The sequence below is a fragment of the Bufo bufo genome, unplaced genomic scaffold (assembly GCF_905171765.1).
Source record: "Bufo bufo unplaced genomic scaffold, aBufBuf1.1, whole genome shotgun sequence".
Taxonomy (NCBI): Eukaryota; Metazoa; Chordata; class Amphibia; order Anura; family Bufonidae; genus Bufo; species Bufo bufo.
Genome location: NW_024400082.1, coordinates 1 through 51,581, shown reverse-complemented (window position 1 = coordinate 51,581; position 51,581 = coordinate 1). Strand labels below are relative to the sequence as shown.

The following is a 51,581-nucleotide window of genomic DNA, read 5'->3' as shown; positions in this document are numbered from 1 at the left end:
CTTCTCCTCTCTCACAAAGCAGGGAAAACGTGCGTCCTACGCTCAGAAGTCACCAGCATTATGCTCCTCTTTGTGTTTGCCATCTGCATAGCTCTACCCCCACCCGCCACTTTTGCACACGCCTTTTCTTCACACGCAATTCCTGGTGCCATAGCACGCCAAGCAGAAAAACGCATAGGAGTGAATGGAGAAGTAGTAGTGAGAAAAAAAAAAAAAAAAACAGGAAGTATGCATTGTTGATTGTGATGTCACGGCCCCATTGTTGAGTGTTCCATCAGGGCCCTTGTGATGTCATCCAGTACTTGACCTTACTTGACCTCTTTGACCTCTTGACCTGACAAGCCTCTTGTGACACGTGCAGTGTTCCGTCCATTGTCCAGACAAGGCAGGTCCAGCTGCTGATACATAGGAAGTGCTGGACTACTTGTTAACCTCCAAATAATCCAGTTGGATAGGATCCACAAGAGGGAGACACAGGCAAACTTTACTCATTTATTATTACAGCACTGGAAAAGCTAAATGGTTACATCCAGCCAACTTGCTACAAAAGTACTAAATGGTCAATTCACAGGAACAACTCAGCATCCCAAGTGTGCACAACTGGCCCAAATCAAAACCAAGGTGCGTGGAGGTCCAAACACTTCATTCCCAGGTGATAAGCCAATTAACTAACCCATCAGTCTTTTTCCAACTCCCTGTTCAGAAAATCCATTTAATATATGGTCCCCAGATAGGGGACGTATCAGATATTAAACTCATAAGAACAGATTTATTTATTTACTTATTTATTTATTTATTTTTCTTTATTTCATACAAAACTCAGAAAACACCTCCCATGTTAAGTGATAAAGTCACAAATGTCCAACAAGAGTGAATGTGGTAAGAAGGAGCTGAGAGACTCCAAGTCCAGCTGTCGTTCCTCCGCACGGCCCGCCTCATAAAACCGGCCGGGGCTGCTGGGTGAGCAGGAGACCAAATCTCTTCTTGATGGAGAAGCGATGTCGGGAATACTTGTCATCAGGAGAGAAGCGGGCTGGATGGGCTGAAGAGGTCAGCTGTCCACTGGGAGCCACTTTCTTCATGGTGTACACCCGATCTCCCTGCTCATCCAGGTAATACTGCAGGAACATGTCTGCCGCGTACAGTATAAGAACAGATACTACACTTGATCTTAGCCAAAAGGGGGCCTCGACAACGGGGCCGCTTATCGCCATTGCAAAGCACTTCTCAAGGCAACAGCCTACGGGCCCCAGCCCCAGCCCCAGTCCGGGAGGCTTCCTTCTCCTCTCTCACAAAGCAGGGAAAACGTGCGTCCTACGCTCAGAAGTCACCAGCATTATGCTCCTCTTTGTGTTTGCCATCTGCATAGCTCTACCCCCACCCGCCACTTTTGCACACGCCTTTTCTTCACACGCAATTCCTGGTGCCATAGCACGCCAAGCAGAAAAACGCATAGGAGTGAATGGAGAAGTAGTAGTGAGAAAAAAAAAAAAAAAAAACAGGAAGTATGCATTGTTGATTGTGATGTCACGGCCCCATTGTTGAGTGTTCCATCAGGGCCCTTGTGATGTCATCCAGTACTTGACCTTACTTGACCTCTTTGACCTCTTGACCTGACAAGCCTCTTGTGACACGTGCAGTGTTCCGTCCATTGTCCAGACAAGGCAGGTCCAGCTGCTGATACATAGGAAGTGCTGGACTACTTGTTAACCTCCAAATAATCCAGTTGGATAGGATCCACAAGAGGGAGACACAGGCAAACTTTACTCATTTATTATTACAGCACTGGAAAAGCTAAATGGTTACATCCAGCCAACTTGCTACAAAAGTACTAAATGGTCAATTCACAGGAACAACTCAGCATCCCAAGTGTGCACAACTGGCCCAAATCAAAACCAAGGTGCGTGGAGGTCCAAACACTTCATTCCCAGGTGATAAGCCAATTAACTAACCCATCAGTCTTTTTCCAACTCCCTGTTCAGAAAATCCATTTAATATATGGTCCCCAGATAGGGGACGTATCAGATATTAAACTCATAAGAACAGATTTATTTATTTACTTATTTATTTATTTATTTTTCTTTATTTCATACAAAACTCAGAAAACACCTCCCATGTTAAGTGATAAAGTCACAAATGTCCAACAAGAGTGAATGTGGTAAGAAGGAGCTGAGAGACTCCAAGTCCAGCTGTCGTTCCTCCGCACGGCCCGCCTCATAAAACCGGCCGGGGCTGCTGGGTGAGCAGGAGACCAAATCTCTTCTTGATGGAGAAGCGATGTCGGGAATACTTGTCATCAGGAGAGAAGCGGGCTGGATGGGCTGAAGAGGTCAGCTCTCCACTGGGAGCCACTTTCTTCATGGTGTACACCCGATCTCCCTGCTCATCCAGGTAATACTGCAGGAACATGTCTGCCGCGTACAGTATAAGAACAGATACTACACTTGATCTTAGCCAAAAGGGGGCCTCGACAACGGGGCCGCTTATCGCCATTGCAAAGCACTTCTCAAGGCAACAGCCTACGGGCCCCAGCCCCAGCCCCAGTCCGGGAGGCTTCCTTCTCCTCTCTCACAAAGCAGGGAAAACGTGCGTCCTACGCTCAGAAGTCACCAGCATTATGCTCCTCTTTGTGTTTGCCATCTGCATAGCTCTACCCCCACCCGCCACTTTTGCACACGCCTTTTCTTCACACGCAATTCCTGGTGCCATAGCACGCCAAGCAGAAAAACGCATAGGAGTGAATGGAGAAGTAGTAGTGAGAAAAAAAAAAAAAAAACAGGAAGTATGCATTGTTGATTGTGATGTCACGGCCCCATTGTTGAGTGTTCCATCAGGGCCCTTGTGATGTCATCCAGTACTTGACCTTACTTGACCTCTTTGACCTCTTGACCTGACAAGCCTCTTGTGACACGTGCAGTGTTCCGTCCATTGTCCAGACAAGGCAGGTCCAGCTGCTGATACATAGGAAGTGCTGGACTACTTGTTAACCTCCAAATAATCCAGTTGGATAGGATCCACAAGAGGGAGACACAGGCAAACTTTACTCATTTATTATTACAGCACTGGAAAAGCTAAATGGTTACATCCAGCCAACTTGCTACAAAAGTACTAAATGGTCAATTCACAGGAACAACTCAGCATCCCAAGTGTGCACAACTGGCCCAAATCAAAACCAAGGTGCGTGGAGGTCCAAACACTTCATTCCCAGGTGATAAGCCAATTAACTAACCCATCAGTCTTTTTCCAACTCCCTGTTCAGAAAATCCATTTAATATATGGTCCCCAGATAGGGGACGTATCAGATATTAAACTCATAAGAACAGATTTATTTATTTACTTATTTATTTATTTATTTTTCTTTATTTCATACAAAACTCAGAAAACACCTCCCATGTTAAGTGATAAAGTCACAAATGTCCAACAAGAGTGAATGTGGTAAGAAGGAGCTGAGAGACTCCAAGTCCAGCTGTCGTTCCTCCGCACGGCCCGCCTCATAAAACCGGCCGGGGCTGCTGGGTGAGCAGGAGACCAAATCTCTTCTTGATGGAGAAGCGATGTCGGGAATACTTGTCATCAGGAGAGAAGCGGGCTGGATGGGCTGAAGAGGTCAGCTGTCCACTGGGAGCCACTTTCTTCATGGTGTACACCCGATCTCCCTGCTCATCCAGGTAATACTGCAGGAACATGTCTGCCGCGTACAGTATAAGAACAGATACTACACTTGATCTTAGCCAAAAGGGGGCCTCGACAACGGGGCCGCTTATCGCCATTGCAAAGCACTTCTCAAGGCAACAGCCTACGGGCCCCAGCCCCAGCCCCAGTCCGGGAGGCTTCCTTCTCCTCTCTCACAAAGCAGGGAAAACGTGCGTCCTACGCTCAGAAGTCACCAGCATTATGCTCCTCTTTGTGTTTGCCATCTGCATAGCTCTACCCCCACCCGCCACTTTTGCACACGCCTTTTCTTCACACGCAATTCCTGGTGCCATAGCACGCCAAGCAGAAAAACGCATAGGAGTGAATGGAGAAGTAGTAGTGAGAAAAAAAAAAAAAAAAAACAGGAAGTATGCATTGTTGATTGTGATGTCACGGCCCCATTGTTGAGTGTTCCATCAGGGCCCTTGTGATGTCATCCAGTACTTGACCTTACTTGACCTCTTTGACCTCTTGACCTGACAAGCCTCTTGTGACACGTGCAGTGTTCCGTCCATTGTCCAGACAAGGCAGGTCCAGCTGCTGATACATAGGAAGTGCTGGACTACTTGTTAACCTCCAAATAATCCAGTTGGATAGGATCCACAAGAGGGAGACACAGGCAAACTTTACTCATTTATTATTACAGCACTGGAAAAGCTAAATGGTTACATCCAGCCAACTTGCTACAAAAGTACTAAATGGTCAATTCACAGGAACAACTCAGCATCCCAAGTGTGCACAACTGGCCCAAATCAAAACCAAGGTGCGTGGAGGTCCAAACACTTCATTCCCAGGTGATAAGCCAATTAACTAACCCATCAGTCTTTTTCCAACTCCCTGTTCAGAAAATCCATTTAATATATGGTCCCCAGATAGGGGACGTATCAGATATTAAACTCATAAGAACAGATTTATTTATTTACTTATTTATTTATTTATTTTTCTTTATTTCATACAAAACTCAGAAAACACCTCCCATGTTAAGTGATAAAGTCACAAATGTCCAACAAGAGTGAATGTGGTAAGAAGGAGCTGAGAGACTCCAAGTCCAGCTGTCGTTCCTCCGCACGGCCCGCCTCATAAAACCGGCCGGGGCTGCTGGGTGAGCAGGAGACCAAATCTCTTCTTGATGGAGAAGCGATGTCGGGAATACTTGTCATCAGGAGAGAAGCGGGCTGGATGGGCTGAAGAGGTCAGCTGTCCACTGGGAGCCACTTTCTTCATGGTGTACACCCGATCTCCCTGCTCATCCAGGTAATACTGCAGGAACATGTCTGCCGCGTACAGTATAAGAACAGATACTACACTTGATCTTAGCCAAAAGGGGGCCTCGACAACGGGGCCGCTTATCGCCATTGCAAAGCACTTCTCAAGGCAACAGCCTACGGGCCCCAGCCCCAGCCCCAGTCCGGGAGGCTTCCTTCTCCTCTCTCACAAAGCAGGGAAAACGTGCGTCCTACGCTCAGAAGTCACCAGCATTATGCTCCTCTTTGTGTTTGCCATCTGCATAGCTCTACCCCCACCCGCCACTTTTGCACACGCCTTTTCTTCACACGCAATTCCTGGTGCCATAGCACGCCAAGCAGAAAAACGCATAGGAGTGAATGGAGAAGTAGTAGTGAGAAAAAAAAAAAAAAAAAACAGGAAGTATGCATTGTTGATTGTGATGTCACGGCCCCATTGTTGAGTGTTCCATCAGGGCCCTTGTGATGTCATCCAGTACTTGACCTTACTTGACCTCTTTGACCTCTTGACCTGACAAGCCTCTTGTGACACGTGCAGTGTTCCGTCCATTGTCCAGACAAGGCAGGTCCAGCTGCTGATACATAGGAAGTGCTGGACTACTTGTTAACCTCCAAATAATCCAGTTGGATAGGATCCACAAGAGGGAGACACAGGCAAACTTTACTCATTTATTATTACAGTACTGGAAAAGCTAAATGGTTACATCCAGCCAACTTGCTACAAAAGTACTAAATGGTCAATTCACAGGAACAACTCAGCATCCCAAGTGTGCACAACTGGCCCAAATCAAAACCAAGGTGCGTGGAGGTCCAAACACTTCATTCCCAGGTGATAAGCCAATTAACTAACCCATCAGTCTTTTTCCAACTCCCTGTTCAGAAAATCCATTTAATATATGGTCCCCAGATAGGGGACGTATCAGATATTAAACTCATAAGAACAGATTTATTTATTTACTTATTTATTTATTTATTTTTCTTTATTTCATACAAAACTCAGAAAACACCTCCCATGTTAAGTGATAAAGTCACAAATGTCCAACAAGAGTGAATGTGGTAAGAAGGAGCTGAGAGACTCCAAGTCCAGCTGTCGTTCCTCCGCACGGCCCGCCTCATAAAACCGGCCGGGGCTGCTGGGTGAGCAGGAGACCAAATCTCTTCTTGATGGAGAAGCGATGTCGGGAATACTTGTCATCAGGAGAGAAGCGGGCTGGATGGGCTGAAGAGGTCAGCTGTCCACTGGGAGCCACTTTCTTCATGGTGTACACCCGATCTCCCTGCTCATCCAGGTAATACTGCAGGAACATGTCTGCCGCGTACAGTATAAGAACAGATACTACACTTGATCTTAGCCAAAAGGGGGCCTCGACAACGGGGCCGCTTATCGCCATTGCAAAGCACTTCTCAAGGCAACAGCCTACGGGCCCCAGCCCCAGCCCCAGTCCGGGAGGCTTCCTTCTCCTCTCTCACAAAGCAGGGAAAACGTGCGTCCTACGCTCAGAAGTCACCAGCATTATGCTCCTCTTTGTGTTTGCCATCTGCATAGCTCTACCCCCACCCGCCACTTTTGCACACGCCTTTTCTTCACACGCAATTCCTGGTGCCATAGCACGCCAAGCAGAAAAACGCATAGGAGTGAATGGAGAAGTAGTAGTGAGAAAAAAAAAAAAAAAAAAAGGAAGTATGCATTGTTGATTGTGATGTCACGGCCCCATTGTTGAGTGTTCCATCAGGGCCCTTGTGATGTCATCCAGTACTTGACCTTACTTGACCTCTTTGACCTCTTGACCTGACAAGCCTCTTGTGACACGTGCAGTGTTCCGTCCATTGTCCAGACAAGGCAGGTCCAGCTGCTGATACATAGGAAGTGCTGGACTACTTGTTAACCTCCAAATAATCCAGTTGGATAGGATCCACAAGAGGGAGACACAGGCAAACTTTACTCATTTATTATTACAGCACTGGAAAAGCTAAATGGTTACATCCAGCCAACTTGCTACAAAAGTACTAAATGGTCAATTCACAGGAACAACTCAGCATCCCAAGTGTGCACAACTGGCCCAAATCAAAACCAAGGTGCGTGGAGGTCCAAACACTTCATTCCCAGGTGATAAGCCAATTAACTAACCCATCAGTCTTTTTCCAACTCCCTGTTCAGAAAATCCATTTAATATATGGTCCCCAGATAGGGGACGTATCAGATATTAAACTCATAAGAACAGATTTATTTATTTACTTATTTATTTATTTATTTTTCTTTATTTCATACAAAACTCAGAAAACACCTCCCATGTTAAGTGATAAAGTCACAAATGTCCAACAAGAGTGAATGTGGTAAGAAGGAGCTGAGAGACTCCAAGTCCAGCTGTCGTTCCTCCGCACGGCCCGCCTCATAAAACCGTCCGGGGCTGCTGGGTGAGCAGGAGACCAAATCTCTTCTTGATGGAGAAGCGATGTCGGGAATACTTGTCATCAGGAGAGAAGCGGGCTGGATGGGCTGAAGAGGTCAGCTGTCCACTGGGAGCCACTTTCTTCATGGTGTACACCCGATCTCCCTGCTCATCCAGGTAATACTGCAGGAACATGTCTGCCGCGTACAGTATAAGAACAGATACTACACTTGATCTTAGCCAAAAGGGGGCCTCGACAACGGGGCCGCTTATCGCCATTGCAAAGCACTTCTCAAGGCAACAGCCTACGGGCCCCAGCCCCAGCCCCAGTCCGGGAGGCTTCCTTCTCCTCTCTCACAAAGCAGGGAAAACGTGCGTCCTACGCTCAGAAGTCACCAGCATTATGCTCCTCTTTGTGTTTGCCATCTGCATAGCTCTACCCCCACCCGCCACTTTTGCACACGCCTTTTCTTCACACGCAATTCCTGGTGCCATAGCACGCCAAGCAGAAAAACGCATAGGAGTGAATGGAGAAGTAGTAGTGAGAAAAAAAAAAAAAAAAACAGGAAGTATGCATTGTTGATTGTGATGTCACGGCCCCATTGTTGAGTGTTCCATCAGGGCCCTTGTGATGTCATCCAGTACTTGACCTTACTTGACCTCTTTGACCTCTTGACCTGACAAGCCTCTTGTGACACGTGCAGTGTTCCGTCCATTGTCCAGACAAGGCAGGTCCAGCTGCTGATACATAGGAAGTGCTGTACTACTTGTTAACCTCCAAATAATCCAGTTGGATAGGATCCACAAGAGGGAGACACAGGCAAACTTTACTCATTTATTATTACAGCACTGGAAAAGCTAAATGGTTACATCCAGCCAACTTGCTACAAAAGTACTAAATGGTCAATTCACAGGAACAACTCAGCATCCCAAGTGTGCACAACTGGCCCAAATCAAAACCAAGGTGCGTGGAGGTCCAAACACTTCATTCCCAGGTGATAAGCCAATTAACTAACCCATCAGTCTTTTTCCAACTCCCTGTTCAGAAAATCCATTTAATATATGGTCCCCAGATAGGGGACGTATCAGATATTAAACTCATAAGAACAGATTTATTTATTTACTTATTTATTTATTTATTTTTCTTTATTTCATACAAAACTCAGAAAACACCTCCCATGTTAAGTGATAAAGTCACAAATGTCCAACAAGAGTGAATGTGGTAAGAAGGAGCTGAGAGACTCCAAGTCCAGCTGTCGTTCCTCCGCACGGCCCGCCTCATAAAACCGGCCGGGGCTGCTGGGTGAGCAGGAGACCAAATCTCTTCTTGATGGAGAAGCGATGTCGGGAATACTTGTCATCAGGAGAGAAGCGGGCTGGATGGGCTGAAGAGGTCAGCTGTCCACTGGGAGCCACTTTCTTCATGGTGTACACCCGATCTCCCTGCTCATCCAGGTAATACTGCAGGAACATGTCTGCCGCGTACAGTATAAGAACAGATACTACACTTGATCTTAGCCAAAAGGGGGCCTCGACAACGGGGCCGCTTATCGCCATTGCAAAGCACTTCTCAAGGCAACAGCCTACGGGCCCCAGCCCCAGCCCCAGTCCGGGAGGCTTCCTTCTCCTCTCTCACAAAGCAGGGAAAACGTGCGTCCTACGCTCAGAAGTCACCAGCATTATGCTCCTCTTTGTGTTTGCCATCTGCATAGCTCTACCCCCACCCGCCACTTTTGCACACGCCTTTTCTTCACACGCAATTCCTGGTGCCATAGCACGCCAAGCAGAAAAACGCATAGGAGTGAATGGAGAAGTAGTAGTGAGAAAAAAAAAAAAAAAAACAGGAAGTATGCATTGTTGATTGTGATGTCACGGCCCCATTGTTGAGTGTTCCATCAGGGCCCTTGTGATGTCATCCAGTACTTGACCTTACTTGACCTCTTTGACCTCTTGACCTGACAAGCCTCTTGTGACACGTGCAGTGTTCCGTCCATTGTCCAGACAAGGCAGGTCCAGCTGCTGATACATAGGAAGTGCTGGACTACTTGTTAACCTCCAAATAATCCAGTTGGATAGGATCCACAAGAGGGAGACACAGGCAAACTTTACTCATTTATTATTACAGCACTGGAAAAGCTAAATGGTTACATCCAGCCAACTTGCTACAAAAGTACTAAATGGTCAATTCACAGGAACAACTCAGCATCCCAAGTGTGCACAACTGGCCCAAATCAAAACCAAGGTGCGTGGAGGTCCAAACACTTCATTCCCAGGTGATAAGCCAATTAACTAACCCATCAGTCTTTTTCCAACTCCCTGTTCAGAAAATCCATTTAATATATGGTCCCCAGATAGGGGACGTATCAGATATTAAACTCATAAGAACAGATTTATTTATTTACTTATTTATTTATTTATTTTTCTTTATTTCATACAAAACTCAGAAAACACCTCCCATGTTAAGTGATAAAGTCACAAATGTCCAACAAGAGTGAATGTGGTAAGAAGGAGCTGAGAGACTCCAAGTCCAGCTGTCGTTCCTCCGCACGGCCCGCCTCATAAAACCGGCCGGGGCTGCTGGGTGAGCAGGAGACCAAATCTCTTCTTGATGGAGAAGCGATGTCGGGAATACTTGTCATCAGGAGAGAAGCGGGCTGGATGGGCTGAAGAGGTCAGCTGTCCACTGGGAGCCACTTTCTTCATGGTGTACACCCGATCTCCCTGCTCATCCAGGTAATACTGCAGGAACATGTCTGCCGCGTACAGTATAAGAACAGATACTACACTTGCTCTTAGCCAAAAGGGGCCTCGACAACGGGGCCGCTTATCGCCATTGCAAAGCACTTCTCAAGGCAACAGCCTACGGGCCCCAGCCCCAGCCCCAGTCCGGGAGGCTTCCTTCTCCTCTCTCACAAAGCAGGGAAAACGTGCGTCCTACGCTCAGAAGTCACCAGCATATGCTCCTCTTTGTGTTTGCCATCTGCATAGCTCTACCCCCACCCGCCACTTTTGCACACGCCTTTTCTTCACACGCAATTCCTGGTGCCATAGCACGCCAAGCAGAAAAACGCATAGGAGTGAATGGAGAAGTAGTAGTGAGAAAAAAAAAAAAAAAAACAGGAAGTATGCATTGTTGATTGTGATGTCACGGCCCCATTGTTGAGTGTTCCATCAGGGCCCTTGTGATGTCATCCAGTACTTGACCTTACTTGACCTCTTTGACCTCTTGACCTGACAAGCCTCTTGTGACACGTGCAGTGTTCCGTCCATTGTCCAGACAAGGCAGGTCCAGCTGCTGATACATAGGAAGTGCTGGACTACTTGTTAACCTCCAAATAATCCAGTTGGATAGGATCCACAAGAGGGAGACACAGGCAAACTTTACTCATTTATTATTACAGCACTGGAAAAGCTAAATGGTTACATCCAGCCAACTTGCTACAAAAGTACTAAATGGTCAATTCACAGGAACAACTCAGCATCCCAAGTGTGCACAACAGGCCGCCCAAAGCAAAACCAAGGTGCGTGGAGGTCCAAACACTTCATTCCCAGGTGATAAGCCAATTAACTAACCCATCAGTCTTTTTCCAACTCCCTGTTCAGAAAATCCATTTAATATATGGTCCCCAGATAGGGGACGTATCAGATATTAAACTCATAAGAACAGATTTATTTATTTACTTATTTATTTATTTATTTTTCTTTATTTCATACAAAACTCAGAAAACACCTCCCATGTTAAGTGATAAAGTCACAAATGTCCAACAAGAGTGAATGTGGTAAGAAGGAGCTGAGAGACTCCAAGTCCAGCTGTCGTTCCTCCGCACGGCCCGCCTCATAAAACCGGCCGGGGCTGCTGGCTGAGCAGGAGACCAAATCTCTTCTTGATGGAGAAGCGATGTCGGGAATACTTGTCATCAGGAGAGAAGCGGGCTGGATGGGCTGAAGAGGTCAGCTGTCCACTGGGAGCCACTTTCTTCATGGTGTACACCCGATCTCCCTGCTCATCCAGGTAATACTGCAGGAACATGTCTGCCGCGTACAGTATAAGAACAGATACTACACTTGATCTTAGCCAAAAGGGGGCCTCGACAACGGGGCCGCTTATCGCCATTGCAAAGCACTTCTCAAGGCAACAGCCTACGGGCCCCAGCCCCAGCCCCAGTCCGGGAGGCTTCCTTCTCCTCTCTCACAAAGCAGGGAAAACGTGCGTCCTACGCTCAGAAGTCACCAGCATTATGCTCCTCTTTGTGTTTGCCATCTGCATAGCTCTACCCCCACCCGCCACTTTTGCACACGCCTTTTCTTCACACGCAATTCCTGGTGCCATAGCACGCCAAGCAGAAAAACGCATAGGAGTGAATGGAGAAGTAGTAGTGAGAAAAAAAAAAAAAAAAAACAGGAAGTATGCATTGTTGATTGTGATGTCACGGCCCCATTGTTGAGTGTTCCATCAGGGCCCTTGTGATGTCATCCAGTACTTGACCTTACTTGACCTCTTTGACCTCTTGACCTGACAAGCCTCTTGTGACACGTGCAGTGTTCCGTCCATTGTCCAGACAAGGCAGGTCCAGCTGCTGATACATAGGAAGTGCTGGACTACTTGTTAACCTCCAAATAATCCAGTTGGATAGGATCCACAAGAGGGAGACACAGGCAAACTTTACTCATTTATTATTACAGCACTGGAAAAGCTAAATGGTTACATCCAGCCAACTTGCTACAAAAGTACTAAATGGTCAATTCACAGGAACAACTCAGCATCCCAAGTGTGCACAACTGGCCCAAATCAAAACCAAGGTGCGTGGAGGTCCAAACACTTCATTCCCAGGTGATAAGCCAATTAACTAACCCATCAGTCTTTTTCCAACTCCCTGTTCAGAAAATCCATTTAATATATGGTCCCCAGATAGGGGACGTATCAGATATTAAACTCATAAGAACAGATTTATTTACTTATTTATTTATTTATTTTTCTTTATTTCATACAAAACTCAGAAAACACCTCCCATGTTAAGTGATAAAGTCACAAATGTCCAACAAGAGTGAATGTGGTAAGAAGGAGCTGAGAGACTCCAAGTCCAGCTGTCGTTCCTCCGCACGGCCCGCCTCATAAAACCGGCCGGGGCTGCTGGGTGAGCAGGAGACCAAATCTCTTCTTGATGGAGAAGCGATGTCGGGAATACTTGTCATCAGGAGAGAAGCGGGCTGGATGGGCTGAAGAGGTCAGCTGTCCACTGGGAGCCACTTTCTTCATGGTGTACACCCGATCTCCCTGCTCATCCAGGTAATACTGCAGGAACATGTCTGCCGCGTACAGTATAAGAACAGATACTACACTTGATCTTAGCCAAAAGGGGGCCTCGACAACGGGGCCGCTTATCGCCATTGCAAAGCACTTCTCAAGGCAACAGCCTACGGGCCCCAGCCCCAGCCCCAGTCCGGGAGGCTTCCTTCTCCTCTCTCACAAAGCAGGGAAAACGTGCGTCCTACGCTCAGAAGTCACCAGCATTATGCTCCTCTTTGTGTTTGCCATCTGCATAGCTCTACCCCCACCCGCCACTTTTGCACACGCCTTTTCTTCACACGCAATTCCTGGTGCCATAGCACGCCAAGCAGAAAAACGCATAGGAGTGAATGGAGAAGTAGTAGTGAGAAAAAAAAAAAAAAAAAAGGAAGTATGCATTGTTGATTGTGATGTCACGGCCCCATTGTTGAGTGTTCCATCAGGGCCCTTGTGATGTCATCCAGTACTTGACCTTACTTGACCTCTTTGACCTCTTGACCTGACAAGCCTCTTGTGACACGTGCAGTGTTCCGTCCATTGTCCAGACAAGGCAGGTCCAGCTGCTGATACATAGGAAGTGCTGGACTACTTGTTAACCTCCAAATAATCCAGTTGGATAGGATCCACAAGAGGGAGACACAGGCAAACTTTACTCATTTATTATTACAGCACTGGAAAAGCTAAATGGTTACATCCAGCCAACTTGCTACAAAAATACTAAATGGTCAATTCACAGGAACAACTCAGCATCCCAAGTGTGCACAACTGGCCCCAAATCAAAACCAAGGTGCGTGGAGGTCCAAACACTTCATTCCAGGTGATAAGCCAATTAACTAACCCATCAGTCTTTTTCCAACTCCCTGTTCAGAAAATCCATTTAATATATGGTCCCCAGATAGGGGACGTATCAGATATTAAACTCATAAGAACAGATTTATTTATTTACTTATTTATTTATTTATTTTTCTTTATTTCATACAAAACTCAGAAAACACCTCCCATGTTAAGTGATAAAGTCACAAATGTCCAACAAGAGTGAATGTGGTAAGAAGGAGCTGAGAGACTCCAAGTCCAGCTGTCGTTCCTCCGCACGGCCCGCCTCATAAAACCGGCCGGGGCTGCTGGGTGAGCAGGAGGCCAAATCTCTTCTTGATGGAGAAGCGATGTCGGGAATACTTGTCATCAGGAGAGAAGCGGGCTGGATGGGCTGAAGAGGTCAGCTGTCCACTGGGAGCCACTTTCTTCATGGTGTACACCCGATCTCCCTGCTCATCCAGGTAATACTGCAGGAACATGTCTGCCGCGTACAGTATAAGAACAGATACTACACTTCCTCTTAGCCAAAAGGGGCCTCGACAACGGGGCCGCTTATCGCCATTGCAAAGCACTTCTCAAGGCAACAGCCTACGGGCCCAAGCCCCAGACACAGTCCGGGAGGCTTCCTTCTCTCACAAACCAGGGAAAACGTGCGTCCTACGCTCAGAAATCACCAGCATGCTCCTCTTTGTGTTCGCCATCTGCATAGCTCCACCCCCACCCGCAAATTTTGCGCACGCAATTCCTGGTGCCATAGCACGCCAAGCAGAAAAACGTATAGGAGTGAATGGAGAAGTAGTAGTGAGGGGGGGAAAAAAAAAAAAAAAAAAAAAAAAAGGTATACAGCATTGTTGATTGTGATGTCATGGCCCCATTGTTGAGTGTTCCATCAGGGCCCTTGTGATGTCATCCAGTACTTGACCTTACTTGACCTCTTTGACCTCTTGACCTGACAAGCCTCTTGTGACACGTGCAGTGTTCCGTCCATTGTCCAGACAAGGCAGGTCCAGCTGCTGATACATAGGAAGTGCTGGACTACTTGTTAACCTCCAAATAATCCAGTTGGATAGGATCCACAAGAGGGAGACACAGGCAAACTTTACTCATTTATTATTACAGCACTGGAAAAGCTAAATGGTTACATCCAGCCAACTTGCTACAAAAATACTAAATGGTCAATTCACAGGAACAACTCAGCATCCCAAGTGTGCACAACAGGCCCGCCCAAAGCAAAACCAAGGTGCGTGGAGGTCCAAACAATTCATTCAGGTGATAAGCCAATTAACTAACCCATCAATCTTTTTCCATCTCCCTGTTCAAAAAATCCATTTAATATATGGTCCCCAGATAGGGGACGTATCAGATATTAAAAATAACTGATAAGAAAGAACAGATTATTATTATTTTTTTTTTTTTCTGAACGCACGCCCACCCAGACCTTTATTTTATACAAAAGTCAGAAAACACCTCCCATGTTAAGTGATAGATAAGGTCACAAATGTCCAACAAGAGTGAATGTGGTAAGAAGGAGCTGAGAGATTTCAAGTCCAGCTTTCGTTCCTCCGCACCGGCCAGCCTCATAAAACCGGCCGGGGCTGCTGGGTGAGCAGGAGGCCAAATCTCTTCTTGATGGAGAAGCGATGTCGGGAATACTTGTCATCGGGAGAGAAGCGGGCTGGATGGGCTGAAGAGGTCAGCTGTCCACTGGGAGCCACTTTCTTCATGGTGTACACCCGATCTCCCTGCTCATCCAGGTAATACTGCAGGAACATGTCTGCCGCGTACAGTATAAGAACAGATACTACACTTCCTCTTAGCCAAAAGGGGCCTCGACAACGGGGCCGCTTATCGCCATTGCAAAGCACTTCTCAAGGCAACAGCCTACGGGCCCAAGCCCCAGACACAGTCCGGGAGGCTTCCTTCTCTCACAAACCAGGGAAAACGTGCGTCCTACGCTCAGAAATCACCAGCATGCTCCTCTTTGTGTTCGCCATCTGCATAGCTCCACCCCCACCCGCAAATTTTGCGCACGCAATTCCTGGTGCCATAGCACGCCAAGCAGAAAAACGTATAGGAGTGAATGGAGAAGTAGTAGTGAGGGGAAAAAAAAAAAAAAAAAGGTATACAGCATTGTTGATTGTGATGTCATGGCCCCATTGTTGAGTGTTCCATCAGGGCCCTTGTGATGTCATCCAGTACTTGACCTTACTTGACCTCTTTGACCTCTTGACCTGACAAGCCTCTTGTGACACGTGCAGTGTTCCGTCCATTGTCCAGACAAGGCAGGTCCAGCTGCTGATACATAGGAAGTGCTGGACTACTTGTTAACCTCCAAATAATCCAGTTGGATAGGATCCACAAGAGGGAGACACAGGCAAACTTTACTCATTTATTATTACAGCACTGGAAAAGCTAAATGGTTACATCCAGCCAACTTGCTACAAAAATACTAAATGGTCAATTCACAGGAACAACTCAGCATCCCAAGTGTGCACAACAGGCCCGCCCAAAGCAAAACCAAGGTGCGTGGAGGTCCAAACACTTCATTCAGGTGATAAGCCAATTAACTAACCCATCAATCTTTTTCCATCTCCCTGTTCAAAAAATCCATTTAATATATGGTCCCCAGATAGGGGACGTATCAGATATTAAAAATAACTGATAAGAAAGAACAGATTATTATTATTTTTTTTTTTTTCTGAACGCACGCCCACCCAGACCTTTATTTTATACAAAAGTCAGAAAACACCTCCCATGTTAAGTGATAGATAAGGTCACAAATGTCCAACAAGAGTGAATGTGGTAAGAAGGAGCTGAGAGATTTCAAGTCCAGCTGTCGTTCCTCCGCACCGGCCAGCCTCATAAAACCGGCCGGGGCTGCTGGGTGAGCAGGAGGCCAAATCTCTTCTTGATGGAGAAGCGATGTCGGGAATACTTGTCATCGGGAGAGAAGCGGGCTGGATGGGCTGAAGAGGTCAGCTGTCCACTGGGAGCCACTTTCTTCATGGTGTACACCCGATCTCCCTGCTCATCCAGGTAATTTTTTTTTTTTTTTTTTTTTAAACCATTCAGGTTAATCATAAGCACTCATTATAACTTACTTTGAAAAAACAAGTTCTCTGTTGCTCTGATCAATCATCATCATGGCCATTCTTTATTTTTATTTCAAAAAAAGGAAATTTTTATTCCTTCACCAAAAACCTCCATTTCTTGTGTTTCCACACACCCTCTGCATCCATACCGCTCTTCTGATGTTCCCATAGATAAATCACATATATTCTAGACAAAACTAATCTCACACACTCATAGACTGGTACCTCCTTTCTGTTAAATACAAACAAATTTCTTACATCCCATAGACTTTCCATAACACACATCATTATAAACCATAACATCCTTGATTTCAATTTCCCACAAGCACCCAAACCAAACATTGCACATCTCCAATCTACATGTACCACCCCCGTCAGTTCCTTGACCAATCCTCCTAATTTCATCCATACTTCATTTGCATATCCACACTCCCAAAACAAATGCCTAACTGATTCATTTGCACCACATCCTCCTCTTGGACACATTTCCGACCTAACAAGATCTCTCCTCTTTTGCACCTCACGCACAGGCAATATATCATGAAAACCCATCCACGCAATGTCTTTCTGTCTATTTGTTACACCATCAATAGAAAACTTTTTCCACACCCCCATTGCATCACTCGACCTGAAACTAGAAATATCACAAACAATCTCCTTCTGACGTATTTTCGCCATCACACCTTTCTTATCTTTAAAACCATTCATACTAATTGACAACAAATCATTCTTCTTTATAAAATTCTCAATCATTGCATACCAAGCAGGACAGCTAAAAGCAACAGGCACTCTCGCATCCCGCACGTACCACCTCAGACCATACAACATCCATCCCGCAGCATACCGCACCATAAAAGAACTTTTATTCTTTTTCTCTAATAAGACCACAAAAAACTTAATATAATTTATACCTAAAAAAATATGCAAATTAGGTATTCCCATACCACCATTCTCACACACTTTGTATACATTCTCTCTCTTCAATTTTTCCATGCGACTTCCCCAAAAAAAGGTAAACATCATTTTCTCAACTTTCAGCAGTTTTTTAGCATTAACTGGGTATACCAAATATACAAAAAGAATCAAGGGAAAAATTATCGCCTTAATAATGAGCACCTTACCAGTAAATGTAAGCTCTCTCATCCGCCAAAAATTTATCTTCTTTTCAATCTTCATACAGCACTCATCCCAACTCTCATTCCCTTTCAAGTCCTCACCGAACCATATCCCTAAAACTTTTACCGCACCTTCCTCATTTTTCACATTCTCAAACTTAATACTTGCATCGCCAAAACATTTAAAAATACATTTATCCCAATTCACCTTAAAACCTGACGCTCCACAAAAAAGATCTAAACACAATCTACTTCTTCTAATTGCAGCCATATTATCATTCAGAATCACAATATCATCCATATAACTTAACACATTAACAGTTTGTCCCATACTTCCAGGAATCCGCAACCCAGACATAACTTTATCCTTTCTCATCACACATAACAGTACCTCAATTACACACACAAACAACATTGGCGACATCGGACATCCTTGTCTCACACCAGATCTAATCCGTATTTCCTCACTTAACCATCCATTCACCAAAAATCTGCTTTTAGCCTCCTTATACAAACTTTTAACACACTCTAAGAACTTTTTCGGGAAACCCATCCTTTCTAATACAACAAACATAAACTCATGCGCAACCCTATCAAACGCTTTCTCAAAGTCAACCATAAATAACATACATTTTTGCTTTCGACTCATACAATCACCAATTATATCACGCAATAATATTAAATTATCAGACATACTCCTGCCTGGAATGGCACATACCTGATCCTCACCCACAACATTCCCAATCACACTTCTCATCCTACCAGCCAATAACTTGCTAAAAACCTTGTAATCCGAGTTCAGTAAAGAAATCGGCCTCCAATTTTCAAGTTTTGTCTTTGACCCTTTTTTGTGGATCAAAACAACAACACTCTCTTTCATACTTTCACTCAACACCCCAAACTCCCACATAAACCTGCATACTTCCACCAAATCATCACCTATCCACGCCCAAGCTTTCTCATACAGCTCTATTGGGATACCATCCAAACCAGGGGTTTTATTTTTCTTACTTTCCTTAACCACATTCCTTATTTCAACACCAGTAATTTCCTTACACATATCCACACATTCCTCTTTACACAGTTTTTTATCCATCTTATCCAAAACCTCACTCATTAAACTTGCATCAATCCATTTTTTTTCAAACAACTCTTGATAAAAAACCTCAACCACACTCATCACTTCTTTTCCACTAACACTTTCCCCTTTCTTATTCATAATCTCTTCCATTTTATCTTTTTTGCTACATATCTTCTTAAAGAAGAATCTGGTGCATTTTTCATTTTTATCCAGATATTCCACCTTAGATCTATATATGATCTCTTTACCTTTTTTCTCAACAAACTTTTTCTTTTGTTTTTTCACTTCCATCAGTAAATCACTCACATCAACCCCTAATTCACGCAATTTTTTCAACCAATCATACCTCGCATTTAACTCTTTATATTCATTCCTTAACATGCGCGCTTTTTTATATCCCCATTTTTTAAAAAAAGACTTAATTTTACACTTCACCCACTCCCACCATTTTAACACATCACAATATTCCTTTTTCCTTTTTTTCCAACTCTCATATTCAGTTTTAAAATCAGCCATAATTTTTCCATCCTCCAAAAGACTGACGTTCAACTTCCACACTCCACGTCCATATTCACACCCCACTTCCCCTTCAAACTGACATAATAGGAACATATGATCAGTAAAACATACACTATCTTGCACAAATTTCTTACATTTCAATCCTCTACTAATGAAAACGAAATCTATCCTAGAACTAATATTTTCCCTATCTGATATAAATGTATCCATTGGTGACCTACCCATACACACCCCAGCATCTTCGAAGGAGTAATCTGTTATGATCTGACACAATTTTTTCCCCGTTACATCCTTTTTACCCCCTTCAATCACACAATTAAAATCTCCTAACAAAATAGTTGGTAACCTCCCTGACAAAAATACATTCAATTTCTCCAACAATTCCAATCTTTCTTCCTTTCTAACAGAACCATACACATTCACTATTCTTATCTTCCATTTTCCATATTTCACCACCGCACTCACACATCGACCTATTTCCACCACCGTATAATTATCAAAACTTAAATCCTTGTTATTAAGTAAGATTCCGACTCCATCGTTCTTATTTGCGTCTGAACCAGACCAAATTGAGTCGCCACCTAACCAATCTTTCCCACATAGGGAGTCTGAAATCCCACATTCTTGTAAGGCAATAATGTCAGCTTTTTGTTTCTTTAAGAAGTCAAAAACTACAGTTCTTTTATGCTTTGACTTTAACAGCCTAACATTCAGGGATAGTGCATTAAATGAAGCTTTGGTCTCCATATAATGATTTTTTGCCTTACATAATTATTGCAAGCCCACATCTTCCTCAACCTGGACTTTCGTGAGGCTGGTAGCCTGAGGAAAAGAGAGCAGTCCCGACTCCTTCTAAAAAAGGAACGTTATCCGGGATTGAAGTACCTGGATACACATCTTTTCTAACCGGACTCACCCCTTCTGCTTCTGATGGCGAAAAAACCCTCGGCCTTTTGGGGGTCATACCACATTCCTCCTCCGCTGGTCTAGTTGTACCCGTCGTGAAATCCCCTTGCCCTCCAAACTCCTCCTCTGCTGACGCTGCATCACTGCATTCCAAATCCGGTGTACGGGGCAGCGAGGATCCTACCTCACCTCCACCTTCTCCATCTCCGTGTAGTCCCGTCTGGACATCGGAGAGCTGAGGAATTTCATCTTCCACGGTGGAAATTTCCATCCCTCCTCCTTCTTCCTCCTGCTCGACCTCAACCGGCACCTCTATCTGAGGTTCTGGGTTCACGGCCCCTTCCTCAGAAGGCCCTGCAACATCTCCTCTCACCACATCTGTGTAGGTTCTTCTCTCAAACCTTGAGGGACATTTTCTAAAGACATGCCCCTCTCTCCCACACACATTACAAACTGGCTGGTTTGTACATGTCGCTGCCAAATGACCTGTCTTTCCACACAGGTTGCATTTCAGGAGAGTCTCAGTGCATCTGTCCTGAGTATGCCCGTACACCTTGCACTTTCGGCAGAACTCTGGAGCACCAGTAAAGAAAAGAATTCCAGCATCTCTCCCTATAGCAAACCTCTGAGGAGGATATCTCAAGCCGCCTGGACTATCAAGGTCCTCAGCAAAGCGAACAAAGTACTTGTATTTACCCGTCCAAATCCCTTCAGAATTTTTGACTGGGTGCGAGTAATGAATGTAAGTACAATAGTTTTGCAAAAACAATTCAATATTTTCTCTTCTTACGTATGGATTGAACATTAGAACAACCAAATGAACGTCCTCATTAAATAACAAAATAAAGGTTACCCCATCAAGTGCAGGATTCTTTTCATTCGTTTTCAGAAATAAATGAAGATTATGACATGCTCCTGCCGATTTCAAGACAAGGGTGTACATACCTTTCCTTGGGTCTTGTAAACAGAGAATATCTTCTCTTGCGACATGTAAAATCTTGAATAGTACTTCATGCACGAGATGCTCCAGCGTAAAGATGTTCCTTTTCTCCTCGTCGATGCAGATTCCAAAACCGAATTTGACCCGGGGTTCCCCGGTCCTGGCATGGCGGATCCTCACTCCCATGATCGCCTCTCCGAAAAAACCACCACCTACCCCCAATAGCAGCGGGCAGCTTAAGCCTGTAAAAGGCGATGCTGCAAGGCCGAGGGCATAGTTGGGCTTCTCCTGACAAGAGCAATCCAGGCAAGACCAAGGAGTACAGTATAAGAACAGATACTACACTTGATCTTAGCCAAAAGGGGGCCTCGACAACGGGGCCGCTTATCGCCATTGCAAAGCACTTCTCAAGGCAACAGCCTACGGGCCCAAGCCCCAGACACAGTCCGGGAGGCTTCCTTCTCTCTCACAAAGCAGGGAAAACGTGCGTCCTACGCTCAGAAGTCACCAGCATTATGCTCCTCTTTGTGTTTGCCATCTGCATAGCTCTACCCCCACCCGCCACTTTTGCACACGCCTTTTCTTCACACGCAATTCCTGGTGCCATAGCACGCCAAGCAGAAAAACGCATAGGAGTGAATGGAGAAGTAGTAGTGAGAAAAAAAAAAAAAAAACAGGAAGTATGCATTGTTGATTGTGATGTCACGGCCCCATTGTTGAGTGTTCCATCAGGGCCCTTGTGATGTCATCCAGTACTTGACCTTACTTGACCTCTTTGACCTCTTGACCTGACAAGCCTCTTGTGACACGTGCAGTGTTCCGTCCATTGTCCAGACAAGGCAGGTCCAGCTGCTGATACATAGGAAGTGCTGGACTACTTGTTAACCTCCAAATAATCCAGTTGGATAGGATCCACAAGAGGGAGACACAGGCAAACTTTACTCATTTATTATTACAGCACTGGAAAAGCTAAATGGTTACATCCAGCCAACTTGCTACAAAAGTACTAAATGGTCAATTCACAGGAACAACTCAGCATCCCAAGTGTGCACAACTGGCCCAAATCAAAACCAAGGTGCGTGGAGGTCCAAACACTTCATTCCCAGGTGATAAGCCAATTAACTAACCCATCAGTCTTTTTCCAACTCCCTGTTCAGAAAATCCATTTAATATATGGTCCCCAGATAGGGGACGTATCAGATATTAAACTCATAAGAACAGATTTATTTATTTACTTATTTATTTATTTATTTTTCTTTATTTCATACAAAACTCAGAAAACACCTCCCATGTTAAGTGATAAAGTCACAAATGTCCAACAAGAGTGAATGTGGTAAGAAGGAGCTGAGAGACTCCAAGTCCAGCTGTCGTTCCTCCGCACGGCCCGCCTCATAAAACCGGCCGGGGCTGCTGGGTGAGCAGGAGACCAAATCTCTTCTTGATGGAGAAGCGATGTCGGGAATACTTGTCATCAGGAGAGAAGCGGGCTGGATGGGCTGAAGAGGTCAGCTGTCCACTGGGAGCCACTTTCTTCATGGTGTACACCCGATCTCCCTGCTCATCCAGGTAATACTGCAGGAACATGTCTGCCGCGTACAGTATAAGAACAGATACTACACTTGATCTTAGCCAAAAGGGGGCCTCGACAACGGGGCCGCTTATCGCCATTGCAAAGCACTTCTCAAGGCAACAGCCTACGGGCCCCAGCCCCAGCCCCAGTCCGGGAGGCTTCCTTCTCCTCTCTCACAAAGCAGGGAAAACGTGCGTCCTACGCTCAGAAGTCACCAGCATTATGCTCCTCTTTGTGTTTGCCATCTGCATAGCTCTACCCCCACCCCCCACTTTTGCACACGCCTTTTCTTCACACGCAATTCCTGGTGCCATAGCACGCCAAGCAGAAAAACGCATAGGAGTGAATGGAGAAGTAGTAGTGAGAAAAAAAAAAAAAAAAACAGGAAGTATGCATTGTTGATTGTGATGTCACGGCCCCATTGTTGAGTGTTCCATCAGGGCCCTTGTGATGTCATCCAGTACTTGACCTTACTTGACCTCTTTGACCTCTTGACCTGACAAGCCTCTTGTGACACGTGCAGTGTTCCGTCCATTGTCCAGACAAGGCAGGTCCAGCTGCTGATACATAGGAAGTGCTGGACTACTTGTTAACCTCCAAATAATCCAGTTGGATAGGATCCACAAGAGGGAGACACAGGCAAACTTTACTCATTTATTATTACAGCACTGGAAAAGCTAAATGGTTACATCCAGCCAACTTGCTACAAAAGTACTAAATGGTCAATTCACAGGAACAACTCAGCATCCCAAGTGTGCACAACTGGCCCAAATCAAAACCAAGGTGCGTGGAGGTCCAAACACTTCATTCCCAGGTGATAAGCCAATTAACTAACCCATCAGTCTTTTTCCAACTCCCTGTTCAGAAAATCCATTTAATATATGGTCCCCAGATAGGGGACGTATCAGATATTAAACTCATAAGAACAGATTTATTTATTTACTTATTTATTTATTTATTTTTCTTTATTTCATACAAAACTCAGAAAACACCTCCCATGTTAAGTGATAAAGTCACAAATGTCCAACAAGAGTGAATGTGGTAAGAAGGAGCTGAGAGACTCCAAGTCCAGCTGTCGTTCCTCCGCACGGCCCGCCTCATAAAACCGGCCGGGGCTGCTGGGTGAGCAGGAGGCCAAATCTCTTCTTGATGGAGAAGCGATGTCGGGAATACTTGTCATCAGGAGAGAAGCGGGCTGGATGGGCTGAAGAGGTCAGCTGTCCACTGGGAGCCACTTTCTTCATGGTGTACACCCGATCTCCCTGCTCATCCAGGTAATACTGCAGGAACATGTCTGCCGCGTACAGTATAAGAACAGATACTACACTTGATCTTAGCCAAAAGGGGGCCTCGACAACGGGGCCGCTTATCGCCATTGCAAAGCACTTCTCAAGGCAACAGCCTACGGGCCCCAGCCCCAGCCCCAGTCCGGGAGGCTTCCTTCTCCTCTCTCACAAAGCAGGGAAAACGTGCGTCCTACGCTCAGAAGTCACCAGCATTATGCTCCTCTTTGTGTTTGCCATCTGCATAGCTCTACCCCCACCCGCCACTTTTGCACACGCCTTTTCTTCACACGCAATTCCTGGTGCCATAGCACGCCAAGCAGAAAAACGCATAGGAGTGAATGGAGAAGTAGTAGTGAGAAAAAAAAAAAAAAAACAGGAAGTATGCATTGTTGATTGTGATGTCACGGCCCCATTGTTGAGTGTTCCATCAGGGCCCTTGTGATGTCATCCAGTACTTGACCTTACTTGACCTCTTTGACCTCTTGACCTGACAAGCCTCTTGTGACACGTGCAGTGTTCCGTCCATTGTCCAGACAAGGCAGGTCCAGCTGCTGATACATAGGAAGTGCTGGACTACTTGTTAACCTCCAAATAATCCAGTTGGATAGGATCCACAAGAGGGAGACACAGGCAAACTTTACTCATTTATTATTACAGCACTGGAAAAGCTAAATGGTTACATCCAGCCAACTTGCTACAAAAGTACTAAATGGTCAATTCACAGGAACAACTCAGCATCCCAAGTGTGCACAACTGGCCCAAATCAAAACCAAGGTGCGTGGAGGTCCAAACACTTCATTCCCAGGTGATAAGCCAATTAACTAACCCATCAGTCTTTTTCCAACTCCCTGTTCAGAAAATCCATTTAATATATGGTCCCCAGATAGGGGACGTATCAGATATTAAACTGATAAGAACAGATTTATTTATTTACTTATTTATTTATTTATTTTTCTTTATTTCATACAAAACTCAGAAAACACCTCCCATGTTAAGTGATAAAGTCACAAATGTCCAACAAGAGTGAATGTGGTAAGAAGGAGCTGAGAGACTCCAAGTCCAGCTGTCGTTCCTCCGCACGGCCCGCCTCATAAAACCGGCCGGGGCTGCTGGGTGAGCAGGAGACCAAATCTCTTCTTGATGGAGAAGCGATGTCGGGAATACTTGTCATCGGGAGAGAAGCGGGCTGGATGGGCTGAAGAGGTCAGCTGTCCACTGGGAGCCACTTTCTTCATGGTGTACACCCGATCTCCCTGCTCATCCAGGTAATACTGCAGGAACATGTCTGCCGCGTACAGTATAAGAACAGATACTACACTTGATCTTAGCCAAAAGGGGGCCTCGACAACGGGGCCGCTTATCGCCATTGCAAAGCACTTCTCAAGGCAACAGCCTACGGGCCCCAGCCCCAGCCCCAGTCCGGGAGGCTTCCTTCTCCTCTCTCACAAAGCAGGGAAAACGTGCGTCCTACGCTCAGAAGTCACCAGCATTATGCTCCTCTTTGTGTTTGCCATCTGCATAGCTCTACCCCCACCCGCCACTTTTGCACACGCCTTTTCTTCACACGCAATTCCTGGTGCCATAGCACGCCAAGCAGAAAAACGCATAGGAGTGAATGGAGAAGTAGTAGTGAGAAAAAAAAAACAGGAAGTATGCATTGTTGATTGTGATGTCACGGCCCCATTGTTGAGTGTTCCATCAGGGCCCTTGTGATGTCATCCAGTACTTGACCTTACTTGACCTCTTTGACCTCTTGACCTGACAAGCCTCTTGTGACACGTGCAGTGTTCCGTCCATTGTCCAGACAAGGCAGGTCCAGCTGCTGATACATAGGAAGTGCTGGACTACTTGTTAACCTCCAAATAATCCAGTTGGATAGGATCCACAAGAGGGAGACACAGGCAAACTTTACTCATTTATTATTACAGCACTGGAAAAGCTAAATGGTTACATCCAGCCAACTTGCTACAAAAGTACTAAATGGTCAATTCACAGGAACAACTCAGCATCCCAAGTGTGCACAACTGGCCCCAAATCAAAACCAAGGTGCGTGGAGGTCCAAACACTTCATTCCAGGTGATAAGCCAATTAACTAACCCATCAGTCTTTTTCCAACTCCCTGTTCAAAAAATCCATTTAATATATGGTCCCCAGATAGGGGACGTATCAGATATTAAAAATAACTGATAAGAAGAACAGATTATTATTATTTTTTTTTTTCTGAACGCACGCCCACCCAGACCTTTATTTTATACAAAAGTCAGAAAACACCTCCCATGTTAAGTGATAGATAAGGTCACAAATGTCCAACAAGAGTGAATGTGGTAAGAAGGAGCTGAGAGATTCAAGTCCAGCTTTCGTTCCTCCGCACCGGCCAGCCTCATAAAACCGGCCGGGGCTGCTGGGTGAGCAGGAGGCCAAATCTCTTCTTGATGGAGAAGCGATGTCGGGAATACTTGTCATCGGGAGAGAAGCGGGCTGGATGGGCTGAAGAGGTCAGCTGTCCACTGGGAGCCACTTTCTTCATGGTGTACACCCGATCTCCCTGCTCATCCAGGTAATACTGCAGGAACATGTCTGCCGCGTACAGTATAAGAACAGATACTACACTTCCTCTTAGCCAAAAGGGGCCTCGACAACGGGGCCGCTTATCGCCATTGCAAAGCACTTCTCAAGGCAACAGCCTACGGGCCCAAGCCCCAGACACAGTCCGGGAGGCTTCCTTCTCTCACAAACCAGGGAAAACGTGCGTCCTACGCTCAGAAATCACCAGCATGCTCCTCTTTGTGTTCGCCATCTGCATAGCTCCACCCCCACCCGCAAATTTTGCGCACGCAATTCCTGGTGCCATAGCACGCCAAGCAGAAAAACGTATAGGAGTGAATGGAGAAGTAGTAGTGAGGGGGAAAAAAAAAAAAAAAAGGTATACAGCATTGTTGATTGTGATGTCATGGCCCCATTGTTGAGTGTTCCATCAGGGCCCTTGTGATGTCATCCAGTACTTGACCTTACTTGACCTCTTTGACCTCTTGACCTGACAAGCCTCTTGTGACACGTGCAGTGTTCCGTCCATTGTCCAGACAAGGCAGGTCCAGCTGCTGATACATAGGAAGTGCTGGACTACTTGTTAACCTCCAAATAATCCAGTTGGATAGGATCCACAAGAGGGAGACACAGGCAAACTTTACTCATTTATTATTACAGCACTGGAAAAGCTAAATGGTTACATCCAGCCAACTTGCTACAAAAATACTAAATGGTCAATTCACAGGAACAACTCAGCATCCCAAGTGTGCACAACAGGCCCGCCCAAAGCAAAACCAAGGTGCGTGGAGGTCCAAACAATTCATTCAGGTGATAAGCCAATTAACTAACCCATCAATCTTTTTCCATCTCCCTGTTCAAAAAATCCATTTAATATATGGTCCCCAGATAGGGGACGTATCAGAAATTAAAAATAACTGATAAGAAGAACAGATTATTATTTTTTTTTTTTTTCTGAACGCACGCCCACCCAGACCTTTATTTTATACAAAAGTCAGAAAACACCTCCCATGTTAAGTGATAGATAAGGTCACAAATGTCCAACAAGAGTGAATGTGGTAAGAAGGAGCTGAGAGATTCAAGTCCAGCTTTCGTTCCTCCGCACCGGCCAGCCTCATAAAACCGGCCGGGGCTGCTGGGTGAGCAGGAGGCCAAATCTCTTCTTGATGGAGAAGCGATGTCGGGAATACTTGTCATCGGGAGAGAAGCGGGCTGGATGGGCTGAAGAGGTCAGCTGTCCACTGGGAGCCACTTTCTTCATGGTGTACACCCGATCTCCCTGCTCATCCAGGTAATACTGCAGGAACATGTCTGCCGCGTACAGTATAAGAACAGATACTACACTTCCTCTTAGCCAAAAGGGGCCTCGACAACGGGGCCGCTTATCGCCATTGCAAAGCACTTCTCAAGGCAACAGCCTACGGGCCCAAGCCCCAGACACAGTCCGGGAGGCTTCCTTCTCTCACAAACCAGGGAAAACGTGCGTCCTACGCTCAGAAATCACCAGCATGCTCCTCTTTGTGTTCGCCATCTGCATAGCTCCACCCCCACCCGCAAATTTTGCGCACGCAATTCCTGGTGCCATAGCACGCCAAGCAGAAAAACGCATAGGAGTGAATGGAGAAGTAGTAGTGAGGGGAAAAAAAAAAAAAAAACAGGAAGTACTGCATTGTTGATTGTGATGTCACGGCCCCATTGTTGAGTGTTCCATCAGGGCCCTTGTGATGTCATCCAGTACTTGACCTTACTTGACCTCTTTGACCTCTTGACCTGACAAGCCTCTTGTGACACGTGCAGTGTTCCGTCCATTGTCCAGACAAGGCAGGTCCAGCTGCTGATACATAGGAAGTGCTGGACTACTTGTTAACCTCCAAATAATCCAGTTGGATAGGATCCACAAGAGGGAGACACAGGCAAACTTTACTCATTTATTATTACAGCACTGGAAAAGCTAAATGGTTACATCCAGCCAACTTGCTACAAAAGTACTAAATGGTCAATTCACAGGAACAACTCAGCATCCCAAGTGTGCACAACAGGCCCCAAAGCAAAACCAAGGTGCGTGGAGGTCCAAACAATTCATTCAGGTGATAAGCCAATTAACTAACCCATCAATCTTTTTCCATCTCCCTGTTCAAAAAATCCATTTAATATATGGTCCCCAGATAGGGGACGTATCAGATATTAAAAATAACTGATAAGAAAGAACAGATTATTATTATTTTTTTTTTTTTGAACGCACGCCCACCCAGACCTTTATTTTATACAAAAGTCAGAAAACACCTCCCATGTTAAGTGATAGATAAGGTCACAAATGTCCAACAAGAGTGAATGTGGTAAGAAGGAGCTGAGAGATTTCAAGTCCAGCTTTCGTTCCTCCGCACCGGCCAGCCTCATAAAACCGGCCGGGGCTGCTGGGTGAGCAGGAGGCCAAATCTCTTCTTGATGGAGAAGCGATGTCGGGAATACTTGTCATCGGGAGAGAAGCGGGCTGGATGGGCTGAAGAGGTCAGCTGTCCACTGGGAGCCACTTTCTTCATGGTGTACACCCGATCTCCCTGCTCATCCAGGTAATACTGCAGGAACATGTCTGCCGCGTACAGTATAAGAACAGATACTACACTTCCTCTTAGCCAAAAGGGGGCCTCGACAACGGGGCCGCTTATCGCCATTGCAAAGCACTTCTCAAGGCAACAGCCTACGGGCCCAAGCCCCAGACACAGTCCGGGAGGCTTCCTTCTCTCACAAACCAGGGAAAACGTGCGTCCTACGCTCAGAAATCACCAGCATGCTCCTCTTTGTGTTCGCCATCTGCATAGCTCCACCCCCACCCGCAAATTTTGCGCACGCAATTCCTGGTGCCATAGCACGCCAAGCAGAAAAACGTATAGGAGTGAATGGAGAAGTAGTAGTGAGGGGGAAAAAAAAAAAAAAAAGGTATACAGCATTGTTGATTGTGATGTCATGGCCCCATTGTTGAGTGTTCCATCAGGGCCCTTGTGATGTCATCCAGTACTTGACCTTACTTGACCTCTTTGACCTCTTGACCTGACAAGCCTCTTGTGACACGTGCAGTGTTCCGTCCATTGTCCAGACAAGGCAGGTCCAGCTGCTGATACATAGGAAGTGCTGGACTACTTGTTAACCTCCAAATAATCCAGTTGGATAGGATCCACAAGAGGGAGACACAGGCAAACTTTACTCATTTATTATTACAGCACTGGAAAAGCTAAATGGTTACATCCAGCCAACTTGCTACAAAAATACTAAATGGTCAATTCACAGGAACAACTCAGCATCCCAAGTGTGCACAACAGGCCCGCCCAAAGCAAAACCAAGGTGCGTGGAGGTCCAAACAATTCATTCAGGTGATAAGCCAATTAACTAACCCATGAATCTTTTTCCATCTCCCTGTTCAAAAAATCCATTTAATATATGGTCCCCAGATAGGGGACGTATCAGATATTAAAAATAACTGATAAGAAAGAACAGATTATTATTATTATTTTTTTCTGAACGCACGCCCACCCAGACCTTTATTTTATACAAAAGTCAGAAAACACCTCCCATGTTAAGTGATAGATAAGGTGACAAATGTCCAACAAGAGTGAATGTGGTAAGAAGGAGCTGAGAGATTTCAAGTCCAGCTGTCGTTCCTCCGCACCGGCCAGCCTCATAAAACCGGCCGGGGCTGCTGGGTGAGCAGGAGGCCAAATCTCTTCTTGATGGAGAAGCGATGTCGGGAATACTTGTCATCAGGAGAGAAGCGGGCTGGATGGGCTGAAGAGGTCAGCTGTCCACTGGGAGCCACTTTCTTCATGGTGTACACCCGATCTCCCTGCTCATCCAGGTAACACTGCAGGAACATGTCTGCTGCGTACAGTATAAGAACAGATACTACACTTCCTCTTAGCCAAAAGGGGCCTCGACAACGGGGCCGCTTATCGCCATTGCAAAGCACTTCTCAAGGCAACAGCCTACGGGCCCCAGCCCCAGACACAGTCCGGGAGGCTTCCTTCTCTCACAAACCAGGGAAAACGTGCGTCCTACGCTCAGAAATCACCAGCATGCTCCTCTTTGTGTTCGCCATCTGCATAGCTCCACCCCCACCCGCAAATTTTGCGCACGCAATTCCTGGTGCCATAGCACGCCAAGCAGAAAAACGTATAGGAGTGAATGGAGAAGTAGTAGTGAGGGGGAAAAAAAAAAAAAAAGGTATACAGCATTGTTGATTGTGATGTCATGGCCCCATTGTTGAGTGTTCCATCAGGGCCCTTGTGATGTCATCCAGTACTTGACCTTACTTGACCTCTTTGACCTCTTGACCTGACAAGCCTCTTGTGACACGTGCAGTGTTCCGTCCATTGTCCAGACAAGGCAGGTCCAGCTGCTGATACATAGGAAGTGCTGGACTACTTGTTAACCTCCAAATAATCCAGTTGGATAGGATCCACAAGAGGGAGACACAGGCAAACTTTACTCATTTATTATTACAGCACTGGAAAAGCTAAATGGTTACATCCAGCCAACTTGCTACAAAAATACTAAATGGTCAATTCACAGGAACAACTCAGCATCCCAAGTGTGCACAACAGGCCCGCCCAAAGCAAAACCAAGGTGCGTGGAGGTCCAAACAATTCATTCAGGTGATAAGCCAATTAACTAACCCATCAATCTTTTTCCATCTCCCTGTTCAAAAAATCCATTTAATATATGGTCCCCAGATAGGGGACGTATCAGATATTAAAAATAACTGATAAGAAAGAACAGATTATTATTATTTTTTTTTTTCTGAACGCACGCCCACCCAGACCTTTATTTTATACAAAAGTCAGAAAACACCTCCCATGTTAAGTGATAGATAAGGTCACAAATGTCCAACAAGAGTGAATGTGGTAAGAAGGAGCTGAGAGATTTCAAGTCCAGCTTTCGTTCCTCCGCACCGGCCAGCCTCATAAAACCGGCCGGGGCTGCTGGGTGAGCAGGAGGCCAAATCTCTTCTTGATGGAGAAGCGATGTCGGGAATACTTGTCATCGGGAGAGAAGCGGGCTGGATGGGCTGAAGAGGTCAGCTGTCCACTGGGAGCCACTTTCTTCATGGTGTACACCCGATCTCCCTGCTCATCCAGGTAATACTGCAGGAACATGTCTGCCGCGTACAGTATAAGAACAGATACTACACTTCCTCTTAGCCAAAAGGGGCCTCGACAACGGGGCCGCTTATCGCCATTGCAAAGCACTTCTCAAGGCAACAGCCTACGGGCCCAAGCCCCAGACACAGTCCGGGAGGCTTCCTTCTCTCACAAACCAGGGAAAACGTGCGTCCTACGCTCAGAAATCACCAGCATGCTCCTCTTTGTGTTCGCCATCTGCATAGCTCCACCCCCACCCGCAAATTTTGCGCACGCAATTCCTGGTGCCATAGCACGCCAAGCAGAAAAACGTATAGGAGTGAATGGAGAAGTAGTAGTGAGGGGGAAAAAAAAAAAAAAAGGTATACAGCATTGTTGATTGTGATGTCATGGCCCCATTGTTGAGTGTTCCATCAGGGCCCTTGTGATGTCATCCAGTACTTGACCTTACTTGACCTCTTTGACCTCTTGACCTGACAAGCCTCTTGTGACACGTGCAGTGTTCCGTCCATTGTCCAGACAAGGCAGGTCCAGCTGCTGATACATAGGAAGTGCTGGACTACTTGTTAACCTCCAAATAATCCAGTTGGATAGGATCCACAAGAGGGAGACACAGGCAAACTTTACTCATTTATTATTACAGCACTGGAAAAGCTAAATGGTTACATCCAGCCAACTTGCTACAAAAATACTAAATGGTCAATTCACAGGAACAACTCAGCATCCCAAGTGTGCACAACAGGCCCGCCCAAAGCAAAACCAAGGTGCGTGGAGGTCCAAACACTTCATTCAGGTGATAAGCCAATTAACTAACCCATGAATCTTTTTCCATCTCCCTGTTCAAAAAATCCATTTAATATATGGTCCCCAGATAGGGGACGTATCAGATATTAAAAATAACTGATAAGAAAGAACAGATTATTATTATTATTTTTTTCTGAACGCACGCCCACCCAGACCTTTATTTTATACAAAAGTCAGAAAACACCTCCCATGTTAAGTGATAGATAAGGTGACAAATGTCCAACAAGAGTGAATGTGGTAAGAAGGAGCTGAGAGATTTCAAGTCCAGCTGTCGTTCCTCCGCACCGGCCAGCCTCATAAAACCGGCCGGGGCTGCTGGGTGAGCAGGAGGCCAAATCTCTTCTTGATGGAGAAGCGATGTCGGGAATACTTGTCATCAGGAGAGAAGCGGGCTGGATGGGCTGAAGAGGTCAGCTGTCCACTGGGAGCCACTTTCTTCATGGTGTACACCCGATCTCCCTGCTCATCCAGGTAACACTGCAGGAACATGTCTGCTGCGTACAGTATAAGAACAGATACTACACTTCCTCTTAGCCAAAAGGGGCCTCGACAACGGGGCCGCTTATCGCCATTGCAAAGCACTTCTCAAGGCAACAGCCTACGGGCCCAAGCCCCAGACACAGTCCGGGAGGCTTCCTTCTCTCACAAACCAGGGAAAACGTGCGTCCTACGCTCAGAAATCACCAGCATGCTCCTCTTTGTGTTCGCCATCTGCATAGCTCCACCCCCACCCGCAAATTTTGCGCACGCAATTCCTGGTGCCATAGCACGCCAAGCAGAAAAACGTATAGGAGTGAATGGAGAAGTAGTAGTGAGGGGGAAAAAAAAAAAAAAGGTATACAGCATTGTTGATTGTGATGTCATGGCCCCATTGTTGAGTGTTCCATCAGGGCCCTTGTGATGTCATCCAGTACTTGACCTTACTTGACCTCTTTGACCTCTTGACCTGACAAGCCTCTTGTGACACGTGCAGTGTTCCGTCCATTGTCCAGACAAGGCAGGTCCAGCTGCTGATACATAGGAAGTGCTGGACTACTTGTTAACCTCCAAATAATCCAGTTGGATAGGATCCACAAGAGGGAGACACAGGCAAACTTTACTCATTTATTATTACAGCACTGGAAAAGCTAAATGGTTACATCCAGCCAACTTGCTACAAAAATACTAAATGGTCAATTCACAGGAACAACTCAGCATCCCAAGTGTGCACAACAGGCCCGCCCAAAGCAAAACCAAGGTGCGTGGAGGTCCAAACAATTCATTCAGGTGATAAGCCAATTAACTAACCCATCAATCTTTTTCCATCTCCCTGTTCAAAAAATCCATTTAATATATGGTCCCCAGATAGGGGACGTATCAGATATTAAAAATAACTGATAAGAAAGAACAGATTATTATTTTTTTTTTTTTCTGAACGCACGCCCACCCAGACCTTTATTTTATACAAAAGTCAGAAAACCCCTCCCATGTTAAGTGATAGATAAGGTCACAAATGTCCAACAAGAGTGAATGTGGTAAGAAGGAGCTGAGAGATTTCAAGTCCAGCTTTCGTTCCTCCGCACCGGCCAGCCTCATAAAACCGGCCGGGGCTGCTGGGTGAGCAGGAGGCCAAATCTCTTCTTGATGGAGAAGCGATGTCGGGAATACTTGTCATCGGGAGAGAAGCGGGCTGGATGGGCTGAAGAGGTCAGCTGTCCACTGGGAGCCACTTTCTTCATGGTGTACACCCGATCTCCCTGCTCATCCAGGTAATACTGCAGGAACATGTCTGCCGCGTACAGTATAAGAACAGATACTACACTTCCTCTTAGCCAAAAGGGGCCTCGACAACGGGGCCGCTTATCGCCATTGCAAAGCACTTCTCAAGGCAACAGCCTACGGGCCCAAGCCCCAGACACAGTCCGGGAGGCTTCCTTCTCTCACAAACCAGGGAAAACGTGCGTCCTACGCTCAGAAATCACCAGCATGCTCCTCTTTGTGTTCGCCATCTGCATAGCTCCACCCCCACCCGCAAATTTTGCGCACGCAATTCCTGGTGCCATAGCACGCCAAGCAGAAAAACGTATAGGAGTGAATGGAGAAGTAGTAGTGAGGGGGAAAAAAAAAAAAAAAAAGGTATACAGCATTGTTGATTGTGATGTCATGGCCCCATTGTTGAGTGTTCCATCAGGGCCCTTGTGATGTCATCCAGTACTTGACCTTACTTGACCTCTTTGACCTCTTGACCTGACAAGCCTCTTGTGACACGTGCAGTGTTCCGTCCATTGTCCAGACAAGGCAGGTCCAGCTGCTGATACATAGGAAGTGCTGGACTACTTGTTAACCTCCAAATAATCCAGTTGGATAGGATCCACAAGAGGGAGACACAGGCAAACTTTACTCATTTATTATTACAGCACTGGAAAAGCTAAATGGTTACATCCAGCCAACTTGCTACAAAAATACTAAATGGTCAATTCACAGGAACAACTCAGCATCCCAAGTGTGCACAACAGGCCCGCCCAAAGCAAAACCAAGGTGCGTGGAGGTCCAAACACTTCATTCAGGTGATAAGCCAATTAACTAACCCATCAATCTTTTTCCATCTCCCTGTTCAAAAAATCCATTTAATATATGGTCCCCAGATAGGGGACGTATCAGATATTAAAAATAACTGATAAGAAAGAACAGATTATTATTATTATTTTTTTCTGAACGCACGCCCACCCAGACCTTTATTTTATACAAAAGTCAGAAAACACCTCCCATGTTAAGTGATAGATAAGGTGACAAATGTCCAACAAGAGTGAATGTGGTAAGAAGGAGCTGAGAGATTTCAAGTCCAGCTGTCGTTCCTCCGCACCGGCCAGCCTCATAAAACCGGCCGGGGCTGCTGGGTGAGCAGGAGGCCAAATCTCTTCTTGATGGAGAAGCGATGTCGGGAATACTTGTCATCGGGAGAGAAGCGGGCTGGATGGGCTGAAGAGGTCAGCTGTCCACTGGGAGCCACTTTCTTCATGGTGTACACCCGATCTCCCTGCTCATCCAGGTAATACTGCAGGAACATGTCTGCCGCGTACAGTATAAGAACAGATTTTTTTTTTTTTTTTTTTTTTTTTTTTTTTTTAACCATTCAGAATGGTAAATACACATACTCAGTATAAACGTTCGTATTTCTTCACCTTTCATCACTATGGCTTTCTTTCTCTTTTAATACAACAAAAGATATACAACAACAAATTATACATAAACACAGAAATTTAACCTGAGTGGCTTTTTTTTTTTTTTTTTTTTTTATATAAAAACCAAATAACAAAAAACAAAAAAAACAAAAACACATATATCAAAGAAAGAAAAAAAACTTTAGTCACGCAAACCATTAGTATAAGCAAAAAAAGTAATTCTTCTTAACTGCTCATATTCCCAACGATACTCTCGCGTTATTTCTTTAGGGAATAAACCAACTTCATATTGCGGTACTTTGTATTTATCAATGAAATATTCCTTATTAGAAAACAAATGGTGTTTAACCGTATAGAATAATGCTGACAAACGTACTCCAGTTGCCTCCAATTCATCCATTCTTTGATTTATCGCCTGAAAATATCTTTTTATCCTATCTTCTACTGGACTTTCTTCAACCTTCGTTTCCTTCACACACCTTTTTATACTGGGTTGACCTTGAGTCTTATCTTCAGATGTTACTTCTTTTCTTTTCCCATCCGTAACAGCATTAGTTGCTTTCCCTGGCTTACTTTCTTGACTTGCACATAAACTTTCTTGACTTAAAACTTTCACTCCACCACTTGAATCACCACTCTTTTCTTTTGCACATTCACCTGTGTTATGTCCTTCCAACTCACAAATTGTACACCATGTATACGTACATGCCTCTTTATCATGGCCATATTTTTTGCATTTACGACAAAACTCTGGCATCCCAGAAAAAAACAGGTCAGCATTTGATCTAGACACACGAAAACGACTAGGTGGGTAAACCAAGTTCCCCCCTTCATCTTCCAAAAAGGTAACCAAAAATTTCCATTTGGATGTCCATAAGCCGTACTGGTTCAAAATTTTCCCTTTTGGGATCACTTTCTCACATAGTTTTTCCAGAAAATTAACAATTTCTGACTCCGGTACATGAGGGTTATAGATACGTACAGTCACCAACCTTTCCTTCCTAGGGAAGTGGGGAATGATCCTCACTCCCTCAAAAACAGGATTCTGCTTAACATGTTCCACAAGCTTTAAAACATGCCCATATATGTCACTTGAAATGAAAACGACATCATATATCCCACGACTTGGAAATTCCAAAACTGAAAGTATCCAGTCCTTCTTAACAGCCAACAGGCCGAAAAGTATTTCCTCTACCAAAAAAACAATACCTTTTTCTTTTTTTCCAGTGTCCAGCAATACAAAACGAATTCCTTCTTTAATCCGAGCGTAGAACGGCACTTCCTCTTCTCCAGATTCTGAGTCCATCTGAACTTCCATTTCAGCCATCCTTCCGGAACTCCAAAAAAGAACCCTCACCCACTAAAAGCAGGTAGGTAGGTGATCGCTCCTCGTTGCCCCGGGACTAAGCCGTCCCCCCAATAGCAGCACAGGCTCGGACTGCAGCTATAAACTACAGCCCTCACCTGAGGCCGAGGGTCCGGGTACCCGGGGCACCTCTGGCCAAGACCAAGGCAGCACCTCTCGATACTACACTTGATCTTAGCCAAAAGGCCGAGAAGCGATCACGGGAAGACCAAGGAGTACAGTATAAGAACAGATACTACACTTGATCTTAGCCAAAAGGGGGCCTCGACAACGGGGCCGCTTATCGCCATTGCAAAGCACTTCTCAAGGCAACAGCCTACGGGCCCCAGCCCCAGCCCCAGTCCGGGAGGCTTCCTTCTCCTCTCTCACAAAGCAGGGAAAACGTGCGTCCTACGCTCAGAAGTCACCAGCATTATGCTCCTCTTTGTGTTTGCCATCTGCATAGCTCTACCCCCACCCGCCACTTTTGCACACGCCTTTTCTTCACACGCAATTCCTGGTGCCATAGCACGCCAAGCAGAAAAACGCATAGGAGTGAATGGAGAAGTAGTAGTGAGAAAAAAAAAAAAAAAAAAAGGAAGTATGCATTGTTGATTGTGATGTCACGGCCCCATTGTTGAGTGTTCCATCAGGGCCCTTGTGATGTCATCCAGTACTTGACCTTACTTGACCTCTTTGACCTCTTGACCTGACAAGCCTCTTGTGACACGTGCAGTGTTCCGTCCATTGTCCAGACAAGGCAGGTCCAGCTGCTGATACATAGGAAGTGCTGGACTACTTGTTAACCTCCAAATAATCCAGTTGGATAGGATCCACAAGAGGGAGACACAGGCAAACTTTACTCATTTATTATTACAGCACTGGAAAAGCTAAATGGTTACATCCAGCCAACTTGCTACAAAAATACTAAATGGTCAATTCACAGGAACAACTCAGCATCCCAAGTGTGCACAACAGGCCCGCCCAAAGCAAAACCAAGGTGCGTGGAGGTCCAAACAATTCATTCAGGTGATAAGCCAATTAACTAACCCATCAATCTTTTTCCATCTCCCTGTTCAAAAAATCCATTTAATATATGGTCCCCAGATAGGGGACGTATCAGATATTAAAAATAACTGATAAGAAAGAACAGATTATTATTATTTTTTTTTTTTCTGAACGCACGCCCACCCAGACCTTTATTTTATACAAAAGTCAGAAAACACCTCCCATGTTAAGTGATAGATAAGGTCACAAATGTCCAACAAGAGTGAATGTGGTAAGAAGGAGCTGAGAGATTTCAAGTCCAGCTTTCGTTCCTCCGCACCGGCCAGCCTCATAAAACCGGCCGGGGCTGCTGGGTGAGCAGGAGGCCAAATCTCTTCTTGATGGAGAAGCGATGTCGGGAATACTTGTCATCGGGAGAGAAGCGGGCTGGATGGGCTGAAGAGGTCAGCTGTCCACTGGGAGCCACTTTCTTCATGGTGTACACCCGATCTCCCTGCTCATCCAGGTAATACTGCAGGAACATGTCTGCCGCGTACAGTATAAGAACAGATACTACACTTCCTCTTAGCCAAAAGGGGCCTCGACAACGGGGCCGCTTATCGCCATTGCAAAGCACTTCTCAAGGCAACAGCCTACGGGCCCAAGCCCCAGACACAGTCCGGGAGGCTTCCTTCTCTCACAAACCAGGGAAAACGTGCGTCCTACGCTCAGAAATCACCAGCATGCTCCTCTTTGTGTTCGCCATCTGCATAGCTCCACCCCCACCCGCAAATTTTGCGCACGCAATTCCTGGTGCCATAGCACGCCAAGCAGAAAAACGTATAGGAGTGAATGGAGAAGTAGTAGTGAGGGGGAAAAAAAAAAAAAAAGGTATACAGCATTGTTGATTGTGATGTCATGGCCCCATTGTTGAGTGTTCCATCAGGGCCCTTGTGATGTCATCCAGTACTTGACCTTACTTGACCTCTTTGACCTCTTGACCTGACAAGCCTCTTGTGACACGTGCAGTGTTCCGTCCATTGTCCAGACAAGGCAGGTCCAGCTGCTGATACATAGGAAGTGCTGGACTACTTGTTAACCTCCAAATAATCCAGTTGGATAGGATCCACAAGAGGGAGACACAGGCAAACTTTACTCATTTATTATTACAGCACTGGAAAAGCTAAATGGTTACATCCAGCCAACTTGCTACAAAAATACTAAATGGTCAATTCACAGGAACAACTCAGCATCCCAAGTGTGCACAACAGGCCCGCCCAAAGCAAAACCAAGGTGCGTGGAGGTCCAAACAATTCATTCAGGTGATAAGCCAATTAACTAACCCATCAATCTTTTTCCATCTCCCTGTTCAAAAAATCCATTTAATATATGGTCCCCAGATAGGGGACGTATCAGATATTAAAAATAACTGATAAGAAAGAACAGATTATTATTATTTTTTTTTTTTTTTGAACGCACGCCCACCCAGACCTTTATTTTATACAAAAGTCAGAAAACACCTCCCATGTTAAGTGATAGATAAGGTCACAAATGTCCAACAAGAGTGAATGTGGTAAGAAGGAGCTGAGAGATTTCAAGTCCAGCTTTCGTTCCTCCGCACCGGCCAGCCTCATAAAACCGGCCGGGGCTGCTGGGTGAGCAGGAGGCCAAATCTCTTCTTGATGGAGAAGCGATGTCGGGAATACTTGTCATCGGGAGAGAAGCGGGCTGGATGGGCTGAAGAGGTCAGCTGTCCACTGGGAGCCACTTTCTTCATGGTGTACACCCGATCTCCCTGCTCATCCAGGTAATACTGCAGGAACATGTCTGCCGCGTACAGTATAAGAACAGATACTACACTTCCTCTTAGCCAAAAGGGGCCTCGACAACGGGGCCGCTTATCGCCATTGCAAAGCACTTCTCAAGGCAACAGCCTACGGGCCCAAGCCCCAGACACAGTCCGGGAGGCTTCCTTCTCTCACAAACCAGGGAAAACGTGCGTCCTACGCTCAGAAATCACCAGCATGCTCCTCTTTGTGTTCGCCATCTGCATAGCTCCACCCCCACCCGCAAATTTTGCGCACGCAATTCCTGGTGCCATAGCACGCCAAGCAGAAAAACGTATAGGAGTGAATGGAGAAGTAGTAGTGAGGGGGGAAAAAAAAAAAAAAAGGTATACAGCATTGTTGATTGTGATGTCATGGCCCCATTGTTGAGTGTTCCATCAGGGCCCTTGTGATGTCATCCAGTACTTGACCTTACTTGACCTCTTTGACCTCTTGACCTGACAAGCCTCTTGTGACACGTGCAGTGTTCCGTCCATTGTCCAGACAAGGCAGGTCCAGCTGCTGATACATAGGAAGTGCTGGACTACTTGTTAACCTCCAAATAATCCAGTTGGATAGGATCCACAAGAGGGAGACACAGGCAAACTTTACTCATTTATTATTACAGCACTGGAAAAGCTAAATGGTTACATCCAGCCAACTTGCTACAAAAATACTAAATGGTCAATTCACAGGAACAACTCAGCATCCCAAGTGTGCACAACAGGCCCGCCCAAAGCAAAACCAAGGTGCGTGGAGGTCCAAACAATTCATTCAGGTGATAAGCCAATTAACTAACCCATCAATCTTTTTCCATCTCCCTGTTCAAAAAATCCATTTAATATATGGTCCCCAGATAGGGGACGTATCAGATATTAAAAATAACTGATAAGAAAGAACAGATTATTATTATTTTTTTTTTCTGAACGCACGCCCACCCAGACCTTTATTTTATACAAAAGTCAGAAAACACCTCCCATGTTAAGTGATAGATAAGGTCACAAATGTCCAACAAGAGTGAATGTGGTAAGAAGGAGCTGAGAGATTTCAAGTCCAGCTTTCGTTCCTCCGCACCGGCCAGCCTCATAAAACCGGCCGGGGCTGCTGGGTGAGCAGGAGGCCAAATCTCTTCTTGATGGAGAAGCGATGTCGGGAATACTTGTCATCGGGAGAGAAGCGGGCTGGATGGGCTGAAGAGGTCAGCTGTCCACTGGGAGCCACTTTCTTCATGGTGTACACCCGATCTCCCTGCTCATCCAGGTAATACTGCAGGAACATGTCTGCCGCGTACAGTATAAGAACAGATACTACACTTCCTCTTAGCCAAAAGGGGCCTCGACAACGGGGCCGCTTATCGCCATTGCAAAGCACTTCTCAAGGCAACAGCCTACGGGCCCCAGCCCCAGACACAGTCCGGGAGGCTTCCTTCTCTCACAAACCAGGGAAAACGTGCGTCCTACGCTCAGAAATCACCAGCATGCTCCTCTTTGTGTTCGCCATCTGCATAGCTCCACCCCCACCCGCAAATTTTGCGCACGCAATTCCTGGTGCCATAGCACGCCAAGCAGAAAAACGTATAGGAGTGAATGGAGAAGTAGTAGTGAGGGGGAAAAAAAAAAAAAAAGGTATACAGCATTGTTGATTGTGATGTCATGGCCCCATTGTTGAGTGTTCCATCAGGGCCCTTGTGATGTCATCCAGTACTTGACCTTACTTGACCTCTTTGACCTCTTGACCTGACAAGCCTCTTGTGACACGTGCAGTGTTCCGTCCATTGTCCAGACAAGGCAGGTCCAGCTGCTGATACATAGGAAGTGCTGGACTACTTGTTAACCTCCAAATAATCCAGTTGGATAGGATCCACAAGAGGGAGACACAGGCAAACTTTACTCATTTATTATTACAGCACTGGAAAAGCTAAATGGTTACATCCAGCCAACTTGCTACAAAAATACTAAATGGTCAATTCACAGGAACAACTCAGCATCCCAAGTGTGCACAACAGGCCCGCCCAAAGCAAAACCAAGGTGCGTGGAGGTCCAAACAATTCATTCAGGTGATAAGCCAATTAACTAACCCATCAATCTTTTTCCATCTCCCTGTTCAAAAAATCCATTTAATATATGGTCCCCAGATAGGGGACGTATCAGATATTAAAAATAACTGATAAGAAAGAACAGATTATTATTATTTTTTTTTTCTGAACGCACGCCCACCCAGACCTTTATTTTATACAAAAGTCAGAAAACACCTCCCATGTTAAGTGATAGATAAGGTCACAAATGTCCAACAAGAGTGAATGTGGTAAGAAGGAGCTGAGAGATTTCAAGTCCAGCTTTCGTTCCTCCGCACCGGCCAGCCTCATAAAACCGGCCGGGGCTGCTGGGTGAGCAGGAGGCCAAATCTCTTCTTGATGGAGAAGCGATGTCGGGAATACTTGTCATCGGGAGAGAAGCGGGCTGGATGGGCTGAAGAGGTCAGCTGTCCACTGGGAGCCACTTTCTTCATGGTGTACACCCGATCTCCCTGCTCATCCAGGTAATACTGCAGGAACATGTCTGCCGCGTACAGTATAAGAACAGATACTACACTTCCTCTTAGCCAAAAGGGGCCTCGACAACGGGGCCGCTTATCGCCATTGCAAAGCACTTCTCAAGGCAACAGCCTACGGGCCCAAGCCCCAGACACAGTCCGGGAGGCTTCCTTCTCTCACAAACCAGGGAAAACGTGCGTCCTACGCTCAGAAATCACCAGCATGCTCCTCTTTGTGTTCGCCATCTGCATAGCTCCACCCCCACCCGCAAATTTTGCGCACGCAATTCCTGGTGCCATAGCACGCCAAGCAGAAAAACGTATAGGAGTGAATGGAGAAGTAGTAGTGAGGGGGAAAAAAAAAAAAAAAGGTATACAGCATTGTTGATTGTGATGTCATGGCCCCATTGTTGAGTGTTCCATCAGGGCCCTTGTGATGTCATCCAGTACTTGACCTTACTTGACCTCTTTGACCTCTTGACCTGACAAGCCTCTTGTGACACGTGCAGTGTTCCGTCCATTGTCCAGACAAGGCAGGTCCAGCTGCTGATACATAGGAAGTGCTGGACTACTTGTTAACCTCCAAATAATCCAGTTGGATAGGATCCACAAGAGGGAGACACAGGCAAACTTTACTCATTTATTATTACAGCACTGGAAAAGCTAAATGGTTACATCCAGCCAACTTGCTACAAAAATACTAAATGGTCAATTCACAGGAACAACTCAGCATCCCAAGTGTGCACAACAGGCCCGCCCAAAGCAAAACCAAGGTGCGTGGAGGTCCAAACAATTCATTCAGGTGATAAGCCAATTAACTAACCCATCAATCTTTTTCCATCTCCCTGTTCAAAAAATCCATTTAATATATGGTCCCCAGATAGGGGACGTATCAGATATTAAAAATAACTGATAAGAAAGAACAGATTATTATTATTTTTTTTTTTTTGAACGCACGCCCACCCAGACCTTTATTTTATACAAAAGTCAGAAAACACCTCCCATGTTAAGTGATAGATAAGGTCACAAATGTCCAACAAGAGTGAATGTGGTAAGAAGGAGCTGAGAGATTTCAAGTCCAGCTTTCGTTCCTCCGCACCGGCCAGCCTCATAAAACCGGCCGGGGCTGCTGGGTGAGCAGGAGGCCAAATCTCTTCTTGATGGAGAAGCGATGTCGGGAATACTTGTCATCGGGAGAGAAGCGGGCTGGATGGGCTGAAGAGGTCAGCTGTCCACTGGGAGCCACTTTCTTCATGGTGTACACCCGATCTCCCTGCTCATCCAGGTAATACTGCAGGAACATGTCTGCCGCGTACAGTATAAGAACAGATACTACACTTCCTCTTAGCCAAAAGGGGCCTCGACAACGGGGCCGCTTATCGCCATTGCAAAGCACTTCTCAAGGCAACAGCCTACGGGCCCAAGCCCCAGACACAGTCCGGGAGGCTTCCTTCTCTCACAAACCAGGGAAAACGTGCGTCCTACGCTCAGAAATCACCAGCATGCTCCTCTTTGTGTTCGCCATCTGCATAGCTCCACCCCCACCCGCAAATTTTGCGCACGCAATTCCTGGTGCCATAGCACGCCAAGCAGAAAAACGTATAGGAGTGAATGGAGAAGTAGTAGTGAGGGGGAAAAAAAAAAAAAAAGGTATACAGCATTGTTGATTGTGATGTCATGGCCCCATTGTTGAGTGTTCCATCAGGGCCCTTGTGATGTCATCCAGTACTTGACCTTACTTGACCTCTTTGACCTCTTGACCTGACAAGCCTCTTGTGACACGTGCAGTGTTCCGTCCATTGTCCAGACAAGGCAGGTCCAGCTGCTGATACATAGGAAGTGCTGGACTACTTGTTAACCTCCAAATAATCCAGTTGGATAGGATCCACAAGAGGGAGACACAGGCAAACTTTACTCATTTATTATTACAGCACTGGAAAAGCTAAATGGTTACATCCAGCCAACTTGCTACAAAAATACTAAATGGTCAATTCACAGGAACAACTCAGCATCCCAAGTGTGCACAACAGGCCCGCCCAAAGCAAAACCAAGGTGCGTGGAGGTCCAAACAATTCATTCAGGTGATAAGCCAATTAACTAACCCATCAATCTTTTTCCATCTCCCTGTTCAAAAAATCCATTTAATATATGGTCCCCAGATAGGGGACGTATCAGATATTAAAAATAACTGATAAGAAAGAACAGATTATTATTATTTTTTTTTTCTGAACGCACGCCCACCCAGACCTTTATTTTATACAAAAGTCAGAAAACACCTCCCATGTTAAGTGATAGATAAGGTCACAAATGTCCAACAAGAGTGAATGTGGTAAGAAGGAGCTGAGAGATTTCAAGTCCAGCTGTCGTTCCTCCGCACCGGCCAGCCTCATAAAACCGGCCGGGGCTGCTGGGTGAGCAGGAGGCCAAATCTCTTCTTGATGGAGAAGCGATGTCGGGAATACTTGTCATCGGGAGAGAAGCGGGCTGGATGGGCTGAAGAGGTCAGCTGTCCACTGGGAGCCACTTTCTTCATGGTGTACACCCGATCTCCCTGCTCATCCAGGTAATACTGCAGGAACATGTCTGCCGCGTACAGTATAAGAACAGATACTACACTTCCTCTTAGCCAAAAGGGGCCTCGACAACGGGGCCGCTTATCGCCATTGCAAAGCACTTCTCAAGGCAACAGCCTACGGGCCCAAGCCCCAGACACAGTCCGGGAGGCTTCCTTCTCTCACAAACCAGGGAAAACGTGCGTCCTACGCTCAGAAATCACCAGCATGCTCCTCTTTGTGTTCGCCATCTGCATAGCTCCACCCCCACCCGCAAATTTTGCGCACGCAATTCCTGGTGCCATAGCACGCCAAGCAGAAAAACGTATAGGAGTGAATGGAGAAGTAGTAGTGAGGGGGAAAAAAAAAAAAAAAGGTATACAGCATTGTTGATTGTGATGTCATGGCCCCATTGTTGAGTGTTCCATCAGGGCCCTTGTGATGTCATCCAGTACTTGACCTTACTTGACCTCTTTGACCTCTTGACCTGACAAGCCTCTTGTGACACGTGCAGTGTTCCGTCCATTGTCCAGACAAGGCAGGTCCAGCTGCTGATACATAGGAAGTGCTGGACTACTTGTTAACCTCCAAATAATCCAGTTGGATAGGATCCACAAGAGGGAGACACAGGCAAACTTTACTCATTTATTATTACAGCACTGGAAAAGCTAAATGGTTACATCCAGCCAACTTGCTACAAAAATACTAAATGGTCAATTCACAGGAACAACTCAGCATCCCAAGTGTGCACAACAGGCCCGCCCAAAGCAAAACCAAGGTGCGTGGAGGTCCAAACAATTCATTCAGGTGATAAGCCAATTAACTAACCCATCAATCTTTTTCCATCTCCCTGTTCAAAAAATCCATTTAATATATGGTCCCCAGATAGGGGACGTATCAGATATTAAAAATAACTGATAAGAAAGAACAGATTATTATTATTTTTTTTTTCTGAACGCACGCCCACCCAGACCTTTATTTTATACAAAAGTCAGAAAACACCTCCCATGTTAAGTGATAGATAAGGTCACAAATGTCCAACAAGAGTGAATGTGGTAAGAAGGAGCTGAGAGATTTCAAGTCCAGCTTTCGTTCCTCCGCACCGGCCAGCCTCATAAAACCGGCCGGGGCTGCTGGGTGAGCAGGAGGCCAAATCTCTTCTTGATGGAGAAGCGATGTCGGGAATACTTGTCATCGGGAGAGAAGCGGGCTGGATGGGCTGAAGAGGTCAGCTGTCCACTGGGAGCCACTTTCTTCATGGTGTACACCCGATCTCCCTGCTCATCCAGGTAATACTGCAGGAACATGTCTGCCGCGTACAGTATAAGAACAGATACTACACTTCCTCTTAGCCAAAAGGGGCCTCGACAACGGGGCCGCTTATCGCCATTGCAAAGCACTTCTCAAGGCAACAGCCTACGGGCCCAAGCCCCAGACACAGTCCGGGAGGCTTCCTTCTCTCACAAACCAGGGAAAACGTGCGTCCTACGCTCAGAAATCACCAGCATGCTCCTCTTTGTGTTCGCCATCTGCATAGCTCCACCCCCACCCGCAAATTTTGCGCACGCAATTCCTGGTGCCATAGCACGCCAAGCAGAAAAACGTATAGGAGTGAATGGAGAAGTAGTAGTGAGGGGGAAAAAAAAAAAAAAAGGTATACAGCATTGTTGATTGTGATGTCATGGCCCCATTGTTGAGTGTTCCATCAGGGCCCTTGTGATGTCATCCAGTACTTGACCTTACTTGACCTCTTTGACCTCTTGACCTGACAAGCCTCTTGTGACACGTGCAGTGTTCCGTCCATTGTCCAGACAAGGCAGGTCCAGCTGCTGATACATAGGAAGTGCTGGACTACTTGTTAACCTCCAAATAATCCAGTTGGATAGGATCCACAAGAGGGAGACACAGGCAAACTTTACTCATTTATTATTACAGCACTGGAAAAGCTAAATGGTTACATCCAGCCAACTTGCTACAAAAATACTAAATGGTCAATTCACAGGAACAACTCAGCATCCCAAGTGTGCACAACAGGCCCGCCCAAAGCAAAACCAAGGTGCGTGGAGGTCCAAACAATTCATTCAGGTGATAAGCCAATTAACTAACCCATCAATCTTTTTCCATCTCCCTGTTCAAAAAATCCATTTAATATATGGTCCCCAGATAGGGGACGTATCAGATATTAAAAATAACTGATAAGAAAGAACAGATTATTATTATTATTTTTTTCTGAACGCACGCCCACCCAGACCTTTATTTTATACAAAAGTCAGAAAACACCTCCCATGTTAAGTGATAGATAAGGTCACAAATGTCCAACAAGAGTGAATGTGGTAAGAAGGAGCTGAGAGATTTCAAGTCCAGCTTTCGTTCCTCCGCACCGGCCAGCCTCATAAAACCGGCCGGGGCTGCTGGGTGAGCAGGAGGCCAAATCTCTTCTTGATGGAGAAGCGATGTCGGGAATACTTGTCATCGGGAGAGAAGCGGGCTGGATGGGCTGAAGAGGTCAGCTGTCCACTGGGAGCCACTTTCTTCATGGTGTACACCCGATCTCCCTGCTCATCCAGGTAATACTGCAGGAACATGTCTGCCGCGTACAGTATAAGAACAGATACTACACTTCCTCTTAGCCAAAAGGGGCCTCGACAACGGGGCCGCTTATCGCCATTGCAAAGCACTTCTCAAGGCAACAGCCTACGGGCCCCAGCCCCAGACACAGTCCGGGAGGCTTCCTTCTCTCACAAACCAGGGAAAACGTGCGTCCTACGCTCAGAAATCACCAGCATGCTCCTCTTTGTGTTCGCCATCTGCATAGCTCCACCCCCACCCGCAAATTTTGCGCACGCAATTCCTGGTGCCATAGCACGCCAAGCAGAAAAACGTATAGGAGTGAATGGAGAAGTAGTAGTGAGGGGGAAAAAAAAAAAAAAAGGTATACAGCATTGTTGATTGTGATGTCATGGGCCCATTGTTGAGTGTTCCATCAGGGCCCTTGTGATGTCATCCAGTACTTGACCTTACTTGACCTCTTTGACCTCTTGACCTGACAAGCCTCTTGTGACACGTGCAGTGTTCCGTCCATTGTCCAGACAAGGCAGGTCCAGCTGCTGATACATAGGAAGTGCTGGACTACTTGTTAACCTCCAAATAATCCAGTTGGATAGGATCCACAAGAGGGAGACACAGGCAAACTTTACTCATTTATTATTACAGCACTGGAAAAGCTAAATGGTTACATCCAGCCAACTTGCTACAAAAATACTAAATGGTCAATTCACAGGAACAACTCAGCATCCCAAGTGTGCACAACAGGCCCGCCCAAAGCAAAACCAAGGTGCGTGGAGGTCCAAACAATTCATTCAGGTGATAAGCCAATTAACTAACCCATCAATCTTTTTCCATCTCCCTGTTCAAAAAATCCATTTAATATATGGTCCCCAGATAGGGGACGTATCAGATATTAAAAATAACTGATAAGAAAGAACAGATTATTATTATTTTTTTTTTTTTTTGAACGCACGCCCACCCAGACCTTTATTTTATACAAAAGTCAGAAAACACCTCCCATGTTAAGTGATAGATAAGGTCACAAATGTCCAACAAGAGTGAATGTGGTAAGAAGGAGCTGAGAGATTTCAAGTCCAGCTTTCGTTCCTCCGCACCGGCCAGCCTCATAAAACCGGCCGGGGCTGCTGGGTGAGCAGGAGGCCAAATCTCTTCTTGATGGAGAAGCGATGTCGGGAATACTTGTCATCGGGAGAGAAGCGGGCTGGATGGGCTGAAGAGGTCAGCTGTCCACTGGGAGCCACTTTCTTCATGGTGTACACCCGATCTCCCTGCTCATCCAGGTAATACTGCAGGAACATGTCTGCCGCGTACAGTATAAGAACAGATACTACACTTCCTCTTAGCCAAAAGGGGCCTCGACAACGGGGCCGCTTATCGCCATTGCAAAGCACTTCTCAAGGCAACAGCCTACGGGCCCAAGCCCCAGACACAGTCCGGGAGGCTTCCTTCTCTCACAAACCAGGGAAAACGTGCGTCCTACGCTCAGAAATCACCAGCATGCTCCTCTTTGTGTTCGCCATCTGCATAGCTCCACCCCCACCCGCAAATTTTGCGCACGCAATTCCTGGTGCCATAGCACGCCAAGCAGAAAAACGTATAGGAGTGAATGGAGAAGTAGTAGTGAGGGGGAAAAAAAAAAAAAAAGGTATACAGCATTGTTGATTGTGATGTCATGGCCCCATTGTTGAGTGTTCCATCAGGGCCCTTGTGATGTCATCCAGTACTTGACCTTACTTGACCTCTTTGACCTCTTGACCTGACAAGCCTCTTGTGACACGTGCAGTGTTCCGTCCATTGTCCAGACAAGGCAGGTCCAGCTGCTGATACATAGGAAGTGCTGGACTACTTGTTAACCTCCAAATAATCCAGTTGGATAGGATCCACAAGAGGGAGACACAGGCAAACTTTACTCATTTATTATTACAGCACTGGAAAAGCTAAATGGTTACATCCAGCCAACTTGCTACAAAAATACTAAATGGTCAATTCACAGGAACAACTCAGCATCCCAAGTGTGCACAACAGGCCCGCCCAAAGCAAAACCAAGGTGCGTGGAGGTCCAAACAATTCATTCAGGTGATAAGCCAATTAACTAACCCATCAATCTTTTTCCATCTCCCTGTTCAAAAAATCCATTTAATATATGGTCCCCAGATAGGGGACGTATCAGAAATTAAAAATAACTGATAAGAAAGAACAGATTATTATTATTTTTTTTTTCTGAACGCACGCCCACCCAGACCTTTATTTTATACAAAAGTCAGAAAACACCTCCCATGTTAAGTGATAGATAAGGTCACAAATGTCCAACAAGAGTGAATGTGGTAAGAAGGAGCTGAGAGATTTCAAGTCCAGCTTTCGTTCCTCCGCACCGGCCAGCCTCATAAAACCGGCCGGGGCTGCTGGGTGAGCAGGAGGCCAAATCTCTTCTTGATGGAGAAGCGATGTCGGGAATACTTGTCATCGGGAGAGAAGCGGGCTGGATGGGCTGAAGAGGTCAGCTGTCCACTGGGAGCCACTTTCTTCATGGTGTACACCCGATCTCCCTGCTCATCCAGGTAATACTGCAGGAACATGTCTGCCGCGTACAGTATAAGAACAGATACTACACTTCCTCTTAGCCAAAAGGGGCCTCGACAACGGGGCCGCTTATCGCCATTGCAAAGCACTTCTCAAGGCAACAGCCTACGGGCCCAAGCCCCAGACACAGTCCGGGAGGCTTCCTTCTCTCACAAACCAGGGAAAACGTGCGTCCTACGCTCAGAAATCACCAGCATGCTCCTCTTTGTGTTCGCCATCTGCATAGCTCCACCCCCACCCGCAAATTTTGCGCACGCAATTCCTGGTGCCATAGCACGCCAAGCAGAAAAACGTATAGGAGTGAATGGAGAAGTAGTAGTGAGGGGGAAAAAAAAAAAAAAAGGTATACAGCATTGTTGATTGTGATGTCATGGCCCCATTGTTGAGTGTTCCATCAGGGCCCTTGTGATGTCATCCAGTACTTGACCTTACTTGACCTCTTTGACCTCTTGACCTGACAAGCCTCTTGTGACACGTGCAGTGTTCCGTCCATTGTCCAGACAAGGCAGGTCCAGCTGCTGATACATAGGAAGTGCTGGACTACTTGTTAACCTCCAAATAATCCAGTTGGATAGGATCCACAAGAGGGAGACACAGGCAAACTTTACTCATTTATTATTACAGCACTGGAAAAGCTAAATGGTTACATCCAGCCAACTTGCTACAAAAATACTAAATGGTCAATTCACAGGAACAACTCAGCATCCCAAGTGTGCACAACAGGCCCGCCCAAAGCAAAACCAAGGTGCGTGGAGGTCCAAACAATTCATTCAGGTGATAAGCCAATTAACTAACCCATCAATCTTTTTCCATCTCCCTGTTCAAAAAATCCATTTAATATATGGTCCCCAGATAGGGGACGTATCAGATATTAAAAATAACTGATAAGAAAGAACAGATTATTATTATTTTTTTTTTTTTCTGAACGCACGCCCACCCAGACCTTTATTTTATACAAAAGTCAGAAAACACCTCCCATGTTAAGTGATAGATAAGGTCACAAATGTCCAACAAGAGTGAATGTGGTAAGAAGGAGCTGAGAGATTTCAAGTCCAGCTTTCGTTCCTCCGCACCGGCCAGCCTCATAAAACCGGCCGGGGCTGCTGGGTGAGCAGGAGGCCAAATCTCTTCTTGATGGAGAAGCGATGTCGGGAATACTTGTCATCAGGAGAGAAGCGGGCTGGATGGGCTGAAGAGGTCAGCTGTCCACTGGGAGCCACTTTCTTCATGGTGTACACCCGATCTCCCTGCTCATCCAGGTAATACTGCAGGAACATGTCTGCCGCGTACAGTATAAGAACAGATACTACACTTCCTCTTAGCCAAAAGGGGCCTCGACAACGGGGCCGCTTATCGCCATTGCAAAGCACTTCTCAAGGCAACAGCCTACGGGCCCAAGCCCCAGACACAGTCCGGGAGGCTTCCTTCTCTCACAAACCAGGGAAAACGTGCGTCCTACGCTCAGAAATCACCAGCATGCTCCTCTTTGTGTTCGCCATCTGCATAGCTCCACCCCCACCCGCAAATTTTGCGCACGCAATTCCTGGTGCCATAGCACGCCAAGCAGAAAAACGTATAGGAGTGAATGGAGAAGTAGTAGTGAGGGGGAAA

At 45.9% G+C, this 51,581-nt stretch overlaps 24 protein-coding genes and 2 pseudogenes across 24 annotated transcripts; all 26 read right to left on the bottom strand.

Annotated features, from left to right (window-relative positions):
- Positions 1-9,883: 9,883 nt before the first annotated feature.
- Positions 9,884-10,085, bottom strand: LOC120983448 (H/ACA ribonucleoprotein complex subunit 3). Its single transcript, XM_040413192.1, has one exon. The coding sequence runs from the start codon at positions 10,076-10,078 to the stop codon at positions 9,884-9,886; it is 195 nt and encodes a 64-aa protein (XP_040269126.1). The 5' UTR covers positions 10,079-10,085.
- A 2,352-nt stretch (positions 10,086-12,437) lies between these two features.
- On the bottom strand, positions 12,438-12,639 carry LOC120983426 (H/ACA ribonucleoprotein complex subunit 3). Its single transcript, XM_040413168.1, has one exon. It carries the CDS (start codon positions 12,630-12,632, stop codon positions 12,438-12,440), a length of 195 nt encoding a protein of 64 aa, XP_040269102.1. The 5' UTR covers positions 12,633-12,639.
- Positions 12,640-13,613: 974 nt separating this feature from the next.
- On the bottom strand, positions 13,614-13,916 carry LOC120983425 (H/ACA ribonucleoprotein complex subunit 3). Its single transcript, XM_040413167.1, has one exon. The coding sequence runs from the start codon at positions 13,907-13,909 to the stop codon at positions 13,715-13,717; it is 195 nt and encodes a 64-aa protein (XP_040269101.1). The 5' UTR covers positions 13,910-13,916; the 3' UTR covers positions 13,614-13,714.
- A 1,087-nt stretch (positions 13,917-15,003) lies between these two features.
- On the bottom strand, positions 15,004-15,202 carry LOC120983424 (H/ACA ribonucleoprotein complex subunit 3). The gene has a single exon (XM_040413166.1). It carries the CDS (start codon positions 15,200-15,202, stop codon positions 15,008-15,010), a length of 195 nt encoding a protein of 64 aa, XP_040269100.1. The 3' UTR covers positions 15,004-15,007.
- A 7,270-nt stretch (positions 15,203-22,472) lies between these two features.
- LOC120983428 (H/ACA ribonucleoprotein complex subunit 3) lies at positions 22,473-22,674 on the bottom strand. Its single transcript, XM_040413170.1, has one exon. It carries the CDS (start codon positions 22,665-22,667, stop codon positions 22,473-22,475), a length of 195 nt encoding a protein of 64 aa, XP_040269104.1. The 5' UTR covers positions 22,668-22,674.
- A 975-nt stretch (positions 22,675-23,649) lies between these two features.
- On the bottom strand, positions 23,650-23,952 carry LOC120983429 (H/ACA ribonucleoprotein complex subunit 3). The gene has a single exon (XM_040413171.1). The coding sequence runs from the start codon at positions 23,943-23,945 to the stop codon at positions 23,751-23,753; it is 195 nt and encodes a 64-aa protein (XP_040269105.1). The 5' UTR covers positions 23,946-23,952; the 3' UTR covers positions 23,650-23,750.
- Positions 23,953-24,814: 862 nt separating this feature from the next.
- LOC120983450 lies at positions 24,815-24,861 on the bottom strand (annotated as a pseudogene).
- Positions 24,862-25,027: 166 nt separating this feature from the next.
- Positions 25,028-25,222, bottom strand: LOC120983446 (H/ACA ribonucleoprotein complex subunit 3). Its single transcript, XM_040413189.1, has one exon. The coding sequence runs from the start codon at positions 25,220-25,222 to the stop codon at positions 25,028-25,030; it is 195 nt and encodes a 64-aa protein (XP_040269123.1).
- Positions 25,223-26,315: 1,093 nt separating this feature from the next.
- On the bottom strand, positions 26,316-26,514 carry LOC120983442 (H/ACA ribonucleoprotein complex subunit 3). The gene has a single exon (XM_040413186.1). The coding sequence runs from the start codon at positions 26,512-26,514 to the stop codon at positions 26,320-26,322; it is 195 nt and encodes a 64-aa protein (XP_040269120.1). The 3' UTR covers positions 26,316-26,319.
- A 1,079-nt stretch (positions 26,515-27,593) lies between these two features.
- LOC120983440 (H/ACA ribonucleoprotein complex subunit 3) lies at positions 27,594-27,792 on the bottom strand. The gene has a single exon (XM_040413184.1). The coding sequence runs from the start codon at positions 27,790-27,792 to the stop codon at positions 27,598-27,600; it is 195 nt and encodes a 64-aa protein (XP_040269118.1). The 3' UTR covers positions 27,594-27,597.
- A 1,080-nt stretch (positions 27,793-28,872) lies between these two features.
- LOC120983443 (H/ACA ribonucleoprotein complex subunit 3) lies at positions 28,873-29,071 on the bottom strand. The gene has a single exon (XM_040413187.1). The coding sequence runs from the start codon at positions 29,069-29,071 to the stop codon at positions 28,877-28,879; it is 195 nt and encodes a 64-aa protein (XP_040269121.1). The 3' UTR covers positions 28,873-28,876.
- A 2,360-nt stretch (positions 29,072-31,431) lies between these two features.
- Positions 31,432-31,630, bottom strand: LOC120983433 (H/ACA ribonucleoprotein complex subunit 3). The gene has a single exon (XM_040413176.1). The coding sequence runs from the start codon at positions 31,628-31,630 to the stop codon at positions 31,436-31,438; it is 195 nt and encodes a 64-aa protein (XP_040269110.1). The 3' UTR covers positions 31,432-31,435.
- A 962-nt stretch (positions 31,631-32,592) lies between these two features.
- Positions 32,593-34,185, bottom strand: LOC120983427 (H/ACA ribonucleoprotein complex subunit 3). The gene is made up of 2 exons (XM_040413169.1): positions 33,879-34,185; positions 32,593-32,603 (listed from the first exon to the last, which is right to left on the bottom strand). The coding sequence occupies exon 1, from the start codon at positions 34,183-34,185 to the stop codon at positions 33,991-33,993; it is 195 nt and encodes a 64-aa protein (XP_040269103.1). The 3' UTR covers positions 32,593-32,603; positions 33,879-33,990.
- A 1,081-nt stretch (positions 34,186-35,266) lies between these two features.
- On the bottom strand, positions 35,267-35,465 carry LOC120983434 (H/ACA ribonucleoprotein complex subunit 3). The gene has a single exon (XM_040413177.1). It carries the CDS (start codon positions 35,463-35,465, stop codon positions 35,271-35,273), a length of 195 nt encoding a protein of 64 aa, XP_040269111.1. The 3' UTR covers positions 35,267-35,270.
- A 1,542-nt stretch (positions 35,466-37,007) lies between these two features.
- On the bottom strand, positions 37,008-37,144 carry LOC120983449 (annotated as a pseudogene).
- Positions 37,145-38,257: 1,113 nt separating this feature from the next.
- Positions 38,258-38,456, bottom strand: LOC120983437 (H/ACA ribonucleoprotein complex subunit 3). The gene has a single exon (XM_040413181.1). It carries the CDS (start codon positions 38,454-38,456, stop codon positions 38,262-38,264), a length of 195 nt encoding a protein of 64 aa, XP_040269115.1. The 3' UTR covers positions 38,258-38,261.
- Positions 38,457-39,538: 1,082 nt separating this feature from the next.
- On the bottom strand, positions 39,539-39,737 carry LOC120983436 (H/ACA ribonucleoprotein complex subunit 3). Its single transcript, XM_040413179.1, has one exon. It carries the CDS (start codon positions 39,735-39,737, stop codon positions 39,543-39,545), a length of 195 nt encoding a protein of 64 aa, XP_040269113.1. The 3' UTR covers positions 39,539-39,542.
- A 1,080-nt stretch (positions 39,738-40,817) lies between these two features.
- On the bottom strand, positions 40,818-41,016 carry LOC120983431 (H/ACA ribonucleoprotein complex subunit 3). Its single transcript, XM_040413174.1, has one exon. The coding sequence runs from the start codon at positions 41,014-41,016 to the stop codon at positions 40,822-40,824; it is 195 nt and encodes a 64-aa protein (XP_040269108.1). The 3' UTR covers positions 40,818-40,821.
- Positions 41,017-42,095: 1,079 nt separating this feature from the next.
- LOC120983432 (H/ACA ribonucleoprotein complex subunit 3) lies at positions 42,096-42,294 on the bottom strand. The gene has a single exon (XM_040413175.1). The coding sequence runs from the start codon at positions 42,292-42,294 to the stop codon at positions 42,100-42,102; it is 195 nt and encodes a 64-aa protein (XP_040269109.1). The 3' UTR covers positions 42,096-42,099.
- Positions 42,295-43,374: 1,080 nt separating this feature from the next.
- LOC120983435 (H/ACA ribonucleoprotein complex subunit 3) lies at positions 43,375-43,573 on the bottom strand. The gene has a single exon (XM_040413178.1). It carries the CDS (start codon positions 43,571-43,573, stop codon positions 43,379-43,381), a length of 195 nt encoding a protein of 64 aa, XP_040269112.1. The 3' UTR covers positions 43,375-43,378.
- Positions 43,574-44,652: 1,079 nt separating this feature from the next.
- LOC120983445 (H/ACA ribonucleoprotein complex subunit 3) lies at positions 44,653-44,851 on the bottom strand. Its single transcript, XM_040413188.1, has one exon. It carries the CDS (start codon positions 44,849-44,851, stop codon positions 44,657-44,659), a length of 195 nt encoding a protein of 64 aa, XP_040269122.1. The 3' UTR covers positions 44,653-44,656.
- A 1,079-nt stretch (positions 44,852-45,930) lies between these two features.
- Positions 45,931-46,129, bottom strand: LOC120983438 (H/ACA ribonucleoprotein complex subunit 3). Its single transcript, XM_040413182.1, has one exon. The coding sequence runs from the start codon at positions 46,127-46,129 to the stop codon at positions 45,935-45,937; it is 195 nt and encodes a 64-aa protein (XP_040269116.1). The 3' UTR covers positions 45,931-45,934.
- Positions 46,130-47,208: 1,079 nt separating this feature from the next.
- LOC120983441 (H/ACA ribonucleoprotein complex subunit 3) lies at positions 47,209-47,407 on the bottom strand. The gene has a single exon (XM_040413185.1). It carries the CDS (start codon positions 47,405-47,407, stop codon positions 47,213-47,215), a length of 195 nt encoding a protein of 64 aa, XP_040269119.1. The 3' UTR covers positions 47,209-47,212.
- A 1,082-nt stretch (positions 47,408-48,489) lies between these two features.
- On the bottom strand, positions 48,490-48,688 carry LOC120983430 (H/ACA ribonucleoprotein complex subunit 3). The gene has a single exon (XM_040413173.1). It carries the CDS (start codon positions 48,686-48,688, stop codon positions 48,494-48,496), a length of 195 nt encoding a protein of 64 aa, XP_040269107.1. The 3' UTR covers positions 48,490-48,493.
- A 1,079-nt stretch (positions 48,689-49,767) lies between these two features.
- On the bottom strand, positions 49,768-49,966 carry LOC120983439 (H/ACA ribonucleoprotein complex subunit 3). The gene has a single exon (XM_040413183.1). It carries the CDS (start codon positions 49,964-49,966, stop codon positions 49,772-49,774), a length of 195 nt encoding a protein of 64 aa, XP_040269117.1. The 3' UTR covers positions 49,768-49,771.
- A 1,086-nt stretch (positions 49,967-51,052) lies between these two features.
- On the bottom strand, positions 51,053-51,254 carry LOC120983447 (H/ACA ribonucleoprotein complex subunit 3). Its single transcript, XM_040413190.1, has one exon. It carries the CDS (start codon positions 51,245-51,247, stop codon positions 51,053-51,055), a length of 195 nt encoding a protein of 64 aa, XP_040269124.1. The 5' UTR covers positions 51,248-51,254.
- Between the last annotated feature and the right edge of the window lie 327 nt (positions 51,255-51,581).

Bases quoted from the DNA above. Each gene is read 5' to 3' on its own strand.
- LOC120983445 (XM_040413188.1), bottom strand. From the start codon at position 44,851: ATGTTCCTGCAGTATTACCTGGATGAGCAGGGAGATCGGGTGTACACC.
- LOC120983437 (XM_040413181.1), bottom strand. From the start codon at position 38,456: ATGTTCCTGCAGTATTACCTGGATGAGCAGGGAGATCGGGTGTACACC.
- LOC120983427 (XM_040413169.1), bottom strand. From the start codon at position 34,185: ATGTTCCTGCAGTATTACCTGGATGAGCAGGGAGATCGGGTGTACACC.
- LOC120983438 (XM_040413182.1), bottom strand. From the start codon at position 46,129: ATGTTCCTGCAGTATTACCTGGATGAGCAGGGAGATCGGGTGTACACC.
- LOC120983446 (XM_040413189.1), bottom strand. From the start codon at position 25,222: ATGTTCCTGCAGTATTACCTGGATGAGCAGGGAGATCGGGTGTACACC.
- LOC120983429 (XM_040413171.1), bottom strand. From the start codon at position 23,945: ATGTTCCTGCAGTATTACCTGGATGAGCAGGGAGATCGGGTGTACACC.
- LOC120983433 (XM_040413176.1), bottom strand. From the start codon at position 31,630: ATGTTCCTGCAGTATTACCTGGATGAGCAGGGAGATCGGGTGTACACC.
- LOC120983431 (XM_040413174.1), bottom strand. From the start codon at position 41,016: ATGTTCCTGCAGTATTACCTGGATGAGCAGGGAGATCGGGTGTACACC.
- LOC120983443 (XM_040413187.1), bottom strand. From the start codon at position 29,071: ATGTTCCTGCAGTATTACCTGGATGAGCAGGGAGATCGGGTGTACACC.
- LOC120983442 (XM_040413186.1), bottom strand. From the start codon at position 26,514: ATGTTCCTGCAGTATTACCTGGATGAGCAGGGAGATCGGGTGTACACC.
- LOC120983447 (XM_040413190.1), bottom strand. From the start codon at position 51,247: ATGTTCCTGCAGTATTACCTGGATGAGCAGGGAGATCGGGTGTACACC.
- LOC120983426 (XM_040413168.1), bottom strand. From the start codon at position 12,632: ATGTTCCTGCAGTATTACCTGGATGAGCAGGGAGATCGGGTGTACACC.
- LOC120983428 (XM_040413170.1), bottom strand. From the start codon at position 22,667: ATGTTCCTGCAGTATTACCTGGATGAGCAGGGAGATCGGGTGTACACC.
- LOC120983430 (XM_040413173.1), bottom strand. From the start codon at position 48,688: ATGTTCCTGCAGTATTACCTGGATGAGCAGGGAGATCGGGTGTACACC.
- LOC120983424 (XM_040413166.1), bottom strand. From the start codon at position 15,202: ATGTTCCTGCAGTATTACCTGGATGAGCAGGGAGATCGGGTGTACACC.
- LOC120983425 (XM_040413167.1), bottom strand. From the start codon at position 13,909: ATGTTCCTGCAGTATTACCTGGATGAGCAGGGAGATCGGGTGTACACC.
- LOC120983434 (XM_040413177.1), bottom strand. From the start codon at position 35,465: ATGTTCCTGCAGTATTACCTGGATGAGCAGGGAGATCGGGTGTACACC.
- LOC120983436 (XM_040413179.1), bottom strand. From the start codon at position 39,737: ATGTTCCTGCAGTATTACCTGGATGAGCAGGGAGATCGGGTGTACACC.
- LOC120983435 (XM_040413178.1), bottom strand. From the start codon at position 43,573: ATGTTCCTGCAGTATTACCTGGATGAGCAGGGAGATCGGGTGTACACC.
- LOC120983432 (XM_040413175.1), bottom strand. From the start codon at position 42,294: ATGTTCCTGCAGTATTACCTGGATGAGCAGGGAGATCGGGTGTACACC.
- LOC120983440 (XM_040413184.1), bottom strand. From the start codon at position 27,792: ATGTTCCTGCAGTATTACCTGGATGAGCAGGGAGATCGGGTGTACACC.
- LOC120983439 (XM_040413183.1), bottom strand. From the start codon at position 49,966: ATGTTCCTGCAGTATTACCTGGATGAGCAGGGAGATCGGGTGTACACC.
- LOC120983448 (XM_040413192.1), bottom strand. From the start codon at position 10,078: ATGTTCCTGCAGTATTACCTGGATGAGCAGGGAGATCGGGTGTACACC.
- LOC120983441 (XM_040413185.1), bottom strand. From the start codon at position 47,407: ATGTTCCTGCAGTATTACCTGGATGAGCAGGGAGATCGGGTGTACACC.